At 37.0% G+C, this 59,383-nt stretch overlaps 3 protein-coding genes across 6 annotated transcripts; 2 read left to right on the top strand and 1 right to left on the bottom strand.

The window, feature by feature from the left end:
- Positions 1-3,486: 3,486 nt before the first annotated feature.
- Positions 3,487-14,920, bottom strand: LOC101872955 (GLIPR1-like protein 1). Of its 2 annotated transcripts, XM_031047956.2 has the most exons (6): positions 14,685-14,920; positions 12,614-12,859; positions 10,074-10,177; positions 6,390-6,475; positions 4,717-4,743; positions 3,487-4,621 (listed from the first exon to the last, which is right to left on the bottom strand). In XM_031047956.2, exons 1-6 carry the CDS (start codon positions 14,853-14,855, stop codon positions 4,467-4,469), a joined length of 789 nt encoding a protein of 262 aa, XP_030903816.1. In that variant the 5' UTR covers positions 14,856-14,920; the 3' UTR covers positions 3,487-4,466. The 2 variants fall into 2 exon arrangements, 1 of the variants encoding a protein (XP_030903816.1); XR_004080417.1 differs by lacking the exons at positions 10,074-10,177; positions 12,614-12,859; positions 14,685-14,920 and adding an exon at positions 7,072-7,377 and having other exon boundaries at positions 4,593-4,621.
- Positions 14,865-23,929, top strand: CCDC107 (coiled-coil domain containing 107). Its single transcript, XM_005147942.3, has 6 exons — positions 14,865-15,215; positions 18,032-18,237; positions 19,459-19,525; positions 20,754-20,844; positions 21,962-22,071; positions 23,020-23,929. Exons 1-6 carry the CDS (start codon positions 15,050-15,052, stop codon positions 23,283-23,285), a joined length of 906 nt encoding a protein of 301 aa, XP_005147999.2. The 5' UTR covers positions 14,865-15,049; the 3' UTR covers positions 23,286-23,929.
- A 1,276-nt stretch (positions 23,930-25,205) lies between these two features.
- CAPS2 (calcyphosine 2) lies at positions 25,206-55,482 on the top strand. Of its 3 annotated transcripts, XM_031047967.1 has the most exons (18): positions 25,206-25,494; positions 26,072-26,178; positions 28,546-28,592; positions 29,874-29,919; positions 30,045-30,161; positions 33,198-33,371; positions 34,863-34,985; positions 38,520-38,587; positions 40,952-41,071; positions 42,183-42,257; positions 43,777-43,872; positions 43,967-44,060; positions 46,037-46,152; positions 49,496-49,569; positions 51,158-51,312; positions 51,561-51,680; positions 52,719-52,815; positions 54,129-55,482. In XM_031047967.1, exons 2-18 carry the CDS (start codon positions 26,101-26,103, stop codon positions 54,302-54,304), a joined length of 1,776 nt encoding a protein of 591 aa, XP_030903827.1. In that variant the 5' UTR covers positions 25,206-25,494; positions 26,072-26,100; the 3' UTR covers positions 54,305-55,482. The 3 variants fall into 3 exon arrangements, with proteins under 3 accessions (XP_030903827.1, XP_033919230.1, XP_033919232.1); XM_034063339.1 differs by lacking the exon at positions 43,777-43,872; XM_034063341.1 differs by lacking the exons at positions 25,206-25,494; positions 26,072-26,178; positions 28,546-28,592; positions 29,874-29,919; positions 30,045-30,161 and adding an exon at positions 32,278-32,392.
- Positions 55,483-59,383: the final 3,901 nt, after the last annotated feature.

The following is a 59,383-nucleotide window of genomic DNA, read 5'->3' as shown; positions in this document are numbered from 1 at the left end:
TTCTCTTTCTTTTTCTTTACTAATAATGCTGTAAAATCTAAAGCCTTTGGGCAGCTGGATGTAATGTAAACCTATATACTATATATTACAACCACATGCAATTTGCACTCAAACTGTGCACCATCAATTTAGCAATGCAGTGATCTTGCAGCTATATATGCATTCAGTTGAAATTCTGTGCTTGGAAGCTGAACCGAGATCTTTATGAAGCAGTAAATATTGATGTACCCAGAATAGTCCAGGTTGTAAGAGACTTACATGAAGAGCTGGCTCTGGCTCCATCTAGTGAGTCTATCTATAATTAAAGCAGAAGTCTAGCCTGCCCTCAAGCATCTATAAACAATGTTTTCACAAAAAGAGTTCCAACCCTTTGCCAGCATTAGTCAGTGGATCTTGTAAACCAGATGAAACTTAACCTTTGCGATTTGGGTATTACATTATATTTGTCCGGACAATACAAACATTACCTGTCCTTGCACAGATCTCAAGTGAAATTGAGCACAATGAGCTGGGTATGGGCAGGAAGCCATACAGCCCAGCAACTTTGCAAAGATCCCCATGTTTACATCCCTCCTTCTCACTTTGCACCTGCTTTCAGTTTAAAATGGCTGGAAAAAATAAAGCCTCAGATTTAGATTTCCCTAATTATGATTTAGTCAGAGGACTAAAGGTTGGTGGATTACAGACTATTACAGGTATTCAAGATGCCTGGGAATCTGTAAAATTACATTTAATATCGTCCTCAAATCATCAACCTCCCCACATTGTTACATGTGCTGGGAAGAGAATCTGTTTGTCTTTTGACTTACTAGGTTCAGCTGATCAAACACATGTGGATCTGCTGGGTTTTCTTGTTCTGTCCACAGGATTAGGCAGCTGTGAGGTCATTTGGCCTTCGAGACCTGTGAATAAACTAATATTCTGACCGGCATTCCTACTTCTATTACATAGTCTCACCTCAGGGCAGTAAACAGATTGAATGAAAGGATGGTGGTGATACTGGAATTATTTTGTAATAAACTATTTTGTGTTTACTAAAAGCTAAAAATTCTTGCAATTATTCTGTATTAATGAGGTTGTGAAGAGCCTTACAATTAACAGGGGAGCCCATCAACATGCAGTTGGATTGCAGGTAGTTTCACTATAGTTTTGGTTAAGAGGATTTGTATAGTGCTGCTGCACAGTGCAGCTATGCCCCTTGGCCTAACTGAACAAAATCACACAGCACTGCTTGCAGTGTTCTCTCAACAAAGCACTGGGATGTCACACGGACTGAAGCACAGGAGGTTGTTGGTAGGTGCACCTTTCTGCGGTGCCCACCTCCTGCCAGTCAAGATGGCTATGCCTCTCAAGGACAGCCCACATCACTCCCTTCCCTCAGCCAAAGGATAAGTGGGAAGCACTCACTGAAGCAGGTCTGCCAAAGAGTGAAGGAAGATGAATAGGCAGTGATAATGCCATGGAACACAGTAGTCCCTCAAACCATGTAAATTTGACAAAAGATGGAGCTAGGCTCTTTTCAGGGGTGCTCAGTGACAGGACCAGAGGCAATGGGCACAAACCAGAACATGTGAGGTTTCCTCTGAGCATCAGGAAATACTTTCTTACTGTGAGAGTGATCAAGCACTGGCACAGGTTGGTTGCTCAGGGAGGTTGCAGTCTCCATCCTTGGAGATATTCAGAAACTATCCAGACATGGTTCTGGACAGGTCCAGGTATAAAGTGGCCCTGTTCAAACAGGAGTGTTAGACCAAGTGACCTCCAGATGTCCCTTCCAACAGCAACCATTCTGTGATTCTTGAGGAAGCCAAAGCTTCCACAAATTGTGCAAGACAAATGATCTAGCATGATCTCGGCAACATAGATACAGGAAGCTTGTTACAGAGTACAAGAATATGCCTAGCTGAACAAGATCTCTGGTTATCTTCCTTGTCCTTCATATAGGATTTAAATTTCCTAAATTACTATCATTTATCACATTTGTTTCTTTTCAAATTTAAGGCATTTGAAAAATGAGGCAGCTTTTCTGATGTGCATCCTAAGTCTCTTTTCACAGGGTGAGTAAGAGTAAGCCCCTTTTCCCTCAAAGTATTCCAGGCCAGGTTGGATGTGGCTTTGCAAACTGGTATAGTGGAAGGTGTCCTTGCCCATGGTAGGGGGTTTCGAACTAGCTGAACTTTAAGCCCCCTTCCAACCCAAACCATTCTAGGATTCTATGGTAACATCAGAAATGGTTGGTGCATGGCAGCAGTATAAAAGTGTGGAAGTTCAAGAACCACTGCAATACTATTGACTATTACAGAATACTGTTCAGGATTCTCCTGAGAGAAGATCCTGCAAGCCGTAACTGTCCGCATCCATGCTGTTTTTGCAAAAGGGATCTCAGAACCTTCTCAGTCATTGAAATTTCCTCCTGAAGACACCAAATTGCAGCATGGGACAAACTGTATGTATTTTGTGTGAACACCACAAGAACCAACACCAAGGAAAGAAACTGAGAATCACAAGTTCAAATAGGCAGAATGAAAAAATACTTTAATGGATGGAAAACTACTTCATTTACTGGAACAGTATCTGATGGCATCACCACCTGCACATCATTCTGTTTTGCAAATTCCACACTGCTGAGATCAGGACAAACAATAACTGTGCCAGATGAAAGGACTCCTATCAGCCTGGCATAAATATGGCTGAGGTTTTAAAGAAAAACTAGGGGTTTAAGGCTTTGGGAGACTGCAGAACTCTCTTTCAATTTTGCCTTCTCTCTAAGGTACACTCTGTTACAGTCCTAACTGTGATAAAATTACTAAATGACAAGACCATTTATTACAAGGGATAGGAATGACAGTGTTAGATATTAATTTCTTTTGGGCTTTTTCACAGCTACAAGAAGGAAAACTTATGTTTTAGTAACTGAATATGAACAGGGGTTTTCGACTGTAAAAAAGCAGTATCGTGAAACTGTGCAATATTAAACACCTCAGAACCTGAAAGAGCTTTATTGTAGCACCAGATTTTGTATTTCAGGTACTAAGGAAACTTTTTTTACTTAGAGATGTCTGAAATATAGCTCTGAAGCGATTTTTTCAACCCTAATACTGCATCTAAATAATGATTTTCTCTCCAGAGATGGTGAGTATCAGCAACTTTCATGTAAAGCAATGGAAATAGCTGTTGCTCAGGAACTTTCAATAGTGCACCATTTTCTATGTAGGAGCTACCTACTTACGGTTTTAGGTACATAGTATCAGGCTTCTGGAATTGAAAATGTAATCCAATTTTTAAATAATAAAACTTGTATTTGAAATGTCTGTTCTGTGTTTTAGTTATGTTAGAAAACTTACAGAATAGTTAGCATGTGCCTAATTTTAAATTAATGTACAATAAAAGTCTAGTTTATTTTCTTTGTGACTGTTCCTAAATGTGAACTCATGGAAGACTCCTTTAAGCTCAATTTGAATTCTGAACAGTAAGAAAATAGCAGACTTCGACTTTGTAAGGTTTTTTTATTTGCTCGTTTTACAATAATGGTGAAACATTACCTAATAATAATAATGAACTTTCATGCAGTCATATTGGCATTTACTAGGTAAGACTAAGATACAAGCAGGACAAAATCTAGTTTGCTATACTGGTAAGAAACACAAGTGTCAGATTCTTGTATAAATTCCATCTGTCTTCTGTTGGAACAAGTGAAATGAAAGCATATTAATGACAGATTTCATGTCTTGGAAGAGTAAAGAAGAGTAAAATCTGATGATTAAATGGACTTGAGCAAGTTTCAAGATAATTTATTATTAAGACTCCAGAACACTTACAAAACTGGAAATATGCTATGCATAAGTAACAGTACACATTAAAATTAATCACAAGGTTTAGAGGGAGTTAGGAACAAAATAATAATAAATCTGAAGTGTCACACTTTGAATAAGGAACAATAAATGCATTACAAGTATCTGCTTGTGCTAACTTCACAAACAAGACTTCTAAAGAACTATCCTTCTATAAAATCTTATTTATATATTTTATTCAGAACATTCTATCACTCTAGAAAACAGGCCTGACTACATAGTATGATGCTAGCTTTCTCTCAGCATAAAAATTAAGCAATTGTGATTCCAAAGACTGACTTAGTATGAATTGTAAGAGCTGTTTAACTGACACATAGTTTGTCCTTGAATTGCAGGAACAGAGTATGTCACAGTTTTGGGAAATCCTGTATTTAAAAATAATGCTCCAAACCTTACCAGATACCATCTTTAGCTTAATATTTTCCCAGTATGGGTTTTACCCACATATAATTTCACTTTTTTTTTTTTTTTGGCATGTTGGCTTTCTCTAAAGAGCATAAAACAATAGGAACAAAATTACTGTCAAAGCAAGTTGTCATTAACGTCACATCAGTATGACTTTTTGCTTATTTCATTAGCAAGTATCTTCAGAAGAACTGTGTGTTTCAAATCCAATTAGGTGTTTATAGTCATGTCTGTAAAGTAGGTTCTCATAAAATAAGCAGAGGCAAAAGCAATAACTAACAGTAGTATTCTCAAAACCACAAGACTGACACAAGCCTCGCTGCACGTGTTGTGGGACTCCCAAGGGGGTTGCCATCCTGGATAATCTATAAATAAGCATATAGATGTAAGATTTACTTGGAGTATATATATTTAAAGTAACTGAGGAACATAAGTAGTAGTGGAAAACTGTAATACGTACAGGTAAGTTTATCACGTTCTGCATTTCCTGGAAAAAGGGATAAAATAAACAGTTTTACCAGCTAGTCATGATTTCTCTCTCCTTAAAAATTTGTTATCTAAAATAATAGCTAAAAATTATCTAACTAGCCAAAAATATTATCTATTTAATATAAAATATTTAATATAAATTATTTAATATAAAAATATTATCTAAAATAATAGCTAAAACATAATCATCAGATTTACAATCAGTAGAATTTGAAAAATTCTTTACAATTCCCACTGATAAACCTTACAATTAAAATAAGAGCTAGAATGTTCTAGTAAAAATGAAAAGTGATACCTCATAATGGTAATGTCTCCATAAAGCTGTTACTGTTCGTTAACAATGACATGAATGGGGAAATGGACACATTACACAGCCCCTTCATTTTCTGTTTGAACCCTCTCCTTTGTCTTTCTCAAAATAATAAATACTGATTAATATTCACAATGTACACATGAGCTAGTAAGTACTATCAAACACAATTTTATGGATGAGAAAGTGAGACAGACTGATTCCTAAGTGGGGCCTGATACTGGGATCAACTACAACCTGGTGTTCTGTGTAGCCATTTTTCAGACGTGTCTGCTATCTAAAAATTAAGACCTACAGGACTGCTGAATGTTTTTAAAGCTAGACTAACATATATATTGAGCAAATATAGTAACTACCTGTTAGACAGCAACCATAAACCCTACTTCCAGTTTATTAAATGAAACTTAAACACACACATCCTAACTTTAGCCACAGGAACCTGCTTGCTTGTGACTTCCCAGCAAGTGGAAGTTGTCAGGTCTAGAGCTTTCTGAAAACAGTCGACTTACTGTCTCTTCATGTTTCACTCCATCAAAACGTGATGCATACTTAGTAATTCATGACTCTAATTCATTTTCTTGACAAGAACAGAGTTAAAAGAATTACCTAGTTTAAGGAAAGGATTTTATTTGCCATAGGGAAAGCACTTTATAGATAGAGAATTAAATCAGTATGCAGTCCCTTTTCACACAGAGATAACCAGGTGGGAAAGACAAGGGGCCTTACAACTCCAGCACGAATTACATACCCAGAATGACCTTCTCACAGTTACTGTGACTGCTTCTAGAGTACATAAGCATCAGCTATACTGAAGCTTGAATGTAATTTAGCTGTGGCTGGCTGGAAACAGTCACAACAGACTCAGAAACTGCAATTTAAGTATTTCATTCCAAATAAAACTGATTAGTAGCTCTGCTGTTTCTGAAGGCTTATGAGACTACTCAAGAATTGCTGCTAAATGCTACTCTGAAAAGTACATAGCTATATGCTGATTTCTTTGGTATGATTAATAAAGTCAGCACAATATCAGAGTGCAACAGATTTAATGCAATTTCAATAGATTTCAATTTCAATAATTTCATTTAACTGAAATAATGACTTATACATGTCTATCGTCAAATGGAGACTTTATAATGATTACTGAGGCCCAGATTCAGTAAAATATGAACTGTTTCCTGAATGTAAATTGCCTTAAGGATACTTTTTAATTACTTGTGAATTGGACACAAGACAAGACCATCAAAGGGTAAAACAAAGCTTGCAACATTCTTTATCCAATAGGCCATTGTATTTTTTCCTCTTACATACTGCATTTTACATTTACTTTTACTTACTACACAATTTATTTTCACAGGTGTCCCCATTTGCACAATTACTGCATGACCTTCCTTCTTTATATGGTCTTCTTGGCAAATTACCACTACAAAGGAAAAAGCACAGTTTCACACATATTTTTAAATGATTTGGCAAGTATCTTAAATCATTTGTTGTAGTAAATACTCTGAAAAGACAACAAATTGTTGACAATTCATTAAAAATCTCAGATTAATTTTCATTCTTTTAATTGTTCTGTCCCTGTTAAAGAGGAATCTTTAAAAGCTGCTGTTTTTCTTATGGGAAAATACTCAGGCTTTTTATTCTATTATTTATACTAAAACAGAATATTGTGGATGAAGCTTGGTTTTAACTGATGGAAAATGAGGATTTTAGAGTGGAAACTTTAAGGTGACACACTCTCAAATAGCTTAAACACATTTATTGAAATGTATTTTATATATTGCCTACAAGTACACTGTTGGTCTAACTTTTACCACAGCAGCATCTATAGTGGCATATTGCAACCACATGCTCTGACATGCGGTCCAGGCAACAATAAAACTGAATGGGGATCTTCTGATACCAAGAATGGAACATAGGTTTTGAACTTGTCAGAGAAGAGCAGGAAAGAGAGTTATTAATATATATATGTATATATAAATATATCAAACATAAGAAGTTGCAGGTTAAGTAACTTACCTTTTGGGTGATTGTCCATATATACATTTACAGCACAGGTGATTCCCAACAGTAGCCCACAAAGTATCTTAAAGAGTCTCAGAATCCAGAATAAAAGAGACTGAAGGACAAAGCATTGCTTCTAGAACCTCTGGCAAGACGGTAATGCCTTCATAAGGGTGTGAAAGCAGACCCACTTGGTGACTGTGCACATTTCAGTTGCAGGAATGCAAATAAAAAGAAGCTAGAGATATTGCCCGAGCTGCAATTCAACAAGTCTTTCTTGGTATCCAAGGCTTTTACTGCATTGATAATTACACTTCACACAGTTCGTAATCACTGTGAAATCCCCTTTGAGAGAACTGTCAGCCACAGATCCAGAGAGATGAAAGGCCTTCCCTTTTTCTCCACAAGCCCTATCTTGCCATTAAAAGTATGTAAATCTACAGATTACTTAACACCTAGGTTGCCTCATTAGGAAGGTGTAAGGAATGGAATAAAAGGCACAAATTAACTTATTTAGAGAGGAAAAAAAAGTCACTCTTACATGGCACACCAGGTGGCTTCTGAAGACTATGCCACTTAATTGAAACAAAATGTATGGGAGACTATCACATGGGCTTTAATTTCACATGTCTTGCTGGTTTAGGCTACTGAAACTAAAAGGCTCTCTTCATAGAAACTGACATTGTTGTGATTTATATTTTGCTCTTTTGATTAATCATTACTACTGTTTCATTTCTTTCTGACAGCTAGTGACTATTGAGCCAACATTCTCCATGGTTTTATAGGTGACCACCTTTTCCCCTCATGTGTATCACTCCATATTTACTTCCAGTGATTTTCACTTGCCCAGCAGTGAACACTCCAGAAACTGTGAGATGTCAGTTTTCCGACATAATGCAAATGTCAGAGCAGCCTATATTCACATTATCACACAAAACTTAGCAATCTGGTAGTTGAAACTGATAAAGTTATCTTGTAAAGTGATAAATCACCACAGCATCTATCTAGTCTTCCCTTCAGGATTCATCAGGCTGTTTACACTTCTTGCTTTTAGCCATGGGCAAAGAGTGAAATGTGAGTGTTCAGTTTTTGTAGTTTGGACTTTTCGTCTATGGTGCAGAAAGTGCAGAGGTAAAATAAAATTAAAAAACCTAGGTAAATGCAAATAACAAATAACAGAGAAAATAGTCAGTTGGAAAAGCTTTCTAGGATAGCTGAGAAGAATGCCCAGTAAGCCGACAGACATCCTACAAGACACAGGTATTTCCAAGATTCTACTACCCTTCAAACAGAATACTAAGGACCATCTTGAGGCTCCTCCTAAAGCTAAGGGTTTCCTGGATGTAACAGATGAGGATTAACCTATCAAGAGAAAGCTAGGTAGAAGAAATGAGAACAGCATGACGAACAGATCCTGGTAGCACAGATGTGGCAGCTAAGTCTGAATATGACAGCAACGACAGGGCACATTCCAAAATACTTTATGCTTCTCTTTCAGTGGGGAGGATACTATGGACATCTCAAGACATGTGTGGTCCCAGCAGCAAATCACAAAAGATCTATAAAAGGACCACAGCGTAAAACTGTTACACTGAATGAAGTAATTTTGGCAAGGTGGTCCTTAAACTGGTGCACCCTTAACTCTGAAAAAACCTGTTTTCTAGCTGTCTTTGGAGGCAACTGACCACTAAGGGTCCAAACCTTAGGAAGAACTCATAAAGATCTAGTTGGAAAAGGGTGTTTCAGTATCTGGAGCTAGAATCATCATCTGGGGATGACTGGTGGCAAGGTTCAGGTTTATCTATTTTTCCAGACAGGTTAGGAAGGGAAAAGGCTGTTAGACGATTGCCTGTCTGCTCTAACTACACTTGTTTCTGTGGTGACATAGAGAGCAGAGTTCCTGGTATCAAGCAGTGAACAAGAGAACAATGACATGTTAGATCTCATTCTTAAGACAGCTATTCAGCTTAGCTATCAGCTCTCCATGATGTGCAGAACACCACAGCAAAACAACATGGTATACTGTTATAGATCAGAAAATCTCAAGTGAGAAGGCTTACAGACCACTGTTGAAGCCAATTAGTCATTATTCTGTACTGGCAACTGTAAACATTTTAGTTTGGATTTTAAAAAGAAAACAAAAACAAAGTCCTATACCCCAGCAAGTTTCAAAATAACAATTCAAGTCCAAGTCCAATTTCGTCATACAGGAAGAAAGATGGGCAGGGCTCAATGAATTTTTTAGTTTAGGCTAACTGAACTCCCCAGAAGTTGCCCAGGTTTGCTAGAATTAAAAAACAGCTGTCATGCAAGCTCACAAGCTATGGATGTTTTAAAAATGACAAACAAATTGCATATGCATGTGTTTGATTAGGGACTGTGCACTATTATGAGAAAAAATATATTATTTTAGAACTACTGCCTCTGTGTCTTCAAACTCCTCCTAATTCAGGCACAGCACTGGCTAGGGGCTATGTTTTTTTCACAGTTTAAATGTAAAATCACATCCTGCTGTTAGCTTCTTTCTTGCACTGATCATTTACTGTTTTGTAATATTCAAATAACATGTGGTGTATCACAGCTTTTAGTCAAGAAATGAAAATGAAATTTTCTGTTACAGAGAAAAAAGGAACTGATCTAACAATTGTGCTATTATTTCTGTAATTTATGAGGGGAAAAAAAAAGAAATACATTGTAAAAAGCTAAGCGCAATTAAAACTATGTATAAAACTGGAAGCTGCCTGTAGCAACTGCTGCCACTTCTTTTGTGCCTTATGAAAAAGAAATCATTGGAGTATGAGTAAGTTTGGGGCTTCTTTGCTTAGGATTGGAAGAGAATAAGATTTATCAGTAAAGTTAACAGATTAAAAAACTTTGCAAGTACATGCTCATAGCTCTCTTGATAACTGAATTAGACAACCACTGTTTTCTCCAATAAATACAGAACCCAATTTATTTACAGCTAAATGTCATTACAATTGCTTCATTTTTTTTTAATATTTAAACCTGCAACCTACCTTGGTGCATAGTTGCAAACAAAATTTGCTGCATTTTGTATTCCTCCAACATTTTTACAAGGAGCAACAGCACAGCCTATTTTATATGAATAGTCCCAAACGACCTAAACAATGAAGGTTTTAAAATAAATTAAAAACTGCACTTAACAGTAACCTAGTCCAATATTTAGAAAGTTTACCTTATTTTCAGAAATCCTACTTCTTATTTTCATTTTGTAACACCTATTCTTATACATTCAAAAATACTGGTGGTAAGCACAATTTTTAAGATGAACTTCTAAATATTCACCCTTCAAGATGAAATGACCTATGCTGCAAGTTTCCAGAATTTTCTACAGAACAATTTTAGTAAGAGTCAATGACTTTAAGACTCAAGCGTAGATTCCTTGGAACAAAAGGGAAATTAGTGGCAACTACCTAACAGCTCCTTTAATTATAATTTTAACATTCATAATTCAGGTCTGCAAGAAGTACGTCTCTGTGCTAGACGTGGTTCAGCTGATTACTACTGTAAATTTAAGTCTGAAAGCTCTAGGACTGCATATGTTCAGACTAAGGGAGTGTCATCTGCCATTCTTAACAGAAAATGGTTTATTATCTCTTACAGTTTGGGTCTCTGCTTTTCCTTACAAGATTCTTTTCTATACCTTATGCATATGACTAACCAAACTGTACCAAGTTCAGATGAAAAAGTTTAACTATATACCTAGCATATCTGGATCATCATACATTCTACTTCAGGAAAACTTAGAAGATAGTGGATTACTCTCAGTACCTCCCCAGTACAAACAGTACAGGCCTCAGACTGACAAACAGACTTGAACATGCCCACAAGTTCCACCTCTTCAAATGTAACTGTAAGAAGCAGTTGTGTTCAACAGATACAACCTTTCTTCAGAAAGGATCTTAATATTTAAAGTGGTGTTACCTGACTCTTGGATTAAGGATTAAGCATTTCACAGGTTTTTACGTAACAGCATCACATATTTTTAGGTTTCCACCATTCTGAGATTAGTGTGTTGTGGTTCTCTTGGCAGGTCTACACAGCGTATCCACTATGATTTGTAAATTTTACCCATGTTCAACTCTCTGTCATAGCTTTCAAGACTATGACAGCTGCTAGTTCATGCCTGGTCTTTGATTATCAGATTTGATGAAATATGTATTTTTAACAGATTCGCTGGTGTTTAACCCCTATACTCTGCTTGGTTTTGTTTCCAGCAATTAGTTTCCTGTGTAATTCAGCCTGAAATACTGCCTGAAATGCATGAACATTTTGAGATGACTTAACTATATACAAAACAGGGAAGCAATATTAATCAGAAGAAAGATCAGAAGTGAACATTTTTCCAAGAGAAATGTGCAAAACCCACCAGAATTCTATGTAGCCAAGGTTGAACACTGAATTTTAAAATGGTAAAACTACCTTGCTATATAATTTTTCATAATTTATTGTGCCAGAATAAAAGTGAAAAATACTTTCCCAAGATGTTGTCTAGTTCTAATCTCCTAAAGATTTACTGCCCCATAAACATCAAAACTTAAATCCTCCAGCCTTGCTTTTGAGTTTGTTACAGGCAGAATCAAGGGCAGGAAAGAAGAATTAACACTCGAGAGGAAGTAAGTGAAAAAAGACATAAAAAGAGGTGCAAAAAAGTCCCAAGCAGAAAATGCTCTGTAAATGATTCTGGTAACTTAAAAGTATTTTCATTTCACAATCCAAAATTACTCAAAAAGAACCTCGCAGCTATTCTTGTTTTCTGGTAACAACTACACTGTAAGTAAGTATACTGCACAGTATTTTCATCTGTATTTTGCACAGAGAGCAGTCTAAGCACCTTTGATACGGGTAAGAAATCAGTCACTTTTATTAGCTACCTACTAGACATTAAAACTATCATCTGTTTTAGGTCAATGAAATACTATATATTTGCTCATAGATACAATTAATTTTATTGCAAAGCTTATTTTTTTAATCATGATAATTAACAGATGAATTTAAAATATTAAGTGTTCAAAGAGAAGCTTCACTTTCTCAGCAGAATTAAGATTGTCAGAATTACCACTGAGAAATCAAATATATATCATAGATTGCCTCTTTTGTTGTTGATGCTCTTTTCTGCTCTTCCTTTTTTACAAGATATGTAAAGAATACAATTTACTTTGGATGGATTTTTTCCTTAACATTTCTACTATGTAGTACCACAAACATTCTGTAATTACTGTGATTATTTTGAACAGCATCTCCAACAGAACTGCGTGGCTTTGAAGCTGGAGAACTTGAAATGATTATTTTATGAAGTTCAGGCAGCACTGATATAATGAGGCTTTCGGTAGGTTTTTGTATTGTGAACAAGAAGAATAGGTTACTACATACAAAACAGATGAACCAACTGACAGTACAGTCAATGCTTGAGATTACAGAAGTCAATAAATTGTCAGCCACTATGGACCACATACAGAGCTCTGTATTATTTACAACCCCCACTGATTCATGTGGGAGGCAATATACAGTATATTTTACCAAAGACAACTCTTACCTGACGGTAATGACCACAGATCTTAGAACATGCATCCAAATTAAAGGCATAGAACGCGACCTCATCATACCATGATTTAATGGCACCGGTAACATGAAATGCTTGAACACTTCCAATCCAAATATTCTCTCCAATAGATGTGAAATTAGGATGGCACTGATACCTCTCTGTTAAGTATATATTATGTTCAAAAACACATTTTCTTGCCCATGCCCTTGCAGTCATTGCTAAAGCTGCATCCCAAGTCTGCAAAACATGAAAGGTGAAATAGCTGTGCAATGTTAAGCTACACACAGATCTCAGATAAAGCCAGACAGGCAATAAAGTACAGATATACTATGCTGGAGTTTCATAAATAAATACGTTCCCTTATTTAGGCAAGTACCAGTGGTTTATTTTCATTGACATTTCCTGTTGCAGCATGAAAATATGCCTCATTTCATTAGACTATTTTTCTGTCCCCCTTCACTGTTGAAAATTAAAAAGTTGTTTGAAATGCACTTATATATCCAGATAAGAAATTACTGTCATATTAATTAAACACAAAACTTCTTTTTGTGTTTGTTTCTGTTGAATAGGTCATTAAGGATTTCTATTTAGTATATAAAAACTAATTCAAACTAAAAAAGCACAACTACTGTAGATTCTGATCTACTGTAGATTCTGATCTACATCTAAGTTGTTTTTTTTTTTTTTTTTTTTAAGGGAGGCTCCAGAACACTTATTCCTCCTACAGTAAAGCTTTAAACTCACATTGGACCATTTTACAAAGACAGGTCTGTGAGGTAAACATGCCAATGTCTGACTAGTAACTTACTCTGTTACCTCTTAGCTCTTTGTAGCTTTCCACCATTAATAAAACTTCTGATTCCTGAATATGAACCATCTTTGTTATTTGTTTTCCAGTCTCAATTGTTTTTCAGCCAGGTTCTTCTACCCTTAAAATACCTAGTTTTATGTCTTATAAAAGATCCTGTGGTTTATTGCATAGGTTTATTGATGTTTGTACATTTCAGTTCACTCTTGGTCTCTACGTGGATCTTACAGTAACTCCACTGGCTGCTCCTAACTGTTTGTCCCTCAGGCCTCTAGTTTTTTCTAACCATATTTCTATGTGCAAACCTTTATTCATAGTTTTTTCCCGGTTTTCAGGAAAACACAATAAACACAGAATCATATCATAGAATCATAGGATGGTTTGTGTTGGATGAGCCTTGAAGGATTATCTAGTTTCCAACTCTCCTGCTATGGGCAGGGACACCTTCCACTAGACCAGGTTTCTGAAAGCCCCATCCACCTTGGCCTTGAACACTGCCAGGCAGGGGATAGCCACAGCTTCTCTGAGCAACATCAAACATCCACTTTTTCTGCATCTTCTTCAGTTTTGTTTAACCCTTTCCAGAAAAAAAAGTGCAATTTGTTTTGGGTATGACAAGCAAAAATTCTTCCTTGCTACCTGAAATTCCCTTCAGCCCCAATACTGCAGTTCACATCCTTGCTTTAGATGAAGATCCTAGCTTTTCTGGATTGGCCCTGCTGATGGACCATTGCTTCTTCCTAGGGAGAAACTCCTGCAGGGCCTACAAGAAATCTGTAAAGGGACTTTTTACAAGGGTATGTAGTGACATGATAGGAGAAACAGCAGATTTAGATTAGACATTAGTAAAAAGTTCTTACTGGGAGGGTGATGAGGCCCTGCACAGGTTGCCCAAAGAAAATATGGCTGCCCTATCCCTGGCAGTGTTCAAGACTTTGAGCAGCCTGGTCTAGTGGAAGGCATCCCTACCCATGGCAAGGGGTTGGAACAGGATGATCTTTAAGGTACCCCGTATGACCCTATGATCTGCAGGTGGCCTGTGTCACTGCATCCTCATCCTGCATGCCTGATGTTTCTAGACTCACCTGTCTACAACTGACTCACTTTATTTCCTATCAAATGAATGTGATGGCATTTGAACACAGACTAGTGATTCCATCCTGGCTGCCTCACCCAGGGCCACCAAGAGCCCCCTGTTCTACTGCTGCCGGCGGGGGTCTGGAGCCACTCGTGCACCCCCAGGCCTGCTCCTACCATGTACTGCATGTTGCTGGCCTCCGGCTTGACTTTGGAGCGAAAATCATTGTGGACGCGCACGCACTCCTCGATGAAGGCGTTATCTGTGATGGCCGGCAGGAGGGGTTGCTGCCCTGCCGCAGGCCCCAGCACTACCCACAAGGCCAGCACTACCTCCCATGGCCTCATGGCCCCAGCTGCCGGGGTTCCACACAGAGACCCCGACTCCACCTCCGCCCGTCCAGGCCTCTTCCAGAGCCTTCTCCCCAGAGCAGCGCTGTGGTGACGTGACGCGAGGAGCCCGCTGGGGGGCGCTGCGGTGGCGGGCGGGGCGCAGCGGCGCTCTGGGCGGTGGCGCGCTGTCGGTCGGGCCGGCGGCGGGCATGGTGCTGTCGGCGGCGCAGCAGGTGGTGGTCTCGGTGGTGTTGGTGCTCTGCGTCTTCGTCGTCATGCCCAGGATGTTCGGGGCGGGCGGCGGGCGGGCCGGGCGGTCTCTGCGGGGCGGCAGGGCCGGTCCCGGACACTACGATCTCCGTCAGCACCGCAGAGGTAGGAGACGGAGGTAGCTGGGGTCGCACTGCCGGTGCTCGGACCTGGCCCCTGGCTCGGGAGTGCACCCCCCGGGAGCGGAGAGGGTTATGCCCTTGCCCGACGGGAGCCGCTTGGTCATTTACACTGGCTGTGAAGGGGCAGGCCTTGTCAGCCGGCTCCGAGCTGGCCTGCCTCCCTCCCCCTCCTCGCCAGCCACCGTGTGTTTTGCTTCCCTAGTTCATGACAATTCTGATTTTTGCCTGTGTCGGCCTAGGCAAATGACTTACAAATACAGGTAACATTCTGTTATGGGAAGCGTATCTCAGCGTGGCTGTGTAAGGCATAGTGCCTGCAGGGCGGCACTTAGTTCCTCCGGCAGCGGAGTGGCTGTGAGATGTCAGAGGAGGAAATCCACTGCGCATGTTAGAAGTGCAGTAAGGAAGCCGAGCGTTACTGTCGGTAAACATTGGCATACATCGTGTGAGATTTGACCAGTAATGTGTTGTAAAGAGTCGAAGATGCTTGTTTAGAAAAGGTATCACTGAACGGGCTAGAGAGTTCTATTGCCTGAGCAGTATAAATGTATGTTAAACTATGTCACTGTATGTCGGCTGAGGATTTAGCTTAAGGTCCAAAGGTCTGCATGCAGTCTGGAAAATAACAAAATGCCTGCTTTTTTAAGGTGGCTCTGCGAATCCTTGGTAGTACCTTCCAAGGCATTACAAGGGATAAATAGCGTCTGTAATCCTTCAAATTATGTGTCTGTGTGTTTTCCCGGAAGGCAGAAGAAGTGAAGCCTGAGCTGCTACCATGTTCTTCCCAGTTGATGTCAAACTATGTGCTTCCTAAACTCTAGTCTGGTTTGTTTTGCTTCATTATGTTTAATTCATATGTTAGTTGCTATTTCCTATACATCAAATTGTTTTAAACCCAAATCTCATAAAAAGGCAGCACTTCACATGCTGCTAATTCTACGGTTGTATTGGCCCCAGCACTGTATAAAATAGGGTTCAGGCAGATCTGGTGTCCTCACCTCTCTGGGTGGTTCTTTTCTCCTGTTTGGTCGCTAACTCACTTTGCTGTTTTTTCATTGCCAGGAAGCTGTTTCCTGCATCTACATTCTTATTATATGACCTGTGGAAATTTTTTTTACCATATTAAGTATTTCAGTAAATTTCACTTACATTAAAAACAAATAGAACTGAAAGTAAGAAAAAAATGAGTGAGTGAAAACTTAAAACTAGTAATCAATAGGAAACATTCTGAGGAGGAAGACTGTTAAAATGAGATTTCCAGATTAGTGCATTTGTAATAAGTCTAAACCTGCTTGTGTTGAAAGGATAATGTCTGCCTGAACTTGCCTTAAATGACTAAGGTAGCTCAAGTTCTGCTTGTATCAGGTAGGACCTTTAATTTTCTTGTGTAACTGTCCAGTACTGTTTCCAGTTCCACTGAGCAAACATGCAAATAAAAGATCTCCAAATGGGCATGTTGCAAACTGATCAATTACATGTAGAAGAACTTGCAGTGATACTTGGCATGGCTAGACTGCAGAGCATCAGTTTACCATCAGTTTGCTATCAAGTAAACAATGCTACGGTCAGAGTCTTTCCTGTAACTCCAAAAAACTTTTTTGGCTAACTTATGTCAGGCAATTATAAAACAATGTTGGAGCTCTCTTATCACAAAGTACCAGCCTAGGTTAGCAGAATTAGAATCCTTTTTCTCTTGTATTTGGAAGATGATATAACTAAAAAGAAGAAAGAGTTATTCCACTGGGAGTTGTAACTTAAGTTATTTTTTTTCTCTTATTTGATTATGACTGTCTCTTGCACCCTTATGTTGCTGTAAATTCTTGAAATGCCACTGTTCAGTATTCAGTGACAGGGAGTGATTTGCATAATGGTCTTTTGTTTGGGAGTCCTTATAGAATGTGAATCTTGTTTTAGCCATACCCAGTTCTGATATATTAAATTATGATGAACTAAATGTTCAAAGGGATTTAAAAGTGTAAGTCTAGGCAATCAGTTGAGACACCAGTGTAAAACTTTACCACCCCTCCAGTCAGCTGCTATCTGTCTCTGCAGGCATCTGCATTCTTTAGCTGATAGCACTGTTTCTCATGTGCATGGCCCAGGAACCCCAGATTTTACTACCAAATAATCTAATTCCTAAGTCGAACAGTTACATTGGCTATTCTTTTATCTGCTCCCTGTTCTGGCAGGCAAATCACATGCAGAAGTACTTCAGACTTCCAGGGCTGCATCTCTTTGCTATTGTGTAATCTCCTGCTAAATATTTGATTTGCAGAGGTACAGCACTTCTAAGCCTATGGGAATATCCAGCTAACACTGAATTTACTGTCAAAATAACAAAATCATCACACAGCATGTGTATTTCAACAAAACAATCATTCAATTTGTACTTAACTCCTTTGCTACAGAGGAAAAATACTAATTTGTAACTGTGCTCAGCATTATCAACAGTTCTTGTGAGTATAGTTTTAAGATTTGTTTCTGGTAACATCTACTTTTCTGCAGGTTGCTGTAGGTTTGCCAGTATTGCTATGAAGAAGCTTAAAACTCGTATCTTAAAGAAACAGAAACTAGTTTGAGAGTGTGCTGTCTAGATTTAACTTTGCATACAATTAATGAAAGAGTGATTTTTATTTTTTTGGTTTTGGTAATTTTTATTTGGATGCAGGGCTGCCCATACCATTTTAGTGGAATGATGAACAAAGTCACGTAAGAAGAAAACAGTTTAATTCCAGTTGTGAAACTGATTGCAGTCTTAATTTCTTACTTTGTCTTCTTTCTCTCAATTTAACTTTTAAGGTAGTCCTCAGACAGTTGATCAAGTTCACCGGAATCCAGGAAATTCTGACAGTAATACCTACCAGAGCATTCAGCAGATGAGAAATGCAATGGAAAAAGAGATAAAGAGTGAGAGAACAAGAGGAAATGGTAGAGAGTTAGCATTCACCCTCATGCCATTGTATGCTCTTGGAGTGGGAGTGTTTGCAGCATACAAATTTCTTAAGGTAAGAAAAGCATTAAATAATTGAAATTGGAAGGAAATGTAACTTGTTGGGTTTGTTTTGTGCCTTTCTGTGTCCCCCCTTCCAGTTCTGAGCCCATGTATATTGTTGAAAGCCTTTTCTTGCTCAGTTTGACTTTGAATGTGAGCTCCAGAGTTAAAATTTCATCATTTTTGATTCTTAAAGGCTTCTGACTTCTACAAGTATCTAAACCAAGGTGAGAATCTTATCCGCCTCCCACCCAGATAAGAATCTAAACAGTGCTGTTACCTGAGGCTGTAACTCAAGCCTCATCAGTATTTCACATCCTTTTCAGTGTTCAGAATGAGATTAAGTTACCGGAATAAGGTGGACCAAGGCTGATTCCTGCAGAATAGTTTTAGATTAGCAATTAGATAAGTAGTGAGTAGACTTAACCTTTTATTTGACTTGACATTTTATTTGAATTTCTCATTTGGTCATGCAGCTGCAACATAGACTTTTATCCATGAAATGTGATACATTTTCAACTATTTGTAAATAAAAAAAAAGGAGAAAACGTTAACAGTTGTTTTTCTTTAAAAATGCTTTGATATGTATTATTTATAGTAAGAGGTATTACAGCACTTGGAATGCTGGGAGGGCACCTGGAATATTGTTGTTTGCCCTCAGGAGAAAAAAAGCCAGCCTGAACAGAGTCGGAGACAGCATCTTCGTTTCTGTAGTCATTTCATGTAATCTCCTATATGAGAAAAATATCACAATTTAGCAAAATGGACATGGGTGCTGACCAGTTTGGTTTTAAAAATAAGTTTAATTAGGCTCTAAGTAAGATTTAAACATAATAAAAACAATAATTTGGATGTTACAGCTCTTTACACTTGAGCTTGTGAGATTGAAATGTAAATATTTTTATAATTGCATCTTCATTACTTGAAGAAAGAGGTTTTACCTTCTAGTTAATGGTAGGAAACTGGATCCAGTAACCTAGAAGATTCCTTCTGCTCATTTTTGAAAAGTGGATTTGATATAGCAACTGCTTTCTTTTACAACTTTTGTCAGCCAGGTTGCCGTCGCTTAAAATCAGGAGTGTTAGTTTAAGATACAAAGAAGGCACAACTGAAGAGAGTTTCATTAATGGAGCGGATTTTTATGGTTGCTGTTTAGCTTCAGTGAATTTCTAAATGCATTTTTGTTTTAATACACAAATAGTGATGAAGTGTTTTTGACATGATTTTATTAAAGATGAAGTCACATGAAGAAAGTCTCACCAAAAAGGAAAAAAGTACAGAAGACAAGGCAAAGGAAACAGGTAAGATACCCATTCAGAATGCATATTTCCTGCTGGAACAAAGCTACATGTTTTCATTGATGGCAGTCTGGCTAAATGAGAACAATCTTTATTAAGTTACTTAAGTGCAGCTGGAACCTACGAAAAAAGACTTTGTTAGTCTTTGTATTTGAAGCACTTGTTAGAGGTGTATTTGAAAACTCCAGGTGGTAATACGCTTTGAAACAGTATAGTGATATAGTAGGATTCTCTGCTTTTTAATGTCTGATGTTTTTCTGACTTAAGACTTGTTTGGTTTTCTTCAGTAGAATAGGATGTCTAAATATGATACAATAATCTTTAGATTAATAGGGTATTTAAAAGGGCTATAATGATCTGCTTTAGAATTGAACTGTGTCAGTAGTGGAACAGTATGGGTAAAGAGTTAAAGAGATTGTTGAACTTCTGGGCCAAATCAGAGACCTGTCAAAGACATCAAATGTTTATAGAAGAGACAGAAAAAATTACACCATCTTTTTCTTCATTATAGAGAGAGTACTTTTAACTGTCTGATTCAGTCTGTTCTGCCTGTGCCAAAAAGTGGGCTTTCCTTTGGAGAAAAAATTATGGCACATCAAAGTTGAGCAGTTTTCATACTTCATACATTTTTTGCTCCTTATTTAGACACATATTTAGTCAGTTAAACAACTATCAATCTCTTTTGGTGTCGCTGTGTATCAGATCTGTAACTGGGTTCAGCAATGATTTGCTGTGCTGCCTACTCACCATCCCTGTGTGTTGCATTCTTCTTTCTTCAAAGTTTAGTATTATTGTAGGATAAGTTAATCCTCTTGACTCTAGTGCATTGTGTTGAATATATTTGTGATGTGTGAGTGGGAAAATTCATGATAGTATATTAAGTATAAATACATTACTTATACCTCATGAAGTGTTGAAATTGCATATATTTGAGGCTGGGAAGGTGAGAGCCACATTCTTGCTCAGTTTCTGCCATTATGTCCTCTGTTTGGGCACTATTGGAGGCAGGTTATTGGATAAGAGGGGCATAGTAAAGCTACTGTTCTTACCCCAGCTATTCCCTTTTCATGTTCTAGAATTTTATAGAGGAAAAAAATCCTGTTTTTTAACCTGCCCAACTGAAAATACAAATTAATATCTTTTTGGTATGGTAAATAGATTTCTTACACTGTTCTATTTTCTCCTCCCCCTACTCCCCACCCCCTTTTTTTTTAATTCTGTGTTTTATTAGAGCATCAGCTTTTAGAGCTGGAGCAGCATCTAGCACAGACAGAGAAAATGCTAAATTCCTTATTGACTCAGTTGGATCCACTGTCAAACTGGTAAGTGTTTTTAACATCTCATTTCTTATTTTTTTATGTAAAATGAAATTCTCTAAAATGTTAACAGAGTTCTTAAAATGTTCCATATATAGGTAAAGAATAGCGTTTAGGAAGCTTCTTTGATTAGTTATTGTCTCTGTGGCCTTTTGCAGGTAATAGCTCTTCTGCAATTTGTGATATTTTCCACAGTCACCTTCTGTCTCTCGTTCACCAAACGCAAGTGGAAAAGCTCAGGCTTACCATGTTACTATGGCTTAACAAGTTAAATTTTAATACTGACCAAAGAGATTAATACTGAAAAAATACTTAAGCTCAGTAGCATTTGAAAGCCCTTGCACAAATTATGTTTCTGGTAGCAGAAAGAGTTTCTTCCTTCTGCTGTAATTAGAAAACAAAACTAGTTATCAAGGGGTAGCTGCTTGTTTTTGTTTTGAAATGGATCTATTAAGTTATTGTGTGTTTCAGGGAAATAAAGCTTCCCTGTTGTAGTATATTGAGGGAATAAGTAATACAACCTTCTTGTAGTTTACAGGAATCTTTTTCTTAAGAAGCTAGGGTCTTACCTAAGTACTAGAGATGAAAATATCCATGCAGTCCATTTTGTGTAGACATCGTTCACGAAGCCTAGTTAAAAACATGCAAAATTTCATGATTATTTTCTTAGTGTGTTTCTGAACTTAATATGTGCTGAAACTATTAAGCAGCAAATACACTGGCAAATTTGCATTACGGATTTAAGGTAGTGATGGGGAGAAAAGAGAGTAAACAAAATCTGAAATAAATGAGAAATGCCTCTATAGTGTAAATGTCTGCATTAGGCATTGTTGTACTAAAAATAAAATTTGGAGAATTGTTTCTTTCAGTCGTCATTACTCAGCCTTAGCCACTGGGGCTCCAATGTGAGAATTCAGTGGCTAGATTATTCTGTAGACGTATGTGGTGGGCTCCCTGCTTCTCACAAGACAGTTCTCAAAGAACATGTTGACCTAAATGTGTTGCTAACTCAACTCTGTTACTTATTCACAATCAGAACTATTGCAGTCTTGCGCGTTATTATCAAGCACTCACTTCCATGGTAATCTTTCAGCTGCTGACATCTGCCTTTTTTTTTCCCTAGTGTTAATGCTTTAGCTTGTGAGCAGAAGGATGAAATAATGACACAGCTCCAATCAATTAGACGGCTGATGAAAGAAAGTGGATTGGATAAATCAGAAAACACAATGAAAGGTACTTTGATTTGCAGCAGAATAGGCAACTTTAGTTTATATTTTAAAGGAATAAAATATAGTTTATTCTATATAAATAGAATATATATTCTGTATTTATAGTTATAGGATATATGTATCCTATAAGTATATATATATATATATTTCATGGAATAGTTAGGGTTGGAAAAGACCTGAAGATCATCTAGTTCCAAACCCCTGCCATGGGCAGGGACACCTCCCACTAAACCATGTCACCGATTTCCTTCTATCACAGCCTGCAGAACCAGCAAAGGAGGCTTCTGTGAAAGTGAACAAGGCAAAGCTCAGAGTAGCTCATTTAACCATGCATGCCATGCATCACATGCACAAAGCCTCCCTGCTACTTTGGTACAATAAATTGTGGCACATATATATTCTATATTTATAGTTGTAGATTCCTTTAAGTATAGAATCTTACTACAGTAATGTTTACCTCTTGCATCTTAGGTAATGTGTGTGAAATTAATTTTATTCTGGAGGAGTGTTACTGTTCCTGTTTGAGGTGTGTCTGGATACATCATGACTTTTTTTTAAGAACAGGTGCTAAAAGACATCACACTAGGATAGATCACAGAGTCATGTTCTGCTTTGTTAAAATGGGCTTTTTGAACAGGAGTTCCTAAGCAGTCTGTTAGTACTGGAGTAACTTTTGTTTGAGGATTCCCACATGGGGACCTCTGAGGCTGCAGAATATACAAAACAACAAAATTTATATTAGTTTCAACTGGAGACTTTCAAGAAGTTCATAGTAGTCCAGAAGAAATCTTAAATATTAAGAATGGCTCACTAGAAATTTGGGGAATGTTTGCATTAGCTGAGTCTTAATAGAGAGGAAAAATAAAAATGTTGCTTCTAAACTGAAGCTGAAATTCGGTGCCTTTTTGGTAATTTAACCTTTAAATTTTTTTTTTCCTGTGTGAATTTTAAGATCTTGGCCACATTTGTAATGAAAAACTTGAAGATCTCATTCAGTCATTTGCTGAACATTCTCAAGAGAAAGAAATGGATGACAGAGAAGATGACAGTAATGAAGATTTGCTTGAGTATATTGATAATGATAACAGAATAGAAGAGCATGAATTACATGATAAGTGCGAAGAACATCAGTTTGAGCAAGATGTGGTGGAAGACGAAGAAATAATGAATATTGCATCAGAAGAGATGGGATTGAGGAGGCGTAATAGATATGAATGAAATCTGCGCGTACAAAATTTCCAAAAGCTTATGAATTATTTTTTCCTATAATGTTGTATGCACTTTAAACTGTTTTAAATGGAGTTATGTGCACTGCTGTATGCTTTAAAAAGGGGTGTGAAATACTGCCTGTGCTCCTGTCTATGACAGTTCTGTAACTGACTTCAGTGGCAGCAGAATTTTACTCAGGATGTTTACATATTTTTTTCTATTTATTTTTTTCCTATAAAAATATTTCTGTACTCTGTATATAATGCACTGTAGCTATATCTGATGCTTCACTAAAATATTAGAATGTCTTATAGTTAAGACTATAAAGAATAGATGTTTCATAAATGTTTTGTAGCTAACAAGCATGTTGCCATGTGACTTGAGTTCATTAAAGAGCATGGACTAATGAATTCAGCTCTTTGTGGAAAGCTTTCTCCAAAGCAGGTATAAAAAGCAGTTAGCAGTAAGTCTTAGAAATGCATTCAAGTTTTTAGTTGGACAGAGAAACCTAGCCTAAGACACTATTTAGAAATAATTATGTCTGAGTTTGCCATCTCACAAATTATGTTATGTATATGAGTTTGAACTTTAGTAATTACACTGGATCACTTAATCTGTTCCCCATGTGTCACTGATTAAACTCTGCAGCTGCCTCATCATTGTTTGATGACCATTAGTACTATATCCGCATTTAATATTTATTTTAACACAATAGAACCTGGCCTTGTGATTCATTGCATTACACTTTTTCTTAGAATAGCATTCTGAGAAACAGATGCATTGCTATTACCATTCTGTACTTGTGGGGCTTCGGAGGTTCCTTTTTCAAGTCATGATGGCAGCTTAATAGTGGCTTTTTTTAGTCCAGTGTTAAGAAAAAGCATTTATTTTCTTTGCCAGAATAATTTTTGTCCATACCTTTATTTTCTACTTATTTTTTGTTCACTTAACATGTATGCCTATGGAACTGCCAACCTTTAGTGACAGGAAGTACATTAGAGGTAGGCCTGACAGCACAATGCTGTTACATTTTCTGGTTTATAATTGCATAGCGTTTAAGTAGGCCAGTTGAAATGCCTGAACTCTTGCCATCTTTGTTCTTAAAAGAAAGTAGCATGGATTTGTTTTTATGTAGGAAATAGACCAAACCTGTTACTGTGCCACTCAGTGAAATGGAATGAATTGCTCATTCAGGTACAGAAACATGGTACATGGTTGGTTCTACAAACGGATCACATGGGCTTAGAAGTAACAATATCCAGAAAGACATCATTAGTGTCAGTGTATTAGGCAATATCTCACTTACTGCAAAACTGATTTTGGAAAACTGACCAGAAAGCTGGGATTTCTCCAGTTGATAGTTTTCCCCCAAGGCAGAATCAATGAAACTGGACATTACTATGCTACTGCTACTGGAAGCCCTTGCCTATGAGGTCTCGAGCTACTTTGGGATAATGGCTGGATTTCTGACCCAGGGCTGTAGACGTTCACCGTGAGCCCTTTTGCTCCTATTTTAAAATCTCCGCTCTCAGCTGCGTGGATCTGCGGAGCACACGGACCTGTGCAGCGCACAAGGGCTCAGCCTCCCCGGCAGGGGCTGCGGATCGCTGCCCGCGGGGGCACGGCCGGTGTGCTCTGGAGGTATGCTGGAGCCGGGCACCTCCTCGGGAGAGGTCCTGGCGGTCCGCCTGGCCGCTCAGCTTGGCCGGTATCTTGGGTGCTAGGCCCGGCCGGGACCGGCCCCTCCGCGCCGCTGTACCCGGCAGTGCCCCGCGGGCGGGCCTGCTGCAACGTGACAACAGGTCGCGGGGAGGGTGCGTGGCGGGGCGCTGTTACCATGGAGACGCACGGGCGTGGGGCGGGCTCTTCTCATCCGCCATGCGTGGCCTAGCGGTGAGGCCCCTTCGGGACCTGGCTGTGCCCCTCCAGGAGAGTACATGGCTTCCGTATAGCTGGCTCGTACAGTGGGGTTTGTGGTAAAGTTACTTCCGCGCGTTAACCGGTTAGCGCAGCAACGCTCCCTGCCCCCTGTGCCTTCGGCTGGGAGGATACTGCCTCTCGCTGAGAGCTGTGAGGTCGTGAGAACTCGTCGGCTCCTGGTTTTAAGTGTCCTGAGGAAAGGGGGTTCGGATGGAAGGCCGGCTGGTTGGCCATCTCCGATCCAAGTAGGCCCTTCGGCTTGCTAAAGGAAAGGATTCCTGGGAGGTCAACCTGCTCAGTAAGTAAAAATGTGGTCACAAAATGTGGTCTGTGGATGGTGATTTGAAAACGGAGTGTCTGTTTTCTAGGAATTAAATGATTTTTGGTTCAAAACTGGTTGGGTGGAAGGAGAAACCATCAGAGTGGGAGATGGCATACTGATAAAATGTTGCTTGGAGCTCTCAGAGGCCGGCTGTGCTCCAGGAGGGCCCTTACCTCTTCCTGAAAATACCTGAAAATGCACGGTGCAGCTGAGAGCCAGGCAGCAGCTGTCAGTCGAGAGTGAAAGAGGTTTGATGTTTGTCAAGGGGAAACGAGTTAGGACTGCTGGTATGGGAAGTTACTGAGAAGGGTAAGGGAAAGAGGGAGTTAAACGATGCAAAGATGTGAATTTGAACAGGAATATGGTTATGCATTAGTAAGGAAAGACTGAAGTTAAGAGGTGGTGAAAAAGGAAAGCCAGCAACATTTTGCAGCTTCATAAAGACTTCAACCAAATAAATTTGTGATAGATCCATTCTTTCTAATGCAATAATGCTTTTTTCTTTTTCAGAAGTACTTATATAAAAATTACATTATTTTCTTCTGGTCTTTAGTTTATTCTGAAGGAGTTCATTGACTTCGGATGGATTTGGAAGTTAAAGGAGTTGCTGCATCCCCTCGAAGACAGGCTCAGCTGTCAACGCGTGGGAAGAAATACCAGGTGTGTTAACAGGAGGCTTGTGGTTGCTTTCCTTCTTTGACATTTTAACAAATATTTTCAACATACTTCAGAAGTTTCTTAGTTTGATGCTATAATGCATCCTGTGCAAGAAGGAAGCTTTTAAAGAACTTACTTTTGTCAAGAAATAGTTTATCATGACAGCTTCTCAAATGAAGGTGAGAATTTCCAGTTAAAACAGCTGTCTTACAAGAACTGGTATTCTAGGTACTTGACTGGGATATGGAGAACTTGGAAACAAACTACTGCATCCAATATAGAACAACAGAGGCTTGATCCTGTACTGTGTGCTATCTCAGGCTGTTGGTGAAATTGGCAACAGGTTCATCTGTTTTTATTTTACAAGACAGCAATAAAGTAAAGCAACCCCCAAAACATAATTACAAAAGGCATGATTTCAGATTGATGTGTAAAATGAATCCCAGTGCTCTGCATTCAGTCTGAAGGGGAATTTTGTTTTCCAGGGATTCCTAATAGTCTATGTTTCAAAGTACATTTTAACCTCACAAGGTCACTACAGCAGAAGCTTTCAGGCTGACTTGAAAGCTTGAATGTGATCTTGGATTCTGAGGGCCACTGTTTTTATTTTAGCCAAGGTAAATATTAATATTGTTAGTAACAGCTGATTTTTCTCACAGATAGTATGTACCTTATGCCCATGGAGTAAAGTTAATTGGTAATCTTCCTTCAGCCCCCAAGCACCCATTTAACTTCCTTATTTGCTGGGTGACCCCATGAGGAATTCTTAGAGTTTGACTGCCAAGTTGCCCTTTTCCTTTTATGTTTGTTCATGTTTGTTTTAGAATAAAAAAGGAGTTTTTGTAAATGATATCACATCAATATTATAATATTACCTCTTAACCAGTCTTTTAAGAATGAAATACCTGTGAATGACAAGAACATTTTGGGGCATTTAGTGTAGGTTGTAAAAGAAAAGAAATGTCTGTTTTTCTGTTTTTTTCCCTTTTGTCTTCTCTTTCTTGCCCCTCTCAGTTTCCAGATTTAGACTCCCTAGTCCATGTAATTCTTGCTAGCTTGCAAAAAATAAATCATAGATAAAAATTAGGTAGAAACTGTGTGCTTGACCCTGTAAATTTGGACAGTCCAGGATGATTTTTGTTTGCTTGTTTCCTGATTTGATGACTTTTGGAAAAGGAATTACCTTAAGACTTTAACTTCTAGAATGTGGTATGTTCTTTATCTTATCACAGTTGAAATGGTACAAAAAAATTTATAGGCTTGTGATTTAATGCATTGCTTTTAGTCTTGTGTTAGATCTCTTAAGGGCTTTTTACATACTTGACCACAAGGTGGGGATATTTATTATGCGCGACCTTACTGGGGAGAAACTTATTTTTAAATCTCCCCTTTTTTTGAAGGCACTAGAGGGTATTGTTGCTGAACTGTGAACTTCTTTTTCAGGAGCGGGCTTATAAGGGTGTGTGGCAAGAAAGGAGTTACAGTTTTGTGACTGCTCTCAAATCGTGAGAGGACTTAGGGAACCGCTGGAAACAGGATGTCTGCTCATTTCAGACTGTGATGCTGAGATCTCTGAGCTGAAGGGTGTGAAAATAAAGATAATGGCCCTGGTTCAGAATATGCCTGAACCACATATTTCTTTTTTTTTCAGACTGGGAGGCCAGCTAGGGGAATTGTTACTGTGTGCTTGCCCAAATCAAACAGTCTTCCTTAGGGATTTGCTGTTGTCTTCCCTGTAGAAAGCTATAGTGGAGTAGATGGAGCTTTGGCTTGTCTTTTCTCTTGCCATGTTCTTGCTCATTTCAGTTTGGAGGGTGATGTGGTACACAGCCATGCAAAATAAACAGTGTGAATACAGAAGTTGCCTAGTCACCATCCTGTGCTGCTGTACTAAAACTGGGGTGATACAGTTACACCAGACATGAAGGCTTCTTTGGGGTCTGAGCTAGCTCCTTGTGAGCCATTTGGCTGTTAATATTGTGGTTTTGGTGTAAGGGCTGGCTGAGGGTTTGGTTCCCAGCCAGCAAGGACAAAGTGACGTAAAACCTCGTGAGCAATGATTGCACAAAGCCTCGGGAACATAGGTTATTTTAAATGCATTATTAGTAGCTGATGTGGATGATATCTGGATTCTTAATGGCTGGAAATCTTTCTGTCATGATGAATATTCAGTCTTTTAGTCTCGTGGTGCATAAGGATCAACTTTGAATGGAAAGTTCTTGTTTTGTCCTTTTGCTAGTAGCACCTCAGCTAAATATGTCAAATACTTTGAAGCATTGGTTTTAAATATTCCAGGGGAAGTTGAAAGAGAGAGCTATATATTTTAATCCTGATCCCCACAGGTATGTAGTTAATGTACCTTTCTTTTAGGGCTGGAGACCAGATACACGGGCTACTCGTGGTCCTCGCCCACCAGAGTAAGTCTGCCTCTATCTCTGATCAGTTGTTTAATTCTGCATCATTACCACAATGCATTTGCATTTGTATTGATATGCAGCTTGGTGTTCCATGAAATTTATCATCATAGGTTTGTTTTCTATGATGTATATTTAGAGTAGAATATTTGATGCATTATTTACATTAGAATTAAATTGATTTACATTTCTTTGAGCTTTACAGTTGAGTTGTACTCAGAGCTTTCACATTTATTCTTAGTCTTTCTTGAATATTCTAATATAGTAGTCTGCAAAAGGAGAAAAACCTTGACCTGTTTTGCAGGTATTACAGTATAAATTACAGAGCAACTGTTATGAAGGGTTTTACAAGCAGTGGAAAATTTTGTACAGTGCTTATAAAATTTAAGAGACTTCTTCAGACAAGCAACATCTGCTATTCCAAGGACTATGTTTGACAGTTTAGTTTTTCCATTTACTAGAATGCCTTACAGCCAAAGTAACTTTCTACATTATCTTACAAGTATGTCTGACCATGACCTTGGATTGTTCATATTGAACATCAGTTTCTGTGTACTGTCAGTCATTCTATAACCAGAAAAGACTGGAAATTAAAGAGGACTTTTATTCCAAGAAGTAATCTTGTTACAATAGGGTTGTTTGGAAATATTGGTGGTAAAATTAAAAAAAGTATGCATGGTACTCCAGGGTATACCTGGAGTAAAGGCAGAAGGCACAGAGGTGCTTTGATTAGTCGGAGATGTTTTAATTCCTTAAGGAGAATACAATACTGAAGTATAGTTGGCTTCCATTGTGTTAATCTCTTACAAAAAGTTCAGAAGGTTTTCATCCCAAGGATCTATTGCTCCTCCACTGCCTCTCTTGACTGGTTATAGAGAGATGTTGACACAGGCCTGGTGTGGAAGACAAGATTTATGGTCCTGTTGAATCAATAAGGAATCCCTGATTTATGATCGTTGCAGCAGCTCCTGTCGGGGAGTGAAGAGAAGCCAAGGTGGCCATGCTGGGAGTGAAGAAAAGCTTTGTAAGGGCCCTTTTTGGCTGCCAGGATACTCTGAAACTGGGAAAGAAGAAAAGCTCAGTGGCGAGTTCTGGAGCTGAAGCAAAAGGGGCTAATAGGAATTTGCTGAGTAGGCAATCTCTAGTTGTAGTTAAACTGTACACAACTGTGATTTTTTTTTTTTTGGAAGGAGCTACTAATAGTAACTAAAAGGTAGTTTGCTTTTACTGTAATTGAAAAATAATAGAATGTATTGCTATTAAAATGGTTTTAACTTCCTGCAGGGTGCCATGCCTAGATCTAAGGAGGCTGAGAGATTCTGATGAAGAGGTAATTATGAATTAATTATGTCTTGAATAGTTTTTAGAATTCGTGTGTTGTGGGAGTTTATAAAAATAGCACTCTGAATATAAAACAATTATTATTGCTTGTCTTTTTTGTTTTTGTGATTTTAGGATGGGGACTCTTACATACCATACAGTGGAAGTTATTGTCATGCATGCCCTCCAGATTCATCTTCAGATTGGAGAATATTACGAAAGCCATATACACAGCATCATCAGGCTCAACAGGTCAGTCTGTCACTACAAATATCTTTAAAATATCATAGCATGGTTTAGGTTGGAAGGGGTCTTAAAGATCATTTAGTTCCAGCCCACCTGCCATGAGCATGGTCTCTTGCCACTAGACCAGGCTGCTTAGAGCCCCTGTAACAGTAATTTAGAAAAAATATGCTTAGCTTTCTCAGACAAGTTGTCTTTTTTTTTTTTTTTTGATTAAACTTGTATCTCCAAGTGCTATTGGTCCAAAATATTTTTGGAAAAGTACTTCTTTTTTTTTACTGAGAAGCTTCTAGAATATTTAAAAAATTCCATTTTATTATGTACCTTGGCTCTTTGTTGGTTGATACACTCATCGTTTCCATTGTGCTCATATTTGACGAGATATATTGATAGCCACTTTTATGGACAGTTCATCAAAGCAACTGAAAAATGTAATACTTTGAGGAAGCATGTAACTTTGGTTTGTCTCTCAAAAGAAAGTGAAACTTATAAAAATAATAAAGTTAAGATGGATAGTAGTCAGTAAGTGTATGATTGAAGACAAAACCCAAGTTTACAAACAGTATTATTCCTATGGAAGAATAGTTACTTGGTAAAATGAAACTTTTGGACTTACAGACAACCATTTCTTAATTTTTTTTTCTGAAGTCTTGTCTTTAAACAGAACTATGACATTAACTTTGGGTTTATGGCCAATCTGTTGGATCACTTTTATTGTTAAAATTTCTTGTTCACATATCAGCATATTTTTCCCATGGATGACTTAAACTTGATCACCACTAATCTTAGGTGCTTTATAAGGGAAATTAGTAGTTCACATGCTAACACTGGTTTATAGTTCAGTACAGCTCTGAGAAGGACTCTTCATCAGGGACTGTAGCTATAGGACAAGGGGTAATGGGTTTAAACTTAAACAGGGAAAGTTCAGGTTAGATAGAAGGAAGGAGTTCTTTACTGTGAGACTGGTGAGGTACTGGAACAGGTTTCCCAAAGAAATGGTAAATGCTCCATCCCTGGCAGTGTTCAGGGCCAGGTTGGACAGACCCTTGGGCAATGTGGGTCTAAGGTGAGGCATCCCTGCCCATGGCAGGGGTGTTGGAGCTAGATGATCTTAAGGTCCTTTACAGCCCTGACTATTCTATGATTCTATTAATATAAATACCTTACATAATCATGGTAAAAGTCTTACTACTAGCTGTATGTTTTTATTTGGTTAGCATGCAGGATATACCTGAACTTAACAATGTTATCTCCTTTTGGGAGAATTGGAAAACACTGCTAAAAATCTCTTATTTCAAAAATATTTAACTTACATAAGCTTAAGAGATCCTGTAATGAGTGTGTTTAAAACAGAATTGTAGCTAGAGGGAAAAACAATTATTAATTAATTTGTACATAACCTGTGCCCCTTGAAATGATTAATATAGCAACAAGGCAGTATTCCAGACTGGCTCAAGCTCAAGGTGAATCTGCCAAGATCATAATTTTGTTTCCCTGGATAGCCAAGTGGTTTTTCAACATAAAAAAATAAAAAATGGCATTTAAAGAGAAGCTAAATTGGTCTGGGGTTTTTTTTGTTTTGTTTTGGGTTTTGTATTTTTTCTTCTGGTTTTCTTTTTAAATAATAGACAAAGATATCTTCAGAATATCTTAGAATATCTTTGTGCTCAACATACATAAATGTATAAATACATGTCATAAGGTGTTTCTGAAAACATGTAATTAGGGATAGGTTAATTTCCTCTGTACTGCACTGCAGATGTGCAGTGGGGACATAGTGGAGTTGCTGTCCTCTTTTTAGGTCTGTATGCTTGTAATGTCACTGTTTGCTTTACCGTTATTATTTTTTTTTTAATATAAAGTTCATACATATAATTCTGTCTGCTTTCAGGAAGGGTAATGGGAGGTTGGTTTGGCTTTGTCTGTTTCTTAGGCTCTTTCTCCCTTTCTTTCCTGCTTTATTTCTTCTTGCTGCTTTTCTGCTTCATTATGCCTTAAATAGTGAAATGCTGAATATGCAGGAATGTGTCTTCTGTTCACTTACTCTCTTTTGCTCTTCTTCTCTCTCTCATTTTGCCTGGTTTCTTGGCTTTATTTTTTGTGGAGAAGATTTTCAAGTAGTTCTAACATATTTTAACGCATTCCTTTGAGTGGCCTTTCTTTCTGCATTGCTTGCTTCTGAGGCCCTGATGAGCATTCCTTTAGCAAGATATATTCCAGCTTCTTCAATAACAGACTATGTAAGTAAATCTTTCCAAAATAGGTCACTTTTTGAAGAATAATTTAGGCATAATCTTATCATTCGGGAATGAACCAATGAAGGGATGTGGATCCTCTTTTGAAAGAGAAACCTGCCCTTTCAAGAACACAAGTCTGGGGTTTTGAGAAATGGTTTTCTAGAAGAGGACTGTTATATTGTTGTTGCAAGGTGAGATGCTAGGTAAGGCCAGCTTAGTTTTGTTAGTGTTGAGGAATATCACAAACGTTGAAGGTGTTAGTTATGTAGGGAGAGAAAGAATAATGGAGTCTTGGCCTTCTGTCATTGCTGCTGTTCCTACTGATCCAGCCTCCATTGTGTAGGTCACCAAAGTGGACATAAGTTAGGAAGGTACTTAGCCTTGTCAGCTCATGATGTCCTAGGGGAGGAATTCCAAGTACTAATACTCATCTGCCATCCGAGAATAAGAACTTCAGATTGAAAAAATCCATCAGCCCATTTTCAGCCTCCCAAAATCAAATGTCAGAATTCCCATTTTTGTAGCCTGTAACATTATATTATAGGGCAGGACCACTGAGTCTTCTCTCTTTAAATGTGATGTAAAAACCCATTTAGGTGTGTCCTTTCTAGATTAAAAATGTCAGAATATGAAGAATTCTATGAAAATTAGGTTTGAATATGGAGTCGCATTTGCATTTTTTCTTTATGTGAAGCTCAGTGTCAAGAAGTTTCAGAACTTATACTGGATGGGAATCATTATAGTGCTGTACTTACTCAATAGATAAACCAGAGGCTTTTATATTGGTTATTTTTTTTTTTCACTTTAGCATATTGTTTTGGACCAGAAGACAATAGCAGAAAATCTGTTATCCCCAACAGACAGACATAACCTGAAGTATCGGCTGTGTGAAGCAGACATGAAGGAAGAATATAAGCAGTATTCTCAGAGAACTGCAGAAAAGAAAAATTACCTCCTCCAGTGTCCAGAAGCTTCAATAAAGGTAGCTGGCAAAGAAGCAGTTTAATTTTTAAATAGCAAATGTTCACTGGTATTTCGTTACAGTGTTTGGAGAGGTTTGCATGTGTGTATAATTAATTTCTTCCATGTTTTTATTGTAAAGAAATAAAATATATAATTACAGCATCTAATGTTGAGTAGAAAATAAAATATGGGAAGGCTGTTGCAGTTGCTCCAGAGTGAGAAACTGAGGCACTCTGATAATCTAAATGTGTTTGTATTCTCTGTTAAGAAATGTAACATTTGCCCACGGCATATCTCTAGCCTGAGCATGAAGATTAGCATGATTGATAGGAAAGAGTTTGCCATCTAAGAAGATGAAAGACAGCGGGAAGATCTTGACAAAATGCTATTTCCAAATATAGAAATGCATTTAAGCTTTTTTATTTTTTAAATGTAGAAGTATATTAATTGTTATTCTATTCAATTATGTATGAATATGGAACTTAAAAAAGAATTGGAGGATGTAGTCTGTAACTTAGAGAACTATTAACTGAAAATGGCAAGGAATATGGGGTTAAAATAATGAAAGATATTATCTGTACTTTTTGCTTTGACATTGTGTAAGATCCAGTACAGTTAGACTGCGAGTTGTATTAATTCTACTAGGTTTCTTTTGTGTTTTTAAATTGAAACTAAGATGCAAACAAGGGAAGATCAGTGATGAGAAACTGGAAAACAAAAGGATAAAAAAACCCAACTTGTTTTGGAAGAGAGATTTGGGAAGGGTGGTTGCAGAGAGCAAGATATTGTAGATATAAGGAAAGAGGAAAGACAAGTAAGAAAAAGTTGTGAGCACTGGCTGAATGCTGGTCAGTACTGAGGGTAGATGACCATTTTAAGAATCTTAATGAAAAGTTAAATACAGCAATGTTGAAGTTGTTTTTCAGAGAAAAGGTTTGTGATGAATAATCCTCTCAGACTGATTTACAAGTCTGTTAGACCCAGTTCAGCTTTGGCTTTTCCCTGTCTAGACTGTATTTAATTTTTTTGCTGGTCAAAAAGCAGCATCTTTGCAATGGTGAATTTTGATCTATATGCATGATGGCAAATCATAGAACCAGTCAGTTTCTTTTTGCTCTTGAGCAGAACAGAATGGATGAGCTCTTGCCTTCTTCAGAGAGGTGCTGACAGTCTACCTTCTCTGACTTGCTGCTGATTTTTCACAAGGTTCGTACAAACACAGTGTTATTGAGATCTTTATTATTTCAGTATGGTTGATAGTTGGTAAGTATTCAAAAGATATAAGGAAAAACTAGAAAGCAAGATTTATGAGTTCAGTTTCTGTAGATAGCTAGACTTAAAAAACTCCTTTTTCTAATTGGCAAGAAGTAGAAGTAGACACTTTAAGGAAAGAAAGAAAATCAACGTTTAAATAAAAACACCTTTTAAATAATTTGTTGAGGAAAATGTGTGTGGGTTTTTCTTACAGTTAACTAAATCTGATTTATGAGAAGCTTGTATTTTTGTGTAGGGTATACAGCTTAAAGATGGACATAATGATGATCTTACAGCTCTTGATGAGAAAGCTCTCCTGCAACAGTGCTATACAAACAAGCCCTATAAGATGCTGCACAGTATAAGGAAATCTGAAGCTGTAAGTGTTCTATCTGGTATTATGCTGGTACTGTCTAGATTTGTAGTATGACTTCCCAGATGTTCAACTGAAGTTAGCCTTTGGTGATTTGGTCCTAGTATGTAATTTCACCCATTGAAATCATGGGAGTTTAAACATTTGCTTCAATGGGAGCTGAACTGAGTAATCCAGTGAGCAATTTTTTTTAATCTGCAATGCTTGTATTTTATGCAGTAATGTATATGAATAAGAATAAAAATTATGGATTCAAAATATATATACATACAACTAAGATTAACCATGAATTGAGTGAACCTAAGTAGTGTTATATTTCCTCTGGTCTGTAGCTTGTACCTGAGCCTGTATTCCATGATCCGTGGATTCCATCAGCTCTTACTCTGACTTGTTTCTAGAGTAAAAGGGATGTTTTCCCTCATTAAATCCTGAAACGGAGTATGCGATGAGAAATGTCTTTGAAAGCTGTATGTGTTCTGCTGGTGATGTTAGACTGCATCAGCCATGGCTTTGGATAGAAACTCCAAGGATGGAGTTTCTGCAATATCTCTAGGCAACATCTTCCTGTGATACACTACTTTGCTTATGAAGAAGGTCTTCCTTTTTATTATCCATATAAGCCTCCCAAGGCTCAGTGCGTATCCTTTGCCTTCTGTTACACTGTCCAGTGTCAGAAAACATTTGGTTCTATGTTCTTTGTAGCTTCCCTTTGGTTGTAGATGTTTTTTCAGAATGCCTCATAGCTGCTGCTTCTGCAAACAAAACAAACCCAAGCTCCCTTAGCCTGTCCTTTCAGTTGCTTTGGCTCTGATCCTCTGTCAGATCCTTTCCAGGTTCTTCTCATTCCTATTAATCTTTTGAAGGAGAGAGCTCTGAAAACTGGAACCAAGTATGGCCTCACTTGCCCGTGTAGAAAGGATTTAAAACTTAAATGGGCATACCCAATATATTTCTTTAATTTCTTACGTAGACATGTTTTTCACTTTTTTTAGGACTGGACAATAGGAGTCTTGCCTCTTTAAGGCTAAGCTTTGAATTTTGGATAATTTATAATGATGAAGAGCCTTGAGATTTGATATTGCATGGTTCAGTATTTGAATGTGCACTGATGGCTTTTATAACTGGTTTTTGAAGGTATGGTTGAGCACAGCATTCTAACTTTCATGGAATACTAAGCCATGAGAAATTATATGAGATTGTAAAAGTAAATAATAATTTTTATTTATTTTGTTTGCTCATCACTATGCACTACATTTTGCATCATTGCAAGCATTTATTTGGCATATTGCGTTACTGAGGTCACTATTCATTTTCATGATAAACAAAAAATCTTTTCAGAAAGCACTTTCATGAAGAACTTGAGGAACCTCACGTTTGTTACTTTTAGAATAAATTTAAAAATTGAGACTATAAGGTGAAGATAATTGAAAAAAGTTCTGAAGTATTATTAGGCTAACTACGTAATATTAAATCAAATAAGCTGAAAACACTGAGAAAGGGAGCAGTGCAGGACCACAATAGGTGCTTTAAAAGGAAGCCAGTAGGTGTCTGAGGAAGGTGTCACTGGGACCTCTAGAAGCCCTTTTGTTATTGATTAGCATTCATGGTTGCACAGGCTGCCTGACTCTTTCTAGGTTTGCTCAGGTTCAAGCTTCTGACAGTGATAGGAGTAATGGAGAAAATCAGAAGTAGTAACTGCATATGCATTAATTCCATTGGGTGTATGTTGCCTCAGTCACTGGCATTTGATTTTAAGGTGCTTAAAAAATTTGCCTAAGAACACACAATGTTAAAATTTCCTTTTACTGTAATCATTGCAGAAAACTTCAGTGTTGAAGTAAAAGATCTCTAAGTTTTCTATAGTTTGGGATAAAAGTTCTGTTTATTCAAGACAAATTATAATAAATTTATCAATGCCAACAGATGCTATATATAATAAAAGTAGGTTTTAGGGGAAGAAGATTGGTTTTCTCTGAATAATTGTATTTTGTGAACAAGAGTTGCTACTTTTTAACTGGTGAGAGCTGTTGCAAGTTCAATGTTTACCTCAGCAATATTATAAATTGGCAGTAGAGCTTTTGTCCAAGAGCTGATGTTCCATGGATGAGTACATCTAGTGACCTAGAATTCAACTGAAAATCAAGGTGTAAGGTTTGGGGTTTTTTTTGTTAAATGCAGGTTCTTTTCAGTATGTTAGCATGTTTGACTCTCTAAGCCAGGGTCCATGGAATATGTTATGTTTTAACAAACGTTGCTCTGTATTATTACTGTGTCCTCCTTTAGATAATGCTTTGAAAAACATGTGTTATGACAATTAATGGGCAAAGATTCAGTAACCTGGATAAAGAACCCTATAGTTCTGATAGGTACAAAAGTTAAATGTGAAAGCAAACTAAAAAGCATCCTATCTCTTACAATTCAGAAATCTCTTAAGGCTTAAAATCAGTTTGGAATAAACACCAGCTAGTCTGGTGTTACATTATTTATTTGAGGGTTTTTGTTCGGTTTTTTGTTCGTTTCTTTGGATAGTGTCAAACAATATTTACTTGAAGGTTATGAATTATGCCCAAGACATCTCTGTGGAATTAGGGATTATCCCTTGCAGTTACTTGATATCTTGGAAACAGCTTTCAGTCTTCTTCAGCCATGAGAAGGCTTGATCTATCTAGAATTTGGTTAGCACATAAAAATTGTGTGGAAAAAATAACCAATCAGAAAAATATCTTGATTCTTCATATTCAGAATACCTACAGAGTTGTCAAAAAGGTTGCATAACCCCCAGCAGTAACGATATCTCTGTATTCTCATATAATAGTATTATTTTTTTTTTTTTTTTTTAAAGAGGTGAATTTAAGTGCACTGAAAAGGTTCAGAAATCTGGAAGATAAACTGAAGAGAGATGCTGGGGCCTGCTGGTTGCCTGTGGTCTCCAGGCAGTCCTGGAGCTGCACTTTGGTTTCTCTTTCTGTGAAACAAATTATGATCAACACCTGAGCACTTTACAGTGAATGACAAAAAGTTATGGTTCAGTGTTACTGTAACAAAAATAATAATATCATGTTAAATCTCTTTCCCCTCAGGACTGGCCTGTCTCGGCAGAAAATTATTGTGGCATGCAGCAAATAAAAACTGTGCCTTGAGACTAAGTTTTAAAAGAATTTTTTGACTAAGTATTGCTGAAGGTAGAGTTTTATTCTCTGAGTTGGAAACTGTATCAGAGTGTAAGAGTGTGAGTTTCCTCATGCTCTGTTGTACTTACAGAATTCACTGAAAAGTATACAGAGATAAGGATGCTCTTTGTCAACAGAAATACTAAAATTCCTGGATTTAGTGGAAACTAAATATGACAATTTGAGCATGTAGCAGATAATATTATTTGTCTACTTGTTATGAAAATAAAACTTAAAAATATGGGGAAAAAGATTAATTGTGATACTGGGTAAAACTGTGACCTCTGAATTCTATCTTAAAGGGTAATTCACTATTTGAATTGTCTGATGTTATATATTTCATTTGCTGTCAGTCAGTTTTTCATTGCAGGAAGATGTTGCTGCAGAGAGGAGAAAACAGGCTGTGGTAGAACAAGTGATGGTGGATCACTTATCTAGGTAAGTGAATTTATAATGTAGTATTTCAGTTTTCCCTACAGAAGAATTTGCATCTGTGTGGATTTTCTTGCTTAAGAGCTGTTTTGATCATCTTGTTCAAAGTCTTATGCACTCTATGTAGTGTTGTTATCTGCAAAAATTCTGTAAGTGAAAGGTCTTTTTAACTTAAAATATCAGTTTAAAGTGCTACGTGTACATTCATTTTTTTTTCTGAGAAGAGTTTTTAATTTCATGCCTGAATCTAATTTAAAGGCTTTACAATAGCACTACTTCTCAGAAATAACCCTCTTGTACCTCTGCAAAATGTATAGATGCCTGCTGTTAAAAGTTACACTTCTTCAGTATTTATTGCCTTCTCTAAAAATCTTAGCTTTATTAATATTCCTTTATTAATATTGACACAACATCACTGAAGCATAAAGGACTATTACAGCAATGTTGAGCAGGTGGGGAAAAAAGGCACAATGATGAATCAAGTTCATCAAGGTTGTGTAGGAAGGCTCTCTCCATTGCTATCCATCTAGCTCCAGTAAAAAAATTTCTTCCATGTATAAAGACCCCTTTATATGTTAAGGAGAAAATAAAGTAGCTTAGAAGTAAAGATGAGTATAGTAAAAACATCTGTATTATTATCTTTATGATTATTATTATTCCCATAAAGTTGTTCTCATTTTTAATCATGCTTTAGCAATTCAGTGTTTTATCCAAGTTGTCTGATTACAGCAATATAGGATGGTGCAATCTAGTTTAATACAGTTTCACGTTACCTTACCCTTGATAAAAATTATCTCTGGGTAGGTCTACAGTATGTTGCATCCTGTGCTTAGTTTACAATCTCTGTAGTCAATCTCTACTGATGTTATAGCCCATCAGGTCTTAAGACTTCAAGGTTGAAATATTGTTGCACTCACCGTTTTATTTTTTCATTATCATTCCAACTGCAGTATAAATGACCTATACTGTTTAAAAGTCTGTTAATGTTTTTTTACACTATTTAAAAGCTGAGATTTGAAGAAAACTGCCTAAAGAAACATGATTATCATGAAACACAATGTTAAATTCCAAGTGACAATGTAGCAGGATTTTAAGTATGGAAATATTCAGTGCAGAAGTCCCCAGCTTTCAAAGAAATGCTTGTCCCATATCTCTACAAAGGTATAGGTATAACAGTTGATTTGAATGAGACGATTACCAGGATTATCTTAAAAATGTGCTGGCTGTGTTGAAGTATTTAATTTCTTCTAATGTTGGATTAAACATACAAGTTTGTGCATCTTGGATCACTGATGTTCATTCTGTGCTTAACCTCCTTCAGCTGCTTAGCCTTACTTTTTCCCATGCATTCCTTCTGCTATTCTGAACCCTTCTGCTGTCAATGTCAAAACAATATTCAGGAGTGCTGCAGCTGCATCAGGATGATCTTTTAATTTAAGAAACCTTTCTGTTTGTGTTCCAAATATAACTATGCCAGAACTGCCAAACAAATTGGTATCTGAGAGCAGGATGTTAATCGGAGAAGATTAGTTCAAAACTGTTGCATGAAAAATATCTATTAAAGGAAGCACAAACGTGTTTTGATTTTTTTTTTCCATTTTTTTTTAGTAGAGACAATGTCACAGTTAAATCAGTGTAACTGATGTGTACAGAGATGGATCTCCATAGATCAGAGAGCAAATTTCTAAAGCTGTATTAGCAGTGCAAAGTTACTGTTTTTATTCTATGAACTATTTCAATAAAGAAATATAAGAATCTTAATTTTCTTTTAAAGGATGTCTTCTTTTGTTAACTTATTAAATTGATACAGAGAATATCAAAATACTCAGAAACTAATTAATCTATTTATTTTCTGTTAGTGGGAGTTTGAGATCCTGTGGGCAGTACTTTGTGAGAGGAAGTGTCAATGTTTTTGTTGGACGATGTCAGTGGCCTGTACTAGTAATCTGTTGCCAGACAAAATCAGCTCTCACTGATCTTGGAGGGAGACATGGATAAAGAATGTCACTGGTGGAATATTTACAGAAATAGTGGAAGTGAGGAAAAGAACACTTTCTGTAACCCCAACATTTGGTTTTATATATATATATATATATATATAAAATGTACTTTAAATGACACATACATCCATGTGAAGTTACTATATAGAATATTATTGCATACAATTGATTTAGAGCAATAGACCTCAGAATTAGTAAGAACAAAAAAATATGCCCACAAATTTATGCAAGGTTAATGGATAACTCCCAATATTTTATTGCAGTGTTATTCTTTTGGTTTTGTTTTTTTGCTTTATTGAGTAAGAATATATAAGATCTGAAATTCAAACTTACTAATAGTCAGAGGCATCTTCCTGCTCTTTCTGGTTAGAGCTGTTATAAGTGATCCAGAGCAGTCCATGCCTGCTGATGTTTACAAGGAAGCTCAAGGACTTCTTCGCCTTGGGACAGCACCCATGCGTCTTAGAAAGAGAACACTGCATGAAACAAAGTAAGTTTTCTGTAGCAAAATACATTTCCTGCTGTATTTTTTACTGGTTTGGGCTCTGAAAAGTCTGTTTGCTTTTCCAGGTGTTTTATTTCTGGCTTGGATCACCAGCTCCATGTGAGGCCTTTCTTGTAGCCTCTCCATTCTTATAATTGCCTAGCGGGACCTTTTTATGTGGATTCTCTGTGTATAATGATTGATTCACAGGATTTATAAAACCTGGGAGAACATTCTTAAGCTTATGTTGATACTGTTCATCACAGGGTTTTGCCAGCCTTTTGTGAGCTGTTGAATGCTCGCAATCTTGTCATATCCTTTTAGAGATTCCTTTTCTGAGGTGCATAAAATTGCATAAATATGCGTCCTTAAATGCTAATGTAGATCTTTGCAATATAATCATACTTTTCTTCCATGTTCTGATTTTTGCTGCAGTAATTAGCTATATTGACGTTTAAATATCATTCCTGGCATGTGAGCATTGAAACAGTAATACCAAGGGCTTAAGAAAATCTGAAAAAACACTGTGATTGTTAAGATAAAGGGAATCTGCAGGTGTGAATTTTGTTGTGTTAATCCTTCTCAACATGCAGGCAAACACCTCTGCTTTGTATATTTTAACTTCCTGCTCTAAAGTCTTTCTCAATAAATGTCATCCTTGTGTTCTTAAAAAAAAAAAAACAGAGGACAGCAAAAGCAGCCTCAATCTCTTACATCCATCACATGGACAAATATCCGTGTCTTGAACTAGTCATATGTCCAGTATAAAATATATAGCTGGGTAAAGTAGTCCAACCTGGGTATTTGTGCAAAACACCATTGATTCATGGAAGTACACTGAGTGGCAAAGGTTTAATTCTTTATATAAATGTGTGTAAACAAAATACCCCATTCATATCTATGCCTTCTGTGAATGTACTCTCATAATATATAATTACAAAACACCTTCCACATTACAAGTCTGAATTGCTTTCTAATTCAACTATGCAAGAACATCTCAGCCAGTTGCCAAGGATACTGCGTTTCACATATTTTGCTGTTTTGAAACAGTTGCTTTTTATGTAAGGTTTCTCCGTGAGCACATAGGTATCATTAACATGCTGTGTTATTTTGACAGAATACGGACCAAATCAGGATTAACTGAAAACATGCTCTCTAACAAGTTACGCTTTGATAGTAGGATTATATCGAGGTAATCAAAAATCCTGTGAAGCTTTTCAGTTCTATGATTTTATGAATGATGATCTTTACTCTCCTGAACTATAATCAATTGCACCAAATGTTTCTGTTCTCTGTGTTTAGAAAAAAGTATGTGCTGTGTGGGTGTGTGTATATGTATATATATATATATATATATATGCATAAGTGTATAATACAAATTTTGATATGGGTGGTACAAAGTGGCTTTACAGTCCCATTGTAGAATATTGACATGCATAAATAATGTTACATTGCCATCATATCCATAGCTCCAGGTATGACAGTTAGCACAGGGGCTGTTTAAAATAGTGCTCTTAGCTCTTACACCTTAGTTGATGAAAAATTATTTTAGCCTGTCGTGGTTTAAGCCCAGCTGGTAACTCAGCACCACACAGCCACTCACTCACCCTCCCTATCCCTGCCCCAGGCAGAGATAGGGAGGAGAATTGAAAGAATGTAAATCTCATGGGTTGAGATAAAACAGTCCAGTAACTAAATCATAATACAAAACTACTACTACTTCTACTAGTGGTAAGGGAAGTAACAAGGGGAGAGAATATAAAACTGAAAGGGCAAAGGGAAAAAACAACAAACACAAGTGATGCACAATAGAATTGTTCACCACCCACTGACCACTACCTCGCCCAACCCAAGCAGCTATCTGCCTTTCTCGGTAACTCCCCCTCAGTTTATATACTGGGCATGATCTGCTGTGGTCTGGAATACCCCTTTGACTAGTTTGGGTCAGGTGTCCTGTCTCTGCTTCCTCCTGGCTTCTTGTGTCCCTCCTCACTGGCAGAGTACGAGACATTGAAAAGTCCTTGATCAGGGTAAGGACTACTGTTATCAGCACCAGAAACTCAGACCAAAGCCAAAACACAGCTCTAGGAAGAAAATTAAATTAGTAGCATGAGTACTAGGAAGAAAATTAACTCAATCATAGCCAAAACCAGGGCATAGCCTTGTCTTAGTATGTGGCAACTGATGTGAATTGAAAGGATGGCTTTATGTCTTGTTTGTAGCTCCTTATGTATTAAACTTTGAGGTTTAGGACATCTTTGAAAGTGCTTTGAATTGAGCAGCAGTGGCATCAAAATTCTTTATCTCTGAAAGTAGCATTTTTCTGAAGAAGTGAGCTGTATAGCTGTTAGACATAGCTGGGGATTCAGCCACATAGCTTCATATGCCACAGTAAATGCAGTAGTCCTGGTGTAAGTAATCCTTTAGTTAACAAGTGAAAATTACATTGGTATACTAAAACCTGAAGCCTTGAAAAGTGTTTTTAACATTATGGAGAATGGAATATTGCATTAAAACATGTCTTCAAATCCAGAAGTTGAAGTGCATGGTGAGTAAGGGAAAATAACCAGATACCTCTGTCAAAGAAGAAGATTTTGCAATATGCAACATTGGGAATTAAATTAATATTTCAAAACAAATGTTTTTATTTGGGTTAAATTGTATTTATATAGATGCAAAAACATAAAGGTGCTTTTCAATTTTCCTTCTAGAAATGGTCGAGATGCTTGTAGAGAGTTGATTGGATTTTTTTTTGCATGTGACAGATCCCTTACTGTGTATGAATTTCGGCAGTTTGGAAAAAATAGGTAGGATAAATTGAAATAGAAAACATTTTCCACTGTATCTAAGAAACTAAAATAAATTTAATTGTTTTAATAAAAGTTTTGAATTATTTCACAGAACAAATGCATTGCCTTTCATTCAGAAGGGAGTTTATCAACATCAGCGTGGGCAAAAGAAGGAAAAAGCTTATGATCTTAGTGACTTCTATGTTGTAAGTGTTCTGCTGCATGTAAGGCAACTTACTAATTTGGGAGTAATATTTAGATATTTAAGTTGAAAATTGTGATTTAGGTTTTAGGGAAGACGAAAAGTTTTCCCCCTCAGTTACATTTTCAAATTAGGGATTTTCAGGGTTCTGGATTGTTTTGCCGTCCCGACGTTTTAGGCATTGTTGGGTTTATATTAAGATGTAGTTTGCAGTTTTCCCACTAGAGGGTACAAGACTTCAGACAGTGGAGACCTTTTGTGGAGGGGGAAAGATGAACAACTCAGGAAGGAGAGTTTTGAAGATGAAGTAGACCAAAGTACTTGTTAAAAATTAGTAATCTTTACAAGGTCTGCTGGCATTTTTGACACGAGGCAATGATTAAATATTTTTTAATCACGACGAAATTGAAGGCTGTTTTTAACCTAAACTTTGAAAATGTTTAGCACCAGCTGTTTAGAGAAAACTGTTGAAACAATGGTAAACTTCATCTACTTGCTAGTCTAATGACCGAGTACAAATCATACTGCATCTTCTGTACTGATGTACCTCTGTAGTGGGTTAAGTGCTCCTGATTTAAGTACTTGAAAAATTTCTCAAGTACAGAGTGTTTCCACTGAGTTCTTCACATTCTCCTGCAAAAACCGTTTTTGAGTGAAGTTTTGAACGTAAAAGAAGAAAGCGTTACTTTTTAGAGTGTTTTGACTTATGAGCTGCCTAATCCTAATTATTTACATGTGGCTATGACATAAGAGTTTCCAGGATGTAATCGATTACTTTCTTTATTGTATGGAGGTTGAAGGTTTTTTTAAAATTTTAAGGTTTTGGGTTTTTTTAAATTTATTTATTGTCATGTGTATCTTTGCAACTTGCAGATGGGAATGTGCAGGTTCTGAATAAAACTGTGTCTTAAAGGCATCAAGAAAATGTATTGTGACTGAGTTTGATAGCTCTTTGGGATGATGTTATACCTCTGAATCTCTGTATCTGCAAAGTGGGTTTCTAGGCTGACATTAAGATGTACAAACGTGGAAATGGTTGAGACATTTGCACAATAACAGTGTCTCTGTTTCCTTCCCAGTTTATAAGTTCTGGGGGCTTCGTAACGCAATCCTGCGTGGATATTAGTTACAGTTATTGTTTTTGTTTTGGTTTGGGTTTTTTTGAGTCTTGGCATTTTTTTTTGCATTTAGAATCATAGAATAGTTGAAGTTGGGAAGGACCTTAAGATCATCTAGTTCCAACCCCCCCTGCCATGGGCAGGGTTTTTTTAGTTTGTTGCTTTTCTTTATCTCTCCTTCCCTCTTCTTCCAAACCAAAATGCATCTTTAACTTCACAGAGTGTGTGAGGTGTGTCCTCTGTCTTCAAGAGAGAAGAGGACTTTTTAATACTCAGACTTTATTTGGTAATAGAACTCTACTAATAACATATTTTTGTTCAATATCTATTAGTGAAATGCAACAATTTTAAACAATAGCATTATAATTAAGCATTGCAGCAATTATTTGAATTTTGGGAAGGCTACTTTTCAGTTGTTTATCTCAAGTATGATTTTAAGGTATTGAAGGTAACTGTAGAGGGTTTCTTCTGGTCTGAGAGGATTTCACTGTCATGGAACCAATGTGGCACCTTCTGTGACTCTCTTCTGTGGTCCAGCAAGATTTCATAAGGATGAAAGGAAAAGTAAAAATTGAAAAGTAGAGCCTGGCTGAGGTATCTGTAGTCTTGTGTTTCTCATCTATAGATTAGGCACCAGTAGGCCCTCTTGCTAGACAAACTGGTACCTAGAGAATAATGTGTCATCTTGGAGCCTGCAGCTGTTTTTATTTGTATTAGAAAAGCTCTTCTAAAAGGTTAACTGACCTTAGCTACACTTTTTCATCATTTCATGCCAAGGCTTTTAACAATTGCTTGGAAGTCTTGCAGAACGTATTTTATAAAATACAGTCTTTCTATAAATCATTGTATGCTTTACCAACAGGGAGCTAACCTAACTTTCCGAAGTGCTGATCATAACCTTCCAGAAAGTGTTAAACAGAACCCAATTTTCACCCTTCGTGTGATAAGTATTGATGAAGCAGCTATGGATTCTCTTAAGTAAGTGCAGCTGGTTTTCAAATTACCTTTCCTTCCTTCAGCAAAACCCATTTTTTATAATAAGAGCTTCTAATATCTTACTACTCATATTGCTAAAGAAAAATATATTTAGGCTGTTGTTAGAGACATTAGTAATATATGAGTGTAATTAAGTAGTTTTTTAGAATGATAATGATTAATTTTAAAATAAGAATTATGAAACTGTCTTGCGTTGAGGTCAGATGTTTTTATATACAAATACTGAAACTTATGTGATGACCTAAAATTCTGCGTTTGGGAGAAAATGCTTTTTTTTGTCATCAACAATATTATTATTGAATCTTTCATGAAGCTTATGTTAAAAGCTTATATGACTCATAGAATCATAGAATGGTTTTGGTTGGAGGGATCCTTAAAGATAATCTAGTTCAAACCCCCCTGGTGGTTAGGGACACCTCCACTAGACCAGGTTGCTCAGAGCCCCATCCAGCCTGGCCTTTAATACTTCCAGGGGTGGAGCCGACACAAATTCTCAGGTCAACTTGTCCCAGTGTCTCACCACCCTCGCAGTAAAGAATTTCTTCCTTGCATCTAACTTAAATTTCCCATCTTTCAGGTTAAAGCCATTCCCCCTTGTCCTGTCACTACATGACCCTGTAAAAAGTCCCTCTCCAGATTTCTTGTAGTCCCCTTTAGAAACTCAAAAACCTCTCCTGAGCCTTCTCCAGGCTGAAAAAGCCCAACTCCCTCAGCCTCTCTTCATAGCAGAAGTGCACCAGCCCTTTTATGATAATGCAAGTGTTTGAACACAGGCAGGAGAAAGATTGGAGGTTTTGCATTTTATTTTTTCTTTTTCACTTTTTCCTCTTTCTTTCTATCCTTTAATTTTTCCAGAACCACGTTTGCCACATGTTGAAGACTTCAGGCACTGGAACAGAATTTCTGCACTTAGTCTTTCAAAATAGGTTTCAGTAAATTATATTGTTCCATAGTTTGAAAGATGGAGGTCTCTTAAATAATTTTCCCATGATTAGGTGAATGGTTAATCTTCTGAGTATGCGTTAATTTTGAAGGTGTTATTCTCATTTCAGTACGTATACTGAAGTAAACTGTCTAGGGAATAAAGCATCTTTCTCTGGGGTTTCTGGCTTTTACTGAGAGTGTGCTGGTTTGTAGCACAAATAAAATTTCAGTATAAAATTTGTCACACTGCTGTGTTGCTTGAACATGGCAGTTACTTAACAGTGCTGGAAATACAGTCAGGGCTTGATTACTCACATTTTGGTGAGGAGTGTTAGCCAATAGCAGATGTTACAAGGTAGAAATTACTTAAAATCATGGCATCATACAAAGGGACCCCAAGAGGGCATCAAGTCCAACCTCCCTGCTCAGAGCAGGGTTTACTACAGCACGTTGCTCAGGGCTGCATCCAGTTTTGTTTTTAAATATCTCAAAGGATGGAGACTCTGTAACTTTTGTGGGCAAATGTATTCCAGTGTTCAATCCCCTTTGCAGTCCAGAAGTGTTTCCTGATGTTCAGAGGGAACCATTTGTGTTTCAGTTTGTGTCTATTGCCTCTGATCCTGTCACTGGGCTCCACTGAGGAGAACCCCTCTCAGTAGTCTCTACTCCCTCTGGTCAGATATTTATATACATTGGTAAGATCCCTCAGTCCTTCTTCAGCCTAAACAGTTCTGGCTTTCCCAGCCTTTCCTCGTATATCAGATGCTTCAATCCCTTCTTGACTAGGAACAGCAGTAACAGAATCTCAGTTAAATACATTCAGTATCTTTTGTAGATAGACTACTTCTGTTAGCACAACTTAACTGTTACTTTTGTTTCTGCAAGTGTTCAGACATATGAAGCTTGTTCTCAGTTACGATAATACTCACTTTAATGTCCCTTTACATTGAAAGTTTTGCAAATGAACCATTGTCAGCTAGCAGTACATAAAGCAGTAAATTCAAATTTAATTTGTTATAGAAATACTTAATTGTATGATGCTTAGTGCTAATTGTTCCCTCTATGCAAGGTTTCCACAAAGTCAAACACAATATAATGTAATTTCAGATGGTTTATGCAAGACATTTTACATCTCAGAAGTCTGTTGTTCTGGTAAAGAGCTTTTTCTTTCATTTGTTGCTAATCTTTTGCTTGTGAAATTTGAAGTTGATCCAGTGTAATCTGTTAAGGCTTCAGGAAGACCACCTGCTCACTGGTCTTTTTGGATTTTTTTGCTACCTGTGGTGGAACAGATTGTTTCTTTTTTTTTTTTTTTTTTCATAGTTTGTCTTCTTTCTGTTAGTGACTAAATTTCAGATTCTGAAGTCTGCCTCTTTCTTCTAAATGGGGGTGTTATTGAACTTTGTATTCTCTGGTGCATAACTTAAGGTCCTGTTATCTCCATTACTGTACTCACCAAGAATCCTACCCAGGTACAGGCCAGAAAGCCAGTTTTAGGCTTTCAGGAACACCTATGCCATGCTGTCACAAGCCATGAATCTTCTGGTTCACATGTGTTTTAGAGAGAGTATGCTGTCTGCTGTAGGTGGTTGCTAACTTTCCAGTTCAGGTGGTTTTGATATAGGCAAACTTTCAGGGACTTCATAATGGGAGGTACCCAAAGGGGAGATGAAAAGTCTTAATAGACAACAGGGAAGTAAGTCTTTGGCCTCAGAAAGAAGAAGGAGAAGTAGTCCATGGCAAAAAACTGATGAGCAAGCCGCTCAAAGCTGATAGTAGTTCTTTTCTATTTGGTTTCCTATTCCTATAAAACATTTGCAAGACTTTTTTGTTCTTCCACAATATTTTTTTCATCAACCTTTACAGTAATTTCTGATGGAGGCTCCTGGGAAGCCCTTCTTGGTAGGGGACTTGCCAGACAAAACATAAAATTTAACCATAATTCCTAGATCACACCTAAAATACCCTAATCCACCTTTGCATCAACACCCTTGCTGTGTATATTCTGAAGAGAGATTGTAGCTACTTCATGTCATGTAATTACCAACAAGAAAATCTTGTTGCTTTAACAAACTCTTCCAGTGGTCTGAGTTGAAGATTAGGACTATGTTGAAGTAAATTTCTGGATGCCTAAAATGGCACACAAGGACTTATCCACGATTAAGGAATTAGTAGAGGAGCTGTGAATGCAATATTGTCGGAAAGGAATATCTGCATATCTGCAGCTATTCAGCAAGGACTTTTGTGTGTGCCATCTCAAACTCAAGGAATTGGGTCCTATGCTTATATTTAATTCTTAAACTACCTGTATAATATTTGGTATGTTTTTTATTACAGTTGTTATGAATTCAGTAATATTACATTTAATTTCACCAATCTATGTTAATTTTTATTATTTTAGAGCTTCTATGGAATTCAGGCAAGAGTGTTTTCAGCAAGTGGTCGATGACAGCAAAGTTTTCAAGAAGATTCAAGGTTTGTGTCTACCAGAACCCATTTAATCTTAATTTCTGCATCTCTCTCTCTTTACAGCTCAATGCAAAGAGCAATACTGACATTATAAAGGTTTTACTAGCATAAATGGAATTGCACAAAATATAGATATTTAACAGAATATTGTTAGAATTTGATACCAGCATAAATCAAGCATAAGAATACTTTCTCCTCTCTCTTTAAATAAACAGTCTGGCTAATAGTAGTGGATTCACTACAGAATAATTGTGAATGTAATCAATAAAATGTTAGTCTCTGCATTGACATAATATTCTCTAAAAAAAATGCTGAAACATAACACTGATCCTATGTTAAAGTGTCATTAAGTTAAAAAACACTCTAATTTATTCAGTTAATTTTGTGCCAGATATTTCTTTTGGCCATTATTTCTATACACTGGTAAGTATTGTTTTTGGTGTTTGCCTTTTTTTTTTAAATAGTGTTTAATTATGCTTATTAAAATATGTGAATATAATTGAGTAGGATAGCTTGGAATATGTAAATAAATGTTACCAGGATTCTACCTACAGTCTTTAGGACAAAGACTTTTTTAAGATTCTTTGTGTTTAAAATTATGGAAAGATTCTCATGCAGTGTTGTGTATTACCTTTGTAACCTGTGGGCAAGAAAACCCTGTGAAACTTAACAGCTTCCAATTTGTAGAATCTCCACTATTTACTGTCATTTGCTAAATCTGTTTTAAGCAAACACTCTTTGGTCACTAAAATCTGCTTGGACATTTACTTTCAGAAAAATTGTTGGACTAATAACCAGGGATATTGTTTGATCTTTTAATTAGTGCATTTTTTTCCCCTCACATAATAGACATAAATGGATTTCTCAGTTATCTGATTACATTAAAAGTTTGCAAGTGTAGTCTAGAAGAAAGTTACATGTATATACTTCAAGACATCTTTTAACATACATCTGAGTTTGAACCTCACTGGAAAAATCTTCCTTCTTTCACCCTCCCACCTATTTTGCTTTATAATTGTAGATACAAGTAATTTGAAGATAAATATGATAATAGCATATGACTTATGTTAATAGAGTATGCTGAGAAACTCTGATATCCTTAAAAAAACTATTTTGACAAGGCTGTCATAGAAATAGCTCTCTGCTTATAATTTTGGAACAATTACTTATATTTATTATTGTTCCCATGTGTATTTAACATATTTGTACAAGGAAATATAACTGTGTCCCATAATGGCATGTTTGTGTTACCCAAGTAGCGTTCCTAAATTGTATTTTGACTCATGGCATGTAATGAGTTCTAGCAGAAATAAAGTTTTATAATCTGAGCATATAGAAGGTGATAGCCATTCCTTCTATGATCTCAAAAGCTTTGTTAGATGTTGCTGCTGCTTCATGTGATTACTACTCAAATGTTAAATAACTGATAACTTAATTTTGAACTGACATTCTCTCATCAAAAAGAAGAAGCCTGAATGCATAAATATGTAATTTTAGCCAGCAGTATCATAAGTAGTTGCAGTTTTCTTATCAGCTCCATAGCAAGCGGCTAACTTCAGGTGAACGTTGTGTCCCCTGTTTCTCTAATCTTCAGGTATACTCAGAGAGGCGCTAAGTAAAAGAGGATTTCGGGTTATAACAGGCATAGGAAAGTATTTCCGACAAGTAGACAAGAAGAGAAATGGTTTTCTCTCCCAGGCAGCCTTTAAAGAAGCTCTGAAACTATTCCATTTGGAAATTCCTGAAGGGGTAAGTCTAGCTGAAACTGTTATCTCTGGTATTATCTTACTTAAATTGATGGAATCACTTATTTTCTTTGCTTAAGTCTATGGTTTAATAGCTGTTTTTCCCAAGTTTGCCCCCCTTCCTCCATTGTGGTATAGTGGCATTTCTGCATTCAGTTCTTTTCTTGTGGTAATACTGGAACTTTATATTATAGCAATTGTTTTATTCTAGGACATAGTGAAGAACTTTGGCAAAATATTTTTAAATTGCAGGACTTTGAATCCCTATGGCTTATTCTTGATGACAGCAAGAGTGATAAGGTCGACTATGGAGAATTTACTCGTGCCGCATTTGGAGAAATGAATGAATACAGAAAAGCGTTTGTAAGAAAAGTAAGTTTTGTTGCAGGTATTCTAATTGTAGATACTTTGCAGTTTAACTTTGGAGTTAGTTACTCATGTTCTTGTTGTTTGGATTTTTTGTTGCTGTTGTGCAGTATTGCTTGTGCATTACTGTTCATTATGTGCATCGAGTAATTGACTATTTAAAGGTTTCAATGAGTTTATTAAAATAAATGTAGATTAAGGTACTGCATACTGTTTCATTATTGAATTAGTTAATTCTAAACTCCAGAATTTATTCCTGTATTATTTTGAGTTTATGTGTATGTGTGGTATTCTTACATTTTGGTGCAGTGTATAAAGCATCTGGCACCCTGAAAATATCTCTTCCAGAAGTCTGTTTCCTTATTTTGGCAGATCACTGTATCTGTATGAAGATTTTTTTCCCCCCTCAGTGTCTGAAATAGGAGGCAATAATACTTTCCTCCTTTGAGATCTACAAATGTAGACATTATATTTCTGAGACTTCTTGTATTTGAAATGCCCTTTGTTATATGTCTATAATGTAATGTGGAGCCATTTGCAATATGAAACACTGATTACAAACCAGCCAATAGAGTAATGACTGGATATCAAAATCAAGAAAAATGCCATATACTTTCATACTTTTAATAATGGAGGATCTAATTCTCCTAGCCTTCTGTACTGAGCAATGTGTACTTTAGTAAACTGAAATAAAGCTGCTGTTAGCAGTGCTGAAAAGGCTGTGTTGAGGCCTCTGTCAGAAGGATGCAAGAATCTTAGTAATTGGAGAAGACAGAAGGGAAGAAGGTTAACATCTGATTTTAAGGTTGAGTTAGAAATTTTGGAGAGAAGACAAAGGGTTTTTTTGAGGGGACATTTAATGTGAAAGCCTTTGAAATAAAATAATAATGAAGCTACATATTCTAGAGCAATTTTCTGGTATCTGGTGTTTTACATAAAATTGGTAAGTTGACATAATCCATTGCACAAGATCTAAAAATATGTGCTAGGTAGTAAGTATATTTGATGTTTACATCTTTCCACTTTTTTTTTCTTCCTTTATAGGCATATATGAAACTAGATTTCAACAAAACTGGCAGTGTGCCTATGGTAGATATCAGAAAATGTTACTGTGCAAAGAAGCATCCTCTAGTGTTGGCAGGTAATTCACATGAACAACAACAACAATCTGTGACTACTGAAATCATCTTGTTAGCAGAGATACTAGATCCAGAAACTGGTTGCAAATACAAAGTGTTTTCATATTGGCTGAGACTTGAGGTGTTAGGGAAAACCTTTTTCCTCTCATGACCTATAATGTGTCTGTCTAGAACATGACTATAGATGGTAATGGAGTACATATATACAACTTTAACACTTGCTTTTTATCAAGCTGAAAATACTGCATATATGCAGAGTAATTCCTTTCCCAACATGTGTAGAATTACATTTAAGCAGCTCTTTCTCAGCTTGGATGTGCAAGTTATCAGTGACACATATGATACTAGTAATTTTCACTTAGGAGGGTACTTTCATTTTCATATTACTGTGTTCCATCAAAATATGCAAGGTTTCCAACTGACACTGAATATACTCAGCACTTACAGTTTCTTCTGAATAAATTATTTCTGGGACAGGATTGTCTTCCTTTACAGAGGAAATGTTGGTTTCTTCATTATTTTTTTAGGATTCTCAAAAAAGTTTAAACTCTGCCATTGAAAAAGTAGCAGTTTAAAAATTTATATGTCAGTTTCTAAAATAACATCTCTTGTGTACCCAACTTGTCATTGTGAAATTCTCACTAGTGTCCTGACCCTTCATGTTTTATCTGTAGAAGAATGGATGGGTTTTCTATTGGCAGTGATTTTAATGGTAACAAATGAAGACACACAGTGATATAGGGATGTTCTGCATGAAAATTTTCCCAATACTATAAAGCTACGTTTTTTCCCTTTTTTCCTTTTTCTCAATGCTATGAAATCATGTTGAGTATAATCCTTAAGCCTCTAGAACACACATGTAAATTGCAGAGCACTTTTTCAGTGTAAACTTGCATCTTAAGTTTTTTCTAGTGCTTTGAACTTGTATTACATGTGAAACATATGCATGTTTCAGAAAGCAAATAAAACATATACTTTATTACAAGAAGACTTTCGAATTATTTGAGAATTAAAATTCTAGTTAACAAATACATTATTCAGTTTTTGCAGTCATTTCAATCTTCACAATCTCATTAGTTGAAATTAGGCTCATGTTTCTGCTGATAGGTAATACTATGATGTGCTATTAAAGTAAGAGGATTTCTGCAGCTGGTATTAAGTGAGCCAATTACTTAATTCTGAAATCAGAGTATTAGTTAAAAAAAAATAAATAATTTGCAAGCTAAAATTTGAAAGTTTCTTGCCTGAAGTATATTAAATTCTACATATTCACTGTTCTTGAAAATGTATTTAACAGAAAATTATACTTTCACAGGCAAAGCTACAGAAGAAGAAATTATATCATCATTTCTAGAAACATTAGGGGAGTCCTGCAGCAACCCCAATGAAGTGTCCTATTCTGAGTTTGAAGATTACTATGAAGGATTAAGCATTGGGATCATGGATGATAATGATTTTGTTAATATCTTAAGGAACCCTTGGGGAATTTAAAGTGGAAGATGACAAAAGTGAAGAAGAGGCATTTTCTAAATAAGGAGTGAGCTAAATAAGGGAGGATTTAGTCTTGATGTGCCTTTCTTCATAATTAGTGTCTTAAACTGATTTCAGGCACTGAAAATTTTAGCTGCTTTCAGAATAATAGGTGGCAAGTTTCTTAAAGTGTCCGTTGAGTCATGCTAACCACTTTTGAAATTTATAAATGCTGTTCAGTCCTTTTCATTGGAAATAATGAAGACTGTTTCCCATACCAAAAGGCATAATTTACTTGATACTAGAATGAAGTGGCCTATTTTAAAATAAGGAGGAATTATAATACTAAAATTCAGGAAGGGGTATACGTAGGAAGAGAAATTAGTTCACAGTGATGCATTGTGAAAAGCTTTAGATTTAACTGTATAAATATCAATGGTGGTTTCTCTTCAGTTTTCTTCTTATAAAAGTAGTATGTTTACTCTTATAGCATACTTTGTCTCATTTCTTGTTTCCTATGCTGGTACTTAGCTTGAAAGAGAGCAGGTCATCCTTTTCCAAGTTCGATGATGTCTGCAGTACTCAAAGGACAGAAATGTTGACACCATTTAGCCCTTTGGCCTGTAGACCGTCTTGACCTTATTTTTTCATCTTTGTCAGGCAGCTGAAGCTCAGCATTGAATCCCAAAGGTTTCAGTGAGCACATATATGTTTTGTAATGCACTTATTCCTTTTCTATATTTTGCTAGTAGTTTTCAAAACAAATAATTTATATTTAAATATCTGGTTTCTTTATTTTCTGTTGCTGTGATTTTCATTTTTTTTAGCTAAAACTTAGCAGTGGTATCTGTTGTCAAACTGATATATAGCATTTCCTATCTGCTCTGAAAGCATAAAACTCAAAAGTGTAAAAACAAAACCCCAAACCTAACCAAAGCAAAACAACCACCTCTGTCACAAGAAAAATAAAATCATGAATGAAATATTCCTTGCTACTTCAAATATTCAGCCAGATGCACTTTTCAATATAATACATGTCATTAATTCTGTAAAATTCTTTGTGTTAAGAAATAAGAGCTGTACTATTAATTATGTAGAGAGAGATATAGATAATCCTTGGTTTCAATATAACTGTCACCAAAATTAACTGTAAACTGAACTGCATTTCTTAAGCCTATGCAATTAAAATATATTAGTATCCTCTGTGCTTGTCTGCCTGGTTTTGAATTTATAGGCTATGGTTAACAGAACCTTCCTCTGAGACAGTATTTGTGTTTCATAGGAATTTAAGGGCAGTGCTGAAGTGAATGCTGAAATGAGCGGCTGTAGTCCCTCTGTGGGTGAGTGGTTCATTCTAGATAGAGCTCTTGTTTGAATAGCTTGTGTGTTTTGATTGTTTTTACCCTGCCCTCAGTTGTCAGCAGAATTGCAGTTTCTGCTCTAAATCCTCAAATGAGGGATTTTGGGGGGTCTTTTGGGGTTCCAAAACTCTGTATGTACTGGTTTGCAGAGAAAGGCAAACTCTGTCAATGCTTATTTTAAGCAAGAAGTCTGATGTGACTCATTAAAATTTTCTTGCTCCCCATTCCTGCTGTAATTTCTCTTGCTAAAAGGATTTTGTTAATTAGTGGTCTTGGAACTGGTGATTCTGAGAAGGGTAATTTCAGCTGGGTTTACAGGGGGACTGCTTGTTAATGTGTCTGTCCAAATAACTGAAAAATACTAAGTGCCATTTTTATTAGTTTTTCGAAGAATCACCTGCACTGTTTAGACTTGTTCACTTAGGAGAGTTGTACCAACATATAAAGCTGTAGCTCAGTTTAATAAATGTGAAAGTGATTGTGAAATGAGGTATGGACACATTTCTTTCTGCAGTGCTTAATTTCATTGTGGTGCTTTTGCGTAGATTATTCCATGTTATCTTTTGGAATGGAAAATTTGATGACTAGTGGATTTATCTTAGTGGGTCTGCTTATCAGCGTAGGCTGTATAGGTCACATCTGTTCCAAATTAAGTGGGTTTTATTTTGTTCTTATCACTAAAATGATGTACTGTTATAGGAATATTAGTTCCATAGCTTTAGTAGCCATGCTATGATATTCTTAATCTGAACGCAGATTCTTAACAGGGTAATCTGTGATAAATTCTAAAGGTCAGATGTTGCCTGAAAATACAAGTAGGTACTCTGGTAGTTATGTAGAACCTTCTAGTTATGTGATTTTTGTTAACTACAAGGTCAGTTATGCATCAGTGGCTGCCTCAAACCATCAGGTTTATTGTGAGTGTCAGTTGTGATCTAGACATCATCTATGTGAACAGACATCATCTAATGTGATATCTATTGTGAATTTTTAATGGCGCTCACACATGTCCCTTTCCATCTGGCCACTATTCTCATTCTCTAAACTTAAGATGGTGGCAACGAATTACAAGCAGCTTCCACCCAAGGCTGGCCCACCATGCTTGCAGTTACTGGGAAAACACAGAAACTGTGTTCTAACCAGGGTCTGCAGTGTCTGGCTTCTTTTCATTGATAGTGGTCTCAATACGCTGATGAATTGCATTCTGATTTGTTCTTATTTACTTGTAAACATTTGAAACTTTGTAAACCTGAATCCTTTTGTTTGATCAATGTTTGTAGCTGTAAAGCTGTCTGTGAGTTCCTACTGGGATTTTCTACCTTTTAAATATGTTTCAAACAAAACTTTTTCTGCATTTGTTACCTTTCTCAGAATTGCCTCTGTTTTCTGAATTAGGGCATGTTCTTAGTTAGAAGTGGTGTTTTTGGAGTTAGAAGTAGTGTTTTTGGAGAAGCTGATTGGCTTTTCTCCTGAAACTCACCGCTTAAATCTAGTTGTCTTCATGCCACCCTGATTTACACTTCTGCTAAAAAGTCTGAGCAACCCACTGTAATTGACAATATCAAAAGTGCATTATGCTGCCAATATATTTTGTGCTATTAGATGCATGCGCTCCCAGAAGACAAGTGGAAATTAATGAAGTGATGTAACTCCTTGTTCTCCAGGTCTATGACTACTTCATCAAATGAATATATACTGGCAATGTTATCCAGAATATTTAAAAGCATTTGTAAGAAGCAAAGCACAGACACATGTACAAACCTTCAATAGCTTCACTTTGTCAGCTAATAGAAATATGGCACCCTCATCTGGGAGAGACTTGTTGCTGAGAGGAGGTATTATGGATTCACACCCACAAACTCTCTGTTTCCATGAGTCTCTGCCAGATAATCAGATGTTGTGGGTCTTTGAGGCCAGAGAAACAAGAAGATTAAAATCTGTCTCCTACTGTGTGTTTGTAACAGAAGTGCTGTCTAGTTTTGGGGTTTGGGGTCTTTTGGTCTTGTGGAGTCTTTTTGGGGTTGGTTATTTGGTTTGTTGGTTAGGTTTTTTCTTTCTCTTTTTTTTTTGAGTATGATATCACTAGATAAGAAAAAATGAAAGCCTAGAACTGATTTCTTACATGTTGGCCTGCTAAGTCCATAGTAAAACAAAGATTTTTCTGTGGCAGAAAAAGGTCAAAGTAGAAAATCACATGCTTTGTTTTCAGGATATTACTTTAATAATTTATCCTTCCTCTACTCTCCTTCCTCTGCTTTATACTCGGCAACTTAGAGACTGGGATAATTCTGTGCTTGCTTTTTCATGTTGTTAACCATGTGGTCTTTGGGAAGCTGAGTTGGAAGGACTCTGGTAATCATGAGGCATCTCAAGTGACGAAAGAGGCAAGTAGAATTTCCTTCCAGACTTATTTAGGCTAATTTTCCCACAGAGAACATTTCAAAATGTTAACTGAACCAGAAGGTTCTTAGGAAACAAATGTGGTAAGAAAGTAACTGCATAGTGACCCTATAAAATACTTGGGTTTGTGATTCCTATACTTTTGTTGCATCCCTTTTTGATGGTGGGGAGGCAGAGGCTTAAAGATGAGCAAGTAACCTTCGGGAAAAATAAAAATAATCTGTCTATCATGAGTTTCTTACGTATATGATATCATTTGTTGTGTTTACCTGGAATTTATAGTGTGTGGGTACCTGTTTCCTGGCCTCTTTTCTCCTCAGTCAATTGTTACATTTTAAATGGAATTAATTGGATTTGTGCATGGAAATTCCTGTGTTTGTTGCTACTAGCAGAATTTTGTGTGTTCAGCATCCCCAGAGAAGCAGCTTTAAAATAAAATAAATGGCAGTTTCTTTGTGGATTGATTTTGTTGCTGCATTCTCATAAAAGGCATTTATTAGTTCAGGATCTTTTGCTGGCTTGTGTATTTTCTAGCTTGTGTTTTTTGACCTTTTGCTGTCATTTCCCCCCTCAGTTTTAGGAGAAAATAGGAATCTGAGGGACTCTAGAAAAGGTAGGAAAAATGGTATTTTGAAGGTGTGCTATCTAGCTATCTAACTAATGAGGGTTCTTCTTGTAGAAACCTGTCACTGCTTTCAAGCTGCCCTTTTGAGTAATCTCGAAGAACCTCTTTAGTGGACTGCTTACAAGTAGGCAGAACTTGAGAGGTCTTATACAGCTGGGAGAAGTGAAGGTACCTGCTTTGGTCTTGGTGCTGCAGGGCTCTCTGATAGCTGCTGCAGTGGTGGGCTCCTTTTTGTAACCTTTGTTGGGAGAGGCTTATGGGAAGGAGGCTTCTTGCAGTTGTTAAGCTACCTACCAATGTGCCAACCTAGAACACAAGGACTTTCCCTCTCATGGAAAAGCTGCTCTTTATAGCAACTTGTCAAAACATAAGCCACTTAGTACCATTTCCATCCTTTCCCCATATTTCTATTTTATGCTGTATCTCTGATTTAATTGTAAGTTGGGAGTGAAACTCTGCAGGAGCTGATTAATTCAGGTTTGAAAGGGCTCTGTTCCAAGAATAACTCCTGGTGTCCAGGTGGCCTCTTTTTATCTGTCCCATTTCCAGGGTGGTTGTTGGTACTTCTACTCGTGTTATTTTCAGAGTTTTGGCCAAGGCCATCACAAAACTCGGTCTGGGAGTGACATGCCATGGGTGATACCTGCTTCCCACATGTAGGGAAAACCCTAGGCTGTTATAGGAAAGCACAGGTTAAAATCAGAGGAAGCAAAA

The sequence above is a fragment of the Melopsittacus undulatus genome, chromosome 5, assembly GCF_012275295.1.
Source record: "Melopsittacus undulatus isolate bMelUnd1 chromosome 5, bMelUnd1.mat.Z, whole genome shotgun sequence".
In the NCBI taxonomy this organism is placed as follows: Eukaryota; Metazoa; Chordata; class Aves; order Psittaciformes; family Psittaculidae; genus Melopsittacus; species Melopsittacus undulatus.
The sequence above is the reverse complement of the archived record's forward strand: the minus strand, read 5'-3'. Positions and strand labels throughout refer to the sequence as shown.

Coding starts and splice junctions, on each gene's coding strand:
- CAPS2 (XM_031047967.1), top strand. CDS start 26,101: ATGGATTTGGAAGTTAAAGGAGTTGCTGCATCCCCTCGAAGACAGGCT. Junction 44,061..46,036: donor ATCTTAGTGACTTCTATGTT/GTAAGTGTTCTG, acceptor CTTTACCAACAG/GGAGCTAACCTAACTTTCCG. Junction 52,816..54,128: donor GCATCCTCTAGTGTTGGCAG/GTAATTCACATG, acceptor ATACTTTCACAG/GCAAAGCTACAGAAGAAGAA.
- LOC101872955 (XM_031047956.2), bottom strand. CDS start 14,855: ATGAGGCCATGGGAGGTAGTGCTGGCCTTGTGGGTAGTGCTGGGGCCT. Junction 6,476..10,073: donor GTTTGCAACTATGCACCAAG/GTAGGTTGCAGG, acceptor TTTCCTTTGTAG/TGGTAATTTGCCAAGAAGAC. Junction 4,622..4,716: donor AGAACGTGATAAACTTACCT/GTACGTATTACA, acceptor GCTTATTTATAG/ATTATCCAGGATGGCAACCC.
- CCDC107 (XM_005147942.3), top strand. CDS start 15,050: ATGGTGCTGTCGGCGGCGCAGCAGGTGGTGGTCTCGGTGGTGTTGGTG. Junction 15,216..18,031: donor TCTCCGTCAGCACCGCAGAG/GTAGGAGACGGA, acceptor TTAACTTTTAAG/GTAGTCCTCAGACAGTTGAT. Junction 19,526..20,753: donor AGACAAGGCAAAGGAAACAG/GTAAGATACCCA, acceptor GTGTTTTATTAG/AGCATCAGCTTTTAGAGCTG.